Source organism: Amphiura filiformis, chromosome 10 (genome assembly GCF_039555335.1).
Source record: "Amphiura filiformis chromosome 10, Afil_fr2py, whole genome shotgun sequence".
Taxonomy (NCBI): Eukaryota; Metazoa; Echinodermata; class Ophiuroidea; order Amphilepidida; family Amphiuridae; genus Amphiura; species Amphiura filiformis.
In genome coordinates this window covers 60,970,720-61,042,808 of record NC_092637.1, presented here as the reverse complement: position 1 = coordinate 61,042,808, position 72,089 = coordinate 60,970,720, and positions in this window count along the sequence as shown.

Here is a 72,089-nt window from a genome sequence, read left to right as displayed (position 1 = left end):
GTGACTAGTTTTGAGTATGCTCAGTACAAAACAATTAAAAATGTTCAGGTTTGCTTGAATTAAAGTGGCACCATATCCTGGAAAAAGATTTGTAGGGTCCATGGTGGCACAGAATAAAATAATGTTAACACACAAGTAACATGTGTCAAGTTTGGTAGGCCTAATTGGTAGTCTCTAACTTTAAAAGTCCCATTGGAACGTGCAGGCCCATAACCAGGATTTTTAAAAAGTGGATTTTTGTTCCAAATTTGGACCTTTTTTGACAGACAATGACTGAAAACCTCTATTTTTTCGCTCGCTACGCTCGTTAATGTGTCATTTGGCGATGGGGGGCATGGGATCATGCTTCTTTATTTGCACTTTTTCCAGTAGAACATATTGAAAAAGTTAGGCCAGTAAATTTATTGCAGGGCCAGTAGATTTGCCGTTTCACTGGCCCGGAGGTCCAGTAGAAAACTGAAACCTAAGTCTGTCCCTGGTTACATGGTTAGAAAAGGTTGCGACAATGTTCAAATGTTGTTGCCGGGTTATATAAATGCTATAAAGCGTTTTCATATTAACATTCACAATCGTGTCGAAGACTTACTGCAAGACATTCTCACATAATGTTACTTAAATGTTGCAAACATTTTGACATTTATGATATTGTAGTATTTTTCATACACACATTTTAAAAACGCGTTTTCATGTCCTTTATAAATTGTGACATGTTATTTAAAACATTTTGACCAAAACCCAAAATATAACCCCTTTAAAATAGGGTGCTTCTTTTTTTAAAGTCAAGTAATTGGTTTGTGTTATCCCTCTGTTGTCTTAAAATGTTTTGACTTTAACACTAATCCCAGCAAAAGTGTAAAAAACCCTAAAATTGTTAATAAATTATTTGCAAGTGAAGGATAAGTCGATAAAATTGTCATTTGGTATTTTTGAAATAAAAAATTTGGCAAAAACAAAACAAAAACAGCAGTGTTGACTAAGTTCCATTCAAATACATGATAGCTAATTTATATACTGTCAGTATAAAAATTACAGATTCATGTAAATGTCTTATTTTGTTTCAAATACACAGCTTTTGGCTGAACTACTAGCATGCTATGTTAGCACATCTATGACAATGACAATGGTACCAAGATCAGAATTTTGATGATTTTTAAGATTGTCCTGATGAGCAAATCACTGAATGGGCATTTAATTTCATTAAGGGGGTACTACACCCCTGGCCAATTTTGTGCCTATTTTTGCATTTTTCTCAAAATGTATAGTGCATTGGTGACAAGTAAGATATGTATATTATAGGGGCAAGGACTACAACTACTGCACTGAAAATTCAGCAACTCAAGGCAAGTAGTTATTGATTTATTGATCAAATATTGGTTTTCCTTCATTTTTGACTGCAACTCCACAACTGTTGTCTGTGCTGAAATAAAATGCCAGTGCAGTAGTTATAGTCCTTGTCTCTATAATATACATATCTTACTTGTCACCAATGCTCTATAATTTTTGAGTAATATGCTAAAATAGGCACAAAATTGGCCAAGGGTGTATTACCTCCTTAAAACATCCTTGATTGCCCAAAAATGGGAGTAGTCATTTAAAGGGGTATTTTGTGATTTTGGCATCCTGTTTTTAGGGTATAGTTCAACAGATATCAACAAAAAAGCAAATTTCAGTTGATGCAGACTGAGAATTTGACACGTTATGCATAATTACATGTAATACAGTGCACCATAGACTATGTGTTGTAATTTGGGGCTGTCCGAAATACAAATTGGCGATGTCATCAAACAATCCAATCTGCAAGAAAACTTATGCACACAAATTATGATGGGAGTCCCAGATTTCTCTTTTGGAGTAAGTTGGGAGGATGTGCATTACAAATGTCTCTTTAAGCCATTTTGTCATCATTATGGGGCTAAAATTGAGCAAATTGTTCTTGAAATTGACTGAAATAATGAGGTCCTTTCGATCTTTTGGCAACAATCATGTGAATGACTGTGGACCACCAAACACCCCTTCCCGCTTTTGGATTTTCCTTCACCATGTTTTTCAGTCATCTCAGCTATCATAATCAGGGGTAGCATTAAGGCCCGAAAGTCGGGGGTTGTTTTCCTGTGTTTTTCACTCCCGAGCTTGCAGAAAATCCAAATACATGGGGTGAAAATTAAATCTCGGGGGTGAAAAATGTTTTGCAGTGTAGTCAGGGGTAGGAGTAAGGTCCAAAAGTAGAGGGTCAGAGTTCACCCCCGAGCTTGCACATATTCCCAATATAGAGGGTGAAAAATTATTATTTTTAAAATTTAGGGGGTCAATTACCCCCGATCGGGGGTTAACGCTACCCCTGATCTGCTTGTGCTTGTTTGCCATTAATCGGGTGATGGGTATAGGCATACATGTAGGTCAGTCAAAGGTCAACATGGTGATCAAGTGTCCAGATTTCAACAAAAATGCATGGTCTCAAATTAGTTGTCATGTAAAATAAAGTCAAATAAGGAATAGTTCGCTTTGTCTAGAATGCTTTGTTTTTACTGCCTAAATTTATGATTTGATCAACCCTGTATAGGGCCTATTGAACATGACCTATTTTGTAATGTTTGCTATGTATCAAAACATCCTAAATGGTAAGAACTACAAACCAATTTGGGATAATTTTTGTTGAAATCAGAGCACTTTTACATTTTGTATAGTTTGTGGCCAAAATAACTGACCATAATTATACTGGGTTTGACCTTTCTGTTTGTAACTCTAGAATGGTATGTTGCAGACAGGTCAAACTTTTTTCTGAATCCTTCACATGAGAGGAATACTAGTACAGTTTTTAACAAAATTTTGAAATTTGACCCCTGCGTTGACCTTTGAGCGACCTCTACACTATACCAATCACAAGATTAATGGCAAACAAACACATTATGATAGCTGTGGACCTTTGCCAACAGAAAAACATGGTGGATGAAAATCTCTAAAGAGGAGTTACAAATTGCTCCATGCTCTAACACATCCATAAATTTATAAAAACTAATTTGTAAAAAAGCCATGTTTTTGAAACCATATATTTTGGCATTATTTGTAACATTTACACATGTCCCAACTTACACCTTAATTGAATCAGCCAAATTTGTTGTGGGCAGTGTTTGTAGGTCAATGTGAACATATTACAACTTTAATTCCCCTATATAAATCCATGTTAAACAGCCAAAATAGCCAGTGTGGTTTCTTTCACTTTACCTTGTTATTTCAGCATAAAATGGACAGAAGATCTTTCTGACAGGTATTATTAGCATTATTTTTAATAACAGTGTTTTGGTTCAAGAATAACAAAATTAAAATTTGACATTAATCGTACATTATGGCTTTAAGAAGCGCAAATACTTCACAGATAGTGGTGAAGAATTTGCCCTTTTTCTAGTTTTTAGGGGAAATTAAGAATAAAAAGCACATCTCTAAACCAGTTTTCTGAAAATTGCAGCCCAAAGTTATACCCAAAAGCCTGAAAATGCACCCTAAATCTGCTGCACATCTACCCACCTTTCCACTAAACACACTCCCTACCAGTGTTGTTGGTCTCGATACCAGGTCTCGGTCTCGAGACCATCTCAAGACCTGGTTTTGCAGTGTCTCGGTCTCGGAACTTAAAAGTCTCGGTCTCAAACGTTTTCTAGTTCGAGACAAGAAGAACATGAGGAAAAAGATATGATTTTTCTGTTGTTGTTCATTACTTATTCCTTACCCTATGGGGGATGTGCCGCAAACATGGGTATCATTTTTTGCCTTTTGGTATATCGATGACCCCTTTTTCTAGGCCAAATTTGGTATAAGAATGGGTCCTTTTATATAAATTTTTGCAGAAAATTTTGCCTCCACTGTAGCCAACATTTTTGAAATTTTCCCAAAATTTAAAAGGAAAATTATAAAAATTAAGACAAATTGTGTTAAATTTGGGTCCAAATTTCTTGAAAACTTTGTACATTGATGAATCCCCTTTCAAATTCTCAGCGGCAAATCCTTACCCCAACCAAACTTGAGTATCCCGGGATTAAAGCAAGGTCTTGGTCTCGGAACTTAGAGGTCTCGGTCTCGGAAGGGGTGATCTTGATCTCGGAAGGTTTGGTCTCGGTCACGGACGGGCAGGTCTTGGTCTCGGACATAGAGGTCTTGACTACAACACTGCCCACTACCCCAACCCATCCCCCTGGCTTGCCACATGAGAGTGAAAGTCCATACCGACAAAGTACGCTAACTTCGTTAATTTTAACTGCTGCATCCTCCATTTGTGAGATTGTTTCATGTTTGAACTTTGTACAATATATTATCATATCATGTATTCTTGTTCAAAAAATACCCAATTCCTAAAGGTGCCTGTAAAGGCTCATTCAGTGATTCTTTCATCGGGGGATCATAAAAATCATCATAATTCAGGTTTTGGCACCTTTGTCAGTGTCATGTGCTAACATAGCCATGTACATAAAGACAAAAGAAGACATTTTACACAAATCTGTAATTTCTCTACTTCAGTAGAGAAATTAGCTACATGTATTTGAATGGGGCTTCCCAGCTTCAACTTTGTCAATACTGCTGTTTTCTTGTTTTTTGCCCAATTTTTCATTTCAAAAATTGAATTACTTATCCTTCCACATTTAGGCAAATTATGAATAATTATAATTTTTTTACACATACGCTGGAATCACTGAATGGGCCTTAATTAAATACAAATACACATAGAAAATGTTTATTACTCTAATAGTCTATTTGGCTTCCTTGAGAGAGAGTGATGTCAGAACTTTGTTGGAGTAAAATTTACATCATGCGAACAGCGAGCACTGACGTACCACCTTTAGTGATTGCACCTGTAAACACATATTTCTTTGAGTCACTGTACGCACGATTTAATACCACATGTATGCACACACTGATATCACTTTCTCGAAGCCAAAGGACTATTAGCTATTGGTCATAATCATAGACTGTAGTAGATATCTATGGGTGGCCGTGAGGGCCAAAAGGGTCTCAAAACCACACAAGGGTCTCAAAAGTACAATAAGATCTCAAAAACACACAAAGGTCTCAGAAATAAACACACAACAAGGTCTCAAAAGTATAATAAGGTCTCAAAAACACAAAAAGCTCTCAGAAACAAACACACAGTAATGTCTCACTAGCACAATACCAACAGAGAAAGGTCTCAGAAGCAAACACACAAGAATGTCTCAATAGTATAATAATTAAGGGTCGCTAAAACAGAAAAGGTCTCAAAAACAGAAAGGTCTCAAAAACAGAGAAAGGTCTCAAAAACAGAGAAAGGTCTCAAAAACAGAGAAAGGTCTCAAAAACACGTTATGGTCTCAAAAACACGTTATGGTCTCAAAAACATGTTATGGTCTCAAAAACACTTTATGGTCTCAAAAATATGTCAAGGTCTCAAACCAGGTATTACATCCGACCGTTATATGTGCAGTACCGCATGCAGTACTGCACACATCAGCTTGCAGTTTCGCATGCGAAACTACACATTCCGTCACACACTTCCGCATGAGGAGAGGAAGTTGAGGAACTACATATCCCAACTTGCATTTCCGCATGCGGTGATGCAGGTTGGGATGTGCAGTTCCGCATGGGGAACTGCAATATTTTTGGTGCATTTCCGCATGAGGAATTGCAATATTTTTGGTGTATTTCCGCATGGTGAACTGCAATATTTTTGGTGTATTTCCGCATGGGGAACTGCAATATGTTTGGCGTATTTCCGCATGGGGATCTGCAATTTGTTTGTGGCATTGCCGCATGCAAAAAAAAAGCAAATGCACCAAAATGTTGCAGTTCCCCATCTTGAAACGCACATCCCGATGTGCATCACCGCATGTGGAAATGCTAGTTGGGATGTGTAGTTCCGCATGCGGGTGTGCGTGACGGAATGTGCAGTTTCGCATGCGGAACTGCAAGCGGATGTGTGCAGTACTGCATGCGGTCGGTTGTAATACCTGGTTTGAGACCTTGACATGTTTTTGAGACCATAGCATGTTTTTGAGACCATAACAGGTTTTTGAGACCATAACATGTTTTTGAGACCTTTTTCTGTTTTTGAAACCTTTCTCTTTGTTAAGGACCTTTCTCTGTTTTTGAGACCTTTCTCTGTATTTGAGACCTTTCTCTGTTTTTGAGACCTTGCTCTGTTTTTGAGACATTTCTGTTTTTGAGACCTTTCTCTGTTTTTGAGACCTTTCTCCGTTTTTGAGACCATTCTCTGTTTTTGAGACCTTTCTCTGTTTTTGAGACCTTTCTCTGTATTTGAGACCTTTCTCTGTATTTGAGACCTTTCTCTGTATTTGAGACCTTTCCCTGTTTTTGAGATACTATTGAGACATTGTTGTGTGTTTGTTTCTGAGACCTTTCTGTTTTGAGACCGTATTGGGCTGTTGCGACATTACTGTGTGTTTGTTTCTGACAGCTTTCTGTGTTTTTGAGACCTTATTATATACTTTTGAGACCTTGTTGTGTGTTTATTTCTGAGACCTTTGTGTGTTTTGAGACCTTATTGTACTTTTGAGACCCTTGTGTGGTTTTGAGACCCTTTTGGCCCTCACGGCCGCCCATATAGATAGGCCTTACATTGGCCAGACATTTTTAAACTTTGCAATGAGTTTTAGTAAACATTCAAACGTACAGTATTGGGGTTTGTACATGAGGTCATATTTATGAAATTTGCTACACAAGTAACATTTGTACTCAATTGATGCTCAAAGCAATTGTCCAGTGTTTCCTGACAAACTTCCATTTGATAGTCTTAATTCACTGTTTTTGCCATATTTTGGCCATGTTGAGCTATAATTAGTGAGCATCTGCACACCTCAGCTTACAACAATCCATTTTCCAATCCAAAGAATTTAAAGATGGGAGCTTTTTTCTTGTATATTCGACACAACCACCTTACGTGTGTCAAATGTGATGACGAATCCATCAGCCACCTTTTTCTTCTTGTCCTGCTCCAAGATCTCCTCTTTCCCGACCTATAATACACAATGATGCTCTTGCTGTCTACCTGGAATGACCTGTCTCCTCTTAGGGTATGGCTTATCTCCAATTACATCACACTTCATTCCCTCCGCTAGCCTGAAAATTGAGCATGTTAAAATATGAGAACATAAATTGAACTGCTGTTTTATAAGAGCTTAAAAACAAACTAAAGCAGTAGCAACTGACAAGTAGGTGAACTTTGGATGGATCTAAGAAAGCAGTGTTGCCAAAAATTTTGCAGTGTCAAAGGCGTGGCGAATTGGTTTGCCAGGCTGCAAGGAATGACTCTCAAGGAGCCCAATTTTAAAGATTCCAACATAAGTGCCCAATATCAGATATATGGACAATTCACCCGGATTTAGAACGTAAATCACCCAATTGAGCGGAAAAGCAATTCACTTAAAAACATACGGTTCATGGGAAATTACCAACCAAACAATCAATGGTCACAAAAACCCATTGTCATTCCATTTTGGAGCTTCAGAGACTAAAATCTTCAAAATTCGGTTGAATTGGAAGGAAAATATAGTCACATTACTGCCGCGAACTGACTCTTGCAATGCAAAGTAGCCCAATTTTAGGCTACATTACTTACCAGATGTTTCCAAATTTTACCAAAGTTAATGCTTTATTTAGCTAAATGGTGACAGATAATAAATGCATTCTCAATGCTTGGAAAAAAATCATGCTTTTAACAAACACAAACATTTTTCCTAACAGTTCAATTACAATGTACCATCAACATTTGACAATACTATGATTGAGCTTGTTCAAAATTTAAATATCTGGGTTTGAGACTTTCTTTTGGTCTCTCATGGTTGACTCAAATTGTCACCCATCAAGACAAACATCTTCTTTACTATACATTAGTTAGCACATGTTTGGATCTCATTTCACTCTTTTGTTATAAAGTTTGTTTCCACGGATTCAAATATCAATTGATGTATCGATCTATATTCAGTGTGCTAATAATTCATCTCAAAGCCCCTACGCACATTAGTAAATTGGCCCGTTGTTTGTGTTATTCCTGCTGGATTGAGTAAATTTCTTTCTGCAGTTTTATTTTTTTTCCATCCACCACACAAAAATTTCACGTCTGACATAGTCAGACCTTAAAATAGCCTAAAGCGTAAATCTCAATAAAAATGCTTCATACATGTATTAGCCACAGTGCAACCTCCATAAGAGATGAAAAGGTGGTCTATTCTTGCCACAGATATTTAATTAATTTTTTAATTGGGAAGGGCTTTGAGACAAAGTATCAAATCAAGATGGCCTAATCACTGCGTGCTGATGATGCATCTGTTGTCATTGATAGATATTGACTCCGTGGAACAGACTGAAAAGGAGGTTAGTTTCGTAAAATTCTTTTATTGTATTGCATGCATACTTTGAGGCTATTCAAGCTACATTGTTTTTGTTCTCTTTTTTATGAATGTGTCCCTCTTAATAAAATATATTGATTTTTATCTTGAAAACATGAATACCTAGATATTGATTGCCCTAATTAGCATGGCCATTGACTAATGACAAGCCTCGATTTTAATACATTTGTAAATACCTTGTGGGGACTTTTTAGGTATAGATGAAAGCCCAGTTACTGATTATCCATCATATAAGTTTAATTTCAACTTTAGTTTATTCATTGATACATGCAATATGGTCTTGGCCATGGGTGGAAAAAGGTAGTTCAAAAAAGGAGGGATATCTTGGAATGCAAAGCTGAAATTTGGGGACTCCAAGCCTAAAGACCTGAAAATATAAAAGTTAAAGAGACAATCTCACCAGGAATTCCAGAGATCGTTCAAGCTAATGATCACAGTGAATGGTTACGGATACCACAAGCAGCAGAGCTCCTGCAGATGACAGATGCCAATGTTGCAGTCGGTACAGTACTTCGACCCCGTACTCATGAAACTTCTCCGGTAGAAAAAATGCTGCAAGACAAAAAAGATACAGAACCTGTCAGTGGCTATGTAGAAGCACATTTGACTACATGCATAAATGCTATACAAGACTGTGTAACTGAACATAACTTGATGAAAGCTGGCTGATGACACCAGGCAACCTGTTAACCAAGTGGGGAGTGAGTGGAATCATCATGATGAAATGCAACTGAAATTGCAAAATGCTACTCACAATTTTGGAATTGCTACTCAAATCTGAAAGTGAGTAGCATTTTTTTGCTACACAAAAAATATTTCGAAAATCGATCACTGATTATGACCCCTACCCTCAGATATGTGAGGAGGGCCGGGATATCATCTTTTGTGCGGTTACATTAATGACTATCCCAGTGTTGTAGTCCTCGAGGACAGGTTTTGAAGTCCTTGGTCCTCGGACATGTAGTCCTTGGTCCTCGGACATGTAGTCCTTGGCCTCGGACGTGTAGTCCTTGGCCTTGGCCTTGGACCCCAAAGTCCTTGGTCCTCGACAGCAAGGATCTGACAAGGACAGGCAAAATCACCAAAAATGCAGGCAAATGTATAAAGAGTGAAAGAGTACAATCTGCTGTTTAGTTATAAATTAAAACTTTTTAGAGAAACATGACAAGGATAGCTTTTTTTGTACCTGATTGAAATACAATAAAACAGTTTGTCAATATTTTGGTGCACTCTTAACTATCATCTTTGCTCTTTGCAAAACATGCACATGGAGGCCAAATATGTGGTTTTATATTAAAATTCCACTCAGCCAATATGATTCCTAAAATAGGAATATCGAATAGACGCAAGAGGTTCTTTAGATATTTGAAGAAACTCATTGGACGCTACTGTACAATGTAGGACATGTTTCGATTACCGGGTAGGCCTAACTGTGATCAAATGAATTTTATCTATTTTAGTTATTATCTCATCAGCAACATTTTGCTGCGTTTGATCTTAAGATAGATCAGTGCCCATTTTAGGCTGCGTTGTCGCACATATATACCACATAACTGTCTTTTGACATCAAAATGGTAGGTATCTTGGATCAAACACATAAGTGTATATATTGTAATCTTCACTACTTGTATAGATAGGGAACAGCCCAAAAGTTGAAGTCTTATTTACGAAAGTCCTTCCGTTAGGCTGAGATCACATAGAAGTATACGGTATCGCTATACGAAATACACTCATTCGATCACATAGTATACTCCTATGTGATATATCAGCCTAATCGAACGAGCAAATACCGTATATTGTATGTCTATGTGATCGCAGCCTTAGGGAGGGAGGGGTTGAAAAGTCAGATTACGTTTGTAACAAAAGTTGTTAAAACATCGGTCAAAGTTGTTATTTTTTTACACGGATTTACTATAAAATTTCAGTATTTTCTGAAGTAGGCCTACGCTATTGAAATTTTACAGTGGTTGCTTAAAAATGATTTTAAATCAATATACATTGTAGTGTACAGTACTACGCAACCTGCAACTTGTAAGTTAATTTTGTAAGCAGCTGATTATTTTTTATTTGAAAATACAGCAAATCCTAATTATTTTTTTTTTTGCTAAAAGGTACGAAGAAAATATCTTAAAATAAAATAAGAATATTTGTTTCTTCCATAAACGTGATCACTAGTATTCTAGCATTGTCGCAAACCCATCAACCATAGCAACGGCACTGTATCCTATGAATACAGGTTGGAGTTTTCAATATTTGACACTTGCGTTAGAGGGGAGGGTGGAGGGGTTAGCGTTCTAGCGAAAGGACTTTCGTTATTTCATCGAACTTTTGGGTTGTTCCCCAAGACTAAAAAACAAATCGATATAATGAACAAATTGGGTTTTGTTGGTTGAAACTAGGATAAAGAGTCCATTTTAGACATGTTTATTTTATAAAGTTCTATAACTTACTGTGCAGCGTTATTTAAAGTGCATATAAAATTGCCTTATGTTGACCCCCCCCCCTGATCGGGCGTGGTTTAGTATGGTTCATTATTATGAAAGTCCTTGGCCTTGGCCTCGGAGACAAAAGTCCTTGGCCTCGGAGGGTTGTCCTTGGCCTCGGACACCATGTCCTTGGCCTCGGACACCAAGTCCTTGGCCTTGGACATGAGGTCCTCGACTAACTATCCCCACCCCCGGGTATACATTGAGGGCATCGTATACCCACTAATGTGACGTATAGACCCAAACACACATCACATACAAAACCCATCTCAATATGTGACTTGACCTTGACCGTGGTGACGTTTGAAAAATGGCTTCAAAATTTTAGCGTTCATTTTTCCCCATCCCGTTAAGATGTGGGTGATAGCGGATATTTGTAATGAGTGAAATTTGTTTACAACTTAGGGAACAAGTTATGTAATGAAAGATCAAGCACAATTATCAATTATATTATCATCATATCCAATGTTTTCAAAAATGCTGATTATATTCAACTGATCCTTTAATTCTTTTGAGGAGTGTAGCATATTATACCCTATTATATTAATGCTCACCTTACTAGAGATAAAGAAACTAAAATTCCTAATCTTTTAAAAATTAAGAGTTATTAGTCCTTAATTAATGTGAGGGATGGACATTTGCCTCCCTCACACTAACTTATTTTGGATGTACAGGTACCGGTACCAATGTATGATTGAGTGAAAATATTTTTGTTTACATATTAGTGCAACCCCTGCCACATGAAATATCAATGAGATTTTTAATTAGATGTCTTTCAGAAGAGAGTTGGAGGTCATGGAAGGTGAACGCTAGAAATTGTGTCCGTTCCTCGCACATAAAAATCCAAAATAGTTGTTTCTCTGAGAAATATTTCAAGGAATTAAAATAGCATACCCTATCCCCGTGATATCACTAGGGACTTAGGCCTACCATGCTTGCCACTGTGTTTGGTGTGTTCTTGAAATGTAAAAAGGGGATGCTTTTATAAAAGTGTATTGAAATGCAAAAAATAGGGGTAATTTTTAAGGCTAATTTGTACCCGTTTTTGTGTAAAATATGGGTAACATATATGCTGAAAATATTCTTGAAACCACATAAAATAGGGGTATTTTTTACTTTGGGAGCGATCATGCATTACACCTTTGAATAGGAAGTGACAACAGCGGGACCCTATATTAGTGCTCACCTTACTAGAGATATAGAAACTTAAATTACCAATCTTTAAATCTAAGAGTTATTAGTCTTTAATTAATTAAGGTGGTACTACACCCCTGCCAAATTTTGTGCCTATTTTTGCATTTTTCTCAAATATTATAGCACATTGGAGACAAGTAAGATATGTTTATTACAGGGGCAAGGACTACAACTACTGCACTGGAAATTTTATTTCAGCACAGACAACAGTTGTGGAGTTACGTTACAGTCAAAAATGAGAGAAAACCAATATTTGATCAATAAATCAATAACCCAGAACTACTTGCTTTGAGTTGATGAATTTTCAGTGCAGTAGTTGTAGTCCTTGCCCCCATAATATACATGTATATCTTACTTGTCACCAATGTGCTATAATTTTTGACAAAAATGCAAAAATAGGCACAAAATTGGCTAGGGGTGTAGTACCCCCTTAAGGGACCGACATGTCCGTCCCTCACACCAACTTATTTTGGATGTACAGCTACAGGTACATGTTCCAATGTATGCTGAGTGAAAATATTTGGCCACTAAATATTAAACCCAATTCTTCTACCCAGTCAGAGAGTCTGTCTGTAACAAAATCAGGCCAGTCCCAGAAGGTCAAGCTCCTATATGGTCATTTTCACGGTAAAGAGTGTAACTTTGGATTTTTAACATTTTGATCCATAGTGGTGTAATAAAGCTACAGAATTCCATGTTTTTTGGCCACATAAGTCATCTAGTTAGCAGCTACCTTGGGTAGCATAATCATCTTTGGAAGTTACTACGTTCGGTTTTGGCCGGCTAAAAATGTCCATAAATGGTCGCATGTCATGAATTTGTCATCCTTTGTGTAACAACTAACATGGTGTAAAATGAGAAAAATATCACCAAGTTTGATTCAATTCAAATACATTTTAGACCATTATAAGTATATATTTCTGGAAAGCTTATATTACAAGGATGCCAAATCAACAAAGTAAATGTCATAATACAGGGTGGGTAAGAAATATACAGGGTGGAACAACAACAAAATTAACATTTTTCTTGTCATGACAAACTCCCAAATTTTCCTTTTCTGAAAGCTATCTACATGTATGTAGCTCAAAATAAATATGGATTCAGAAAGTCATTGCATGGGTCCTTCAAACAAATTAGGAAGAAAAAGTTTGGTATCCCTTGCGTTAAACATATAGGGGTCAAAATTGTAAAATAATTTTACAATTTTTATGACATTATCAATCAAAACTTTTTTCCTCAATTTCTGGCACTAAAACTAATAGCAAAATTGAATTCCTCATCAAATTTCCTTAAATAGGTGTATTTTTGAATAAGCAGGGTGACTTGGGCAAGAGATAGACCATTTAGAAATGTCGGAGCATTTACACACACTTTGCACAGTAACATATAGAGAAAACTGTCTTAATTAGCATTTAATTAGGTAATTTATAAGTTACATCTTTTGTTACAGTTGATCTACTATGAAGTAGATCTACAATCCAGGATGATATATGTGCAATTTGAGGTCCATGCTAGTTGTACTTTTTAAGACACAAAGGTTTGAAGTTTGCCATATTTTCACAATTTTGTGTATAACCCTATGGGGCTCCCCCGACCCGGCTCCCCCGACCCGGCTGCTCCATTGACACATCTTTACATTTACATATTGAGGTATAAATCTCAAAGTTGTTTTCCAATTGACTTAGGAGTTTTTGTGTTTGAAAAAGAACATTTAATTATCTACAAAATGACACCAAACTTTCTACAATAGGTATTATACTTTTAGAATAAACCTAACTTGAAGTGTGACAAAAGCGTTTTCATGTTACGGCTGCTCCATTTTTGGGTGACCTATTTGTGACATGCGACCAAATATGGCCTTTTTGATGTACTAAAAAACAGTAACATTTTTGTGAAGCCCTGTGTTTTCTTCAGTTAGTTCATAGATAATTTTTCTTATGCAGAAAGTGTAGTCATATATGCTCAGTAAAAACTGCCACATTAGTTTTAATTGTGAACGGCCCTGTATTTTTGAGAACCGGACTTCAATATTTGTTGTTTCGGAGGCTTCATTTTCTGTTATGTAATTGTTACTTGATATGTGCAGAATGTCATAAATTTAAAAAAAGTGTTGATATTATGGTTAATGTTCATGTGTACATTAGGGTGCATCAAACGCCCCTTATGTCATGCAGATTTTTTCTACCTAGTCTTAAAATGTTCCATTGGGCTAGAAAACACCCTGTGTAAAATTTGAAAAAAATTGAAGGTGGTCTAGGGTGGCCTCAGTGGCGTTGAAGTTGCGAGGTATTGAAAATGCCTTCTTACATATGGCAGCTATTTAGAAACACCTTTGTTACCACAAGATAAAATAGCTGCTATTTGTTTTAATGCCTACAGTGATACTTAGTGATCATAATGGATATCAAAAAGTTCCAAAATAAAAACAATAATCATGCATTAGCTTTAGAATCCTCACCTACCAACTTACAAAGGAATAGCTGCCATATATTTCTACATTCTACAGGATTTTATGGGTAGACAACCTATGTACAGTTGTATCGCGCCCATCTTGTCCTCTTGAACCTAGAGGGTTGAGTGCAGATATCAGAACCGGGGATGACCCCCCTTCTCTTTTCGAATAGCTCCAACACTTTTACGTGCACAGGGATGAATCCTCCTGAACACGGGACCAACGGCTTTACGTGACTTCCGAATCACGGACGAAGCACATACACTACCTATATCTGCACGTGCTAGGCAGTGTATGGGGGCGAGAAGAAATTCTTCAATTAAATTCTGAAATTAAATTACTGAACTTAATTGAAGGATTCCCGACCATATAGGAACTTTTTGGGAGGGAAGAGAATTTTCACCTAAGGCAAGCCCAAGGCTCGAACCCTCGTCGATCGTATCTCCCGGCCGGCAGCGCAACGCCTAAAACCACTCGTTCATCTCACCCCATATGAGCTATTTTCCAATAATGACTGTATGTTGTTTATCCTCCTAGTTCCGTAATATATGTTAGTTTCTTGACAATGCTGCAGGTTTAAATGATATTAGTTTCTACAAAAACACACAAATAAGGTATTCCTAATGCTCAGAACCATTCATTTCTAACATAATAACACCAATGCCTATCATTCATAGAAGTTGGGAATGATGCAGATTTCAACATCTGAGAAATTTTGAGCTGTAATTAAGTTCAAATGACCTGGGGCACTGCATAAGTCTTAATGGATGGCAAAAGTCTTGTATAATCTGTCTCCAAGAAGAATCCATTAAGCAACTTTCTGCAGGATCGATCACCAAGAAGCAGCAGTTATCAAAGTTGCAAGACTTTGTGACTTTTGTAACACTAATCTCTAGCCCTTGGTGGAGTTCTTGATGTTGATGCTCCTTGGAATGATCTGCAGCTCTTTCACAGTCTACTGTATTTCTATGCTATGAACCCGGATGTCTCCAGCGGCGCTGTCAAAGCCTTAAAAGCAATACCTCTGGTACTTAACACCTGAAATTGTACCACTCTCCTCTTTAGCAGCAAGATACCTGAGGATCAGAAACAATGGTTAGCTGATAGACTCCTTAAGCTTCAACCAAGTGAAGAAGTACAAGCACCAAGAGACAAATTAGGCACAGGGTTTGGGAAACCAAAGTTCCCAGAAGATATCAATGAGTCCACCACTACATTAAGTTATTATTTAGTGTCACAAGACTTCTGGTTTACAATTCAGCATCTCCACATCAACTCCACTTGGGCCACTTGTTAACAGTTTCTGTGAGGAATTCCAGGTTGTTAACTGCCGCTTCTTGGCAATTGTTCCTGCAGAAAGTTGCTTAATGGATTCTTCTAGGAGACAGATCTTAGTTTATAATACAAGAAATTTGCCATCCATCCAGACTTATGCAGTGCCCCAGGTTGTTTGAACTTATTTATATAGTGCAAAATTTCCCAAATGTTAAAATTTGCAGCATTCTCAACTTCTATGATTGATAGGCATTGGTGTTATATTATGTTATTATCTATTCCAAATTTGATGACACCTATATCACTTTCAAAAAGGTATTAGAGGAATTTGATGAGACAGGTGCCCTGTTCAATTCTAACCAAACTAATGCTGTATTGATATCAGATTTATTTGCTCCATTGCATCACAGATATACTTAAATTTAAGTATCTGTGATTGCATTCACATTCACAAACTTCCTCTCAGTCACAGTGAATGGGATTTATCCAGCATGACATCACCAGGTGTCACCATTCGCTGTCGTAGTGCACGTTAGAATATGATCGTTGCTAGGCCAACTGGATCACGCTTTCTTTGTTGCGAACCACTGATCGAAATGATCACAACACAAAGCCTATGGCATATCAAAATTCGGAACATGTGTGTGAACCCAGGCTTGGAGCAGTAACCAATGGTTACTAACGTGCACTACGACATCGAATTATGTGACCATAGCTAGAACGTATAATATAAATGAATGGTTCTTAGCAATAGGAATACTTTATTTATGTGTATTTGTAGAAACAAATATCATTTAAACCTGTAGCATTGTCAAGAAACCAACATATATTACAGAACTAGGAGGATAAACAACATGTACAGTCATTATTGGAAAATAGCACATATTGGCAGCTATTCCTTTGTAAGTTGATAAGTGAGGATTATAAAGCTTATACATGATTATTGTTTTCATTTTGGAACTTTTTGATATCCATTATGATCACTCAGTATCACTGTAGCAATAAAACAAATAGCAGCTATTTTATCCTGTGGTAACAAAGGTGTTTCTAAATAGCTGCCGTATGTAAGAAGGCAATTTCAATACCTCGCAACTTCAACGCCACCGAGGCCACCCTAGACCACCTTCATTTTTTTTTTTTTTTTTATACAGGGTGTTTTCTAGCCCAATGGAACATTTTAAGACTAGGTAGAAAAAATCTGCATGACATGAGGGGCGTTTGATGCACCTAGCATGTTCCACCAGTGGAGCTCCTGTGCCCCTCCGCAGAACTTCCGGTAGTGGATGTTCTGCGCTTGGGGGCGCAGATCATCCACTGTCAGATTACTGCGCTCGGAAGCAAAATAATAGATTTTATTACTATAATAACGGTGGATCATTCCTGCGCCCGGGCGCAGCTCCTTATACATGTATGTAGCGGTGGATCATTGCTGCGCTTGGGGCGCAGAAAATCCACTGCCTGAGTAACCTGCATTTTGCATTTTTTTAAAGTACCAAATGGTTACATTACAAAAACCAAGAAAAAAAATTGGGATCTTGATGGCGCACAAAATCAGCAAATCCATTGATTTGATGAAAAGCGCCCTCGTGCAAACTTCAAAGCATCATAACGGGCTGCGCCATCAAGATCCCAAGTCCGAACAAGTTTGAAATTAAAGACCTCCATGGCAAGTTTCATTTTTCAGCAAAAATTTTTTGGGATTTCGTTGGCGCACCGAGTTAACAGAGGTCAAAGGTCAAAATTTGCTATTTTCGCACATATTTGCATGCCTGTATTATCGGCTAGCGTCACCTGACTCTCCTAATAGCATTTCATCAAAGAAGAGGTAATTCTCTGCAAGAACTGAAAAAATTAGCTTGGGATCTCTTGATCTTCATATTTTTCTGATTTTTTGAAAATGGACTTAGCCTCATTTTGGAGGTCATTTGACCTCTTTCCCACTCTAACAATGACGCGCAGCACAATGTGGGCTTTTTACTGCATCACAAAAAGATGCGCCAACAAGATCCCAATTTTATTTGTCATCGTCTAGCTTCTTTGGCGACCAGTAGATAAAACACAAGCAACAGCTAATTGGGATCACGTGGGCAATAATAATAAAAGAGGTCAAAGGTCAAGCTTTGTGCCAAAGTGATGCATATTTGCCTATGTGCAGCACGAAAGTGGAACTTTGACCCGCAATAAAAATGTGCGCCAACAAGATCCCATCTTACTTTTTGGATGATTGGATAAAGGGGCTTATGTATAACTGATAACAAGTAAAAAAAAAATGGGATCATGTGGGCGCACTAATTCAATAGAGGTCAAAGTTCATACTTTGTCCGAATTGGCATTATTTTGCCTATGTGCAGCACAAAAGTGGAACTTTGACCCGCAATAAAAATGTGCGCCAACAAGATCCCATCTTACTTTTTTGATGATTGGATAAAGGGGCTTATGTATAACTAATAACAAGTAAAAAAAAAGGGATCATGTGGGCACTAATTCAATAGAGGTCAAAGTTCATACTTTGTGCCGAATTTTTTTTTCAATGGGGATCACCAGACATGTCTCATAGAAACTTGTGTGAGTGCATTTCAGATGATGCTGATTCCATCATGGTAGTTGACAGTGAGAGTAAAAAAAAAATTTGTCAAAATACTTAGTCATATTTTGCAAAATTTGAGTGAAAGGTTGCTGAATTCGGCAACTTTAGGCTAAAAATCGGTTAATTTTGTATGAAGTATGAACTTTGACCTCTATTGAATTAGTGCGCCCACATGATCCCACTTTTTTTTTACTTGTTATCAGTTATACATAAGCCCCTTTATTCAATCATCTAAAAAGTAAGATGGGATCTTGTTATACTTTTATTATGGTCAAAGTTCTACTTTTGTGCTGCACATAGGCAAAGTAATGCCAATTTGCACAAAGTATGAACTTTGACCTCTATTGAATTAGTGCGCCCACATGATCCCACTTTTTTTTTTTTTTTATCAGTTAAACATAAGCCCCTTTATCCAATCATCCAAAAAGTAAGATGGGATTTTGTTGGCGCACATTTTTATTGCGGGTCAAAGTTTCACTTTCGTGCTGCACATAGGCAAATATGCATCACTTTGGCACAAAGATTGACCTATGACCTCTTTTATATTAGTGCGCCCACGTGATCCCAATTAGCTGTTGCTTGTTTTTTGTCTACTGGTCGCCAAAGAAGCTAGGGATAAAATTGAATAAAATTGGGATCTTGTTGGCGCATCTTTTTGTGATGCAGTAAAAAGCCCACATTGTGCAGCGAGTGGGAAAAAGAGGTCAAATTGACCTCCAAAATGAGGCTAAGTCCGCTTTCAAAAAATCAGAAAATATGAAGATCAAGAGATCCCAAGCTATTTTTTTCAGTTCTTGCAGAGAATTAACTCTTCTTTGATGAAATGCTATTTGGAGAGTCAGGTGACGTTGGCGCGCAATAATACAGGCGTGCAAATATGTGCGAAAATAGGAAATTTTGACCTTTGACCTCTGTTAACTCGGTGCGCCAATGAAATCCCAAAAACATTTTGCTGAAAAATGAAACTTGCCATGGAGGTCTTTAATTTCAAACTTGTTCGGACTTGGGATCTTGATGGCGCAGCCCGTTATGATGCTTTGAAGTTTGCACGAGGGCTTTTCATCAAATCATTGATTTGCTGATTTTGTGCGCCATCAAGATCCCAATTTTTTTTTTTTTTTTTTTAATGTAACAATTTGGTACTTTAAAAAAAATGCAAAATGCAGGTTGGGAAGATGATGGCGCACGATGTTATGCACCTCCAAAGTTTACCATTTGCAAGTAATGCTCAGAGAGGCTGAAATTTCAAGAATTTTTTCAAGCTGAACGAGGGCGCTGTGCACGCTCATATTTTACATGTCAGTTGTTGGTGCTAATATGTACCAAAATTATTTTTTAGAGACAATTCTATTTTTTTTTGTATCGCAAATTCCGTACATAATAAGGAGACTGCCTCTTAAAAAAAATCTTTTGAGCCATTCACCCTAGCATAGTAAGAGTATACATTTTTGGAAAGCTGCTGACTCTAGGAATCTAGAATTACATATATATAAATAGTATAATATATCACAAAATAGGTCCTAATCTTTTCAAAATATCTTTTTTTTTAATTTCCAAATTCCAAAAGGCCTAAGTTTTTGTACACATTTCAATCATCATGCCTAGTTATCGACATGCTTTAAAAGCATTGTATTACAAAGTACACTGGAATTACATTGTATGAAACATTTTGTAAGAGACAAGGTATGTCTGAAGTTAAAGATCAGTTGTACATTTAAAATTGAAGAAATTATGTTGTGTTACCGGTACTATTTAATGACACCCTGTATATTTTATAGCAGAAATTATGTTGTGTTACTATTTATTGACACCCTGTATAATTTTGTATGGCATAATTTAACATTTTTACTGTAATCTGCACCATTCAAGTCATTCTGGAGTATATTTGGGTAGTCATTTGTTTACATGGCCAAATAATGTAATACGTTAACAGTTATCTAAATTTTTTATATACATTTTCTACAGGTTTTTGGCGCACCCTGTATATTTTAACTTTAGGCAAAACTTAAACAAACTGTATATTTTGTGAAAGCGTCATCAATATACTATTCACATCACTGTTATTGCTAAAATCATTTTAGTGAAAAATAAATAGGTAAATTACATAGACAAGTTTTCAAGCACTTATCTTTTGTTTCACCCTGTATATATTTTGGGCAACCCTGTATATCAATTTGAAACTCAAAGTTATTATCCCTGTATTATAAGCTATTCGAAAATATATACTTTTACTATTGTCAGATTTATGGACAAAATGATACAGCACTTTGCCACACCACCTCTGATTTTCAACAATTTGTGACATGTAACACAAAGGTACCCCAGCTTATGACCCCTGGGGACAGGCGATTTGCGCGGAAAAAAATAGCAAATTGCGCGGAACTCTTTTTTCAGTGCAAATCATGTATCCCTGCCCACAGGAAAAAAAAAAAGCCAATTGTGCGGAGAAAAAGTTCTGCGCAAATCGCCTGTCCCTGCTTATGACACAGGACCATGTACTTTTAAAGACAATTTTGCAATTTTATGATTTTTGCGATATCCGGTGGTCCCTAATGCCCCATACTACGTAAGATTCGTAAAATCGTCACTTGTAACTTGCATAGCTACATACGAGTGCGTTTAGACGGACACTACATACAAGTATACATTTGAATGTAGTTACAAGCGACTTTACAAGCGATCGTCTGAACAAGCCTAATGTTTGTAGTTCTTTACAATGATCGGCTCTGTAAGGTCATGTTCACATATGAATTATTCACCCGGGACCCGAGTTAATCCGGGTTGTACCCGGGTCCCGGGTTCAAAAAATCTCTGTTCACACTATAGCCACTCTCATGAAGAAAATTGACCCGGGTTGATTATTTTACCTTTCTAATTCCACCCAGTGGCGTAGCCAGGATTTTGGAACCAAGGGGGCACAACTTGTAAATGTACCAACGGAAGTTGTGATTTGTTGACCCCAAATTTTTTGCATGGTTTGAAAAAGTGAAGAGCAAAAAAAAAAGGCCCCTGCTGCCCCCCCATTGGCTACGCCACTGATTCCACCTTATGTACAATTTATCTAGTTGCTTCGACCTGTTTTGGGTTAAAAACTCACAAAAATAATTGTTACTTCTTGATTCGATAATACTAGTAATTTGTTTGCATGAAAATAACTTTCTTATCTCAGGAATAGATTGTCAGTACAGATACCAAAATTAAACTTTCATTTTTTTTTTGTGATTTTGGAAAACTCTAGCTTAGTGCATGATTTGGTCAACCAGCTGAGAGTTGCCAGTTGATAGGCCTATGATTTACCTGTTTATTATAATGGATCAGTCTTATTAGCCACAAAATAATTAGTAATTTGTTTGCATGAAAATAACTTTCTTATCTCAGGAATAGATTGTCTGTACAGATACCAAAATTAAACTTTAATTTTTTTTTTGTGAATTGGAAAAACTCTAGCTTAGTGCATGATTTGGTCAACCAGCTGAGAGTTGCCAGTTGATAGGCCTATGATTTACCTGTTTATCATAATGGATCAGTCTTATTCTGATTGGTATGTACAGAAGATTTAAATTACTGTTGTCTTGTGTTCATAATTCTTATTTGTGTGAACAGTACCGCTGTTTTCAATTATAATCCAACATGTTCATCCTTCGGTGTGACATAGATGTTTATCGATTTTATTGCCAAAGAACTGAATCATTCTTTTCCCAGTGCAGACAGACACAATAGAAATGGGGTGATAATGGTTGCGTTTACTTCTAGTAATGCGGTCAAACAGTGAATTTCTGTTCACACTACTCTTTCCTAGGTTGAAAAAAATTGACCCGGGTCGATTTTTTTGAGGTTTTTTCCTGTTCACACTTATAACCAACCCGGGTCTAACCCTGTTTGTACCCGAGACCTAGGGCAAAACAGGCATAGTGTGAACACGACCTAAGTTTCTTTAAATTTAAAAATTACTTTCTGAGGTACCGGTGTCATCTTTTGGTTGAGATCATTTCCTGTGATTACCTGCTTGGTGCATTACTGAATACAGTTTGCACGATTTCAATCACTTCACCTTGAAAATGAGACCCATCATACTCAACAACATGAACAAATTTTGTATCAGTCATACAAATCTCAGTATCAACTTGAAATGTCACTGTGGCTGTTAGCTAGTCTCAGGATTTCCAGTATCTATATTTCTTGGGCTACGGGGGGGGGGGGGGGAACAAAAAATTTTGGTTGCATCATTTTGACAAGGTATTAGTAATGGGATATAGAGCATTTCTTTTAGAGAGACTGTACAAGTTTAAGTCTTGAGCTTCAAAAAGGGACTTTATTTTGGTAAAAATTTGGTATACATGTATTTACACTATTTTGGCGCATGATCAGGGTGGAACTGGCTCCTTGAACCTGTTCTCTATCTTTGCCTTCCATATTTTTACTTTCATTTTTCTGTAAGAAGGGCACTTTTATCTTTAATTTTGGGCCCCCACACATGTGTGTTTGCCTGGTTGTTTCTTTGTTTGCTTCTTTGTTCGGCTGCTCGGGAGGAAGCGAATTGATTAATCCACTGTGCAGCTTCAACACATTAATCGATCAACTACATACTTGGTATACTATGCCAGATAGATAGTTAGGTATGGTGATAGGATATGGTGGCTTGATGTGCTGTATAGTTTTGTGTTATTTGCATATTTATGAATATTAATGAGCTTATTTGCATATTTTGCCTACATTTTCATTGATCCACTCTGCAGCTTAAGTGCATAAAATAACCAATCAACTTTAAACTTGGTTTGGTGATTGTATATTGTGATCTGATGTTTGTCATGAATGTTATTTGCATATTTATGCATATTAATGAGCCTATTTGCATATTGCATATCATTTGTATTTACAAACGACGTATTTACAAAACATTGTTATTTACACACTTTTGAGTGAGTGCCACCTTAATTACGAACCCCGTAATTCTAGTTTGCCGGGGGAAGTCTGCCCCACCTGCTCCCCCCAACTGGCTACACTACTGCTAGAAAGTTGTTACCATGGTTACATTTATGCATATTCATGCAGTTGGGAGATTACTGCCAAGTGGTATTTTGCATTACCTTTGCTGGTACAGGGGGGAAGTGGGCTATAGTAACTCGTGCTACATCGGTAACTCGTGCTACTGGTAACTCGTGCTACAGTTTTTAAGGGGTCATTATTATGTGGTGGGTAGTGTTTTGTATTTCAATTTCTTATTTTTATTCAAGGTACTACTACTAGTAGAGGAAAATAATAAGTGGCATTGATTAAATTGTCAACATTTTGTAAATATATTAAAAAATGCATCTCTCGGTAACTTGTGCTACACCATATTTAGTGTTATGAAAACACAATGAAAGGAAAAATCTAGCAGGGGGTTATTTAAAATGTGATGGATATTTCTTGAAGACCATAGGGGGCCTATATTTCATAGATATAAAATGTATCAAATTAAAAAGAAAAGTGCCCCTGTTTAATAAAATAGACCCACTTAGAAAATATCTAAGTTGAACAGGATTTTTCAACTAAAAATACACTCTCCGAAGAAAGTTTTTTTTTTTTTTAAACAAAATGTTAGAAAAATGCAGAAAAAAGTTTAGAACTTGAACATTACATCTGCTTGGAATATTATGAAAGTTAAAAGAAATACAAAAAGGCAATTTTAGTTTTTTGAGTCATGTCCACTTTTGCTTGGAATTGCCCATTTATACATTTGAAAATTAGAATAATCAGGCTGTATAATGAGCCCAAACTTGATGCAATTGGACCAAGAATAGCCCTGTGAGAACAAGTTAAATTAGAAAGAGGCGAGAAAAATGTAACATCACCAGGTATTTTGGGGTCCCACCATAAGACACATGATCAGCTCCGAATTTGCACACGATAGTTACGCATTCGATGCTAGAGTTGTATGTTGCTATCGTTTTTCGGTCAGACAGCGGTGCACTTTTTTTGCACGGAGGTTATTTATTCTGTTAATGTTGAAATTTGGATGAAAGTTATTTCGATGAGTCAACTGTATCTTTTGAGTAAGATTTGCCTATTATGGACAGTTTAAAATTGTGCTGAAGTGTAATTTTCACAACATTATTGTTTTGATGCGATCGTCTGTCGTGATCGGCTGTGACAGTGTTTACTTAGAAAGTAACTTCCATTGCTTAGTACACGGTGTCATGCTTCAGCAAATCCGAAGTCTAGATTTTGAATGCAATGGTCTCTACTAGCCTAGAATGTGAAGCTATCGGTGAGCAAATTCTTGGCTAGACTTCTCGAGCAACACAATGACGTCGACCATCACTGGCACTGCCACTGGCACTGCTATATATTAATTATGACCAACAAATGTGGAGCAATGAGAATGATTGATACTTGGATATAATTTTACTAAGTAGAACTTACCCTGGAAGGTGCCGCGCCATATCATCGCATCGCCATCGGCAGTGCAGCTAGTGCATGAGTGTCAGCTGGTCATCACTCAGTGTAGACAACATAGTTTTTACATACATGGTACCGCGGATACCGGCATTGACCGGGTAAGCTTAAAAACATTTTACACATGGACATGACAGTTCAGTCAGTTGTGACACCGAAAATCACACCACCACGCATTCAACAAATTATGCATTATACGGCAGTAAAGTAGTGAATAAATCATGAAAATAGGCTTTCTCTATTTAGGCCAAAGACAGTTCCAAATGAAACCCGTGAAACAAAACAATGTTCGTATCGAAAACTCTGTTCATGATTCGCGGTTTCCCATCGGTCACTCAGACTTCATTTGCAGTCGTTTTTGTAATTTTATTCGTCATCACCGGCAACACGGTACCGGCCAGAAAAGTAAACGCTACAAACCGTATGATTCTGTATACCAAGCTATAAACTATTTAGCTTTGCATCGGTACTACCGCGTACTTGCGCACCAAAAGTGCACAGTAGGTAGTGTCGACTGTATCTTACACGGGTGCCAAATTATATAAACCTGCACGCTAAACAATGCATTATCTAAAACCCGCACGCTAAACAATAGATTCTAGATAATACGTGCACGCTCAAATACTAGAAATACTACTTTCACATAACTATATAGTAGAGTTAGGTGGCGCTTTCGACACAGAGGTCACATAACTATATAATTGTCTGTTCGGTATATATACCATCAAAAAAGTACGAATATACATTCTGTGGTGTTAAAATGGTATAGTTACAAACGGTGTTCTATTTTGCAAATATCATTGTCATAAATTATGATAAATGACCTCAAATAAATCAAACATCAAATGAGAATAATCGAGCTTCTATTAATTAAAAAGGGCCAAAAAGGGCCAAAAACAGGTGGATCATAATTATACAAGATGACACCATTGCAAAAAATTCAGCATTTTATAAATGAAATACATGTAGGCCTATATCTAAAATAACATGGCCGGGCCCGGGAAAAACACACTAGCGCATAATATCATGATCATGCTTTATAATACTGAACAAATTGTAAAATCCCAATGTCGTGTGTTTTAATATAAGTAGATTTTTTAAAGTTCAAATTATAGAGCTATAAAGTCCAGTTGATATGTTTTTTTTCTCATCTCAATTCACCGTAGTACTAGTCGGACATCTAAATTGATCGTTTCCAGGTGAACTGGTTCAGTGCTCTCTGTGTTCGAAACCACGATGTTAAATGATCACAACATAAAGTCAATTGGTTACAAACCATGCGTGAATAAGTTACTAAAGTATGACGTATGGCGCAATCGATACCATTGATAGTTAACTTATACAGGGATTGATTTTCTTTACCAGTTAAATTTTACCTAGCTGGTCAATGACCTGACGGTGTTTTTAAAATGCAAGATATTTTCCCTAATATTAAAACTAATATAATGAATGCAGCAATTAATATTGCTTATTGTTTTAATACACTCAAAGTGTATGACGGATAATGTACACGTGCAAATGCATTCGTCAAGATAATTGCACTTGCCATGGAGTTATTGCATTTAGCTCTCGAGCCTATCGGCTCTCGAGCTAAATGCAATAACTCCACGGCGCGTGCGATTATCTTGACTAATGCACTGCACTCAGTTCATTATCCTTATCATAACTACGCGACGTAATCAACGACTAATCATCGACCGTCGTCTGAACGTGCCTATAGACTGTTCCACAAACTACCGACGGTGAGTAAACTTAAATAAGTACTACAATAAACACTTGTATCTGACAATAGAGACGATGAAATACGATGCTTACTGGAATGGGTCAATACGCAACAAAATGTAGGCCTATTACTAGTTTTCATCACAAAAATGCATCGTCAAACTGTGCTTTAAACGTGCAAGACGCTGTAGTCTTGATTGATCTTGAACATGTGAAGCGATTTGACTCTAATAACATGAAGAATTGGAAGTCAGAACATCGGAATTCGGTCATCCGGGAGAAAGTTGGTTTGTTCGTGTATGTCCCCAGTAATAAACTGTCAATCCCAATTTCCCAAGTTAAGTTAAATGTTGTAAGTATCTAAGACGTTTTAGGTTTTTAAGGGTATACGAGGTATTGTTGGTCGAAGCAGCCTAAAAATCGATTTTAATTTTCACTCGCTATGAATTGAGCAATGCAATTTTTGCTAAAGCTCGCTACCATTCGCAAGATGCTGTTAACTACTTGTTTTCTGCTGCTTCAACCAACAATACATCGTATAACCTTAATTGACCTTTCTTTTCCTATAGCATTGATAAAATAGCTTCACATAACAAATAGAAATTTCCTATTCACCGTGTAGCAAACTGCTTAGTACTGATTTTCGGGGTATAAAGTTCACAAGTTGACAATTTATGATCCACTCGTACAGACACCAAAATGATTTTGGAAACATGATCTGTTCAATACAGGCACAACAAGATTCCCCGCCGCGTATTTTTCTAACGATTCTTTAAGCTTACTTGTTGCAGATGGTATTATGCGAGAGTGCAGAAACAGCAACATTATAATCAGTGTACTTTGGTTATATTTATAAATGCGCTTTTATAATTACGCTTTTAAATTGAATTGCAAAAATATTACACTTTTTGCAATTCCGAATTTGTAATATGTTATCAAAAACAACAGTATTTGACGACGGAAAAAAATATTCAACGACGAACAAGTTTACAAGATAATCACAAAGTTGAACAAAATAGACAATTTTGCTGCACAGCAGTCTCATGTTGTTCCTCCTTTGCTTTCAAATGTATAGGAAGACCACTCGCTGTTATGGCAGCGCGGAGGTGGTCACGTGCGTATTTTTAAAAGCGCATTTATAAATATAAACGAAGTACACTGATAATAGAAATGTTCTTTATAGAAAGTATCCATTCCTCCGGTTGTCCAACATTTATATGCTTTCAAATAGGGTTAGGATTAGGGTTAGATTTTACCGTGTCGAGCAAAGTGAAGTGTCGAACTAACCGCGGCCTACAAGAAATTATTATATTACCTGGTTGTTGATTGATTGTTCTGACTTTATCACGTAGCCACTGGTCAAATGGCTGTAACTGCGATAATTCTTTGCCAAGTCGTTCAACATCAGCTGGCGTCAAATCTTCTATCGCCTTCAACGCTTGGTCTTCTCGCGGTTCCTTCGGAGGCATAAACCCGTCATGATCACCGTGATAAAGCTGCTGTTTGGTCAGGTGGTTTGCTTTAACGGCGTCGATAAGTTGCTGCGCAAAATTAACATTTGAGTTTACAGCTGTAATTTCTGGAATAGTTATGGAGCAATATACTGTAAGCAATAAGAGAGTGAACGCCATCCTCGTAGACGATGGATCCTCTACAATAAGTGTATACCTTGCTGTATTTGACGATGTGGATTCACGCTTGAGTCTTGACGTGGTGCTTGGCGAGGTACTTGAATAATTTCAACTATAGTCGCCGCTGCAGATATGCGAAATCTCCGCGTGACTCCATTTATTTATTAACTTTTGACTAACACATATCATGACAAAAGAGAATTCACATGACTGAATTGGTTTTTTGTCCTTTAATAATGTCAAACAAGCCTTGTGTGCCAAATTACTTAAAGATCGTTATCTCGTGATCTTTATTAGGTGAACTGGTAATAAATAAATATTCTGCAAACCATAAACTATATTTATTTAAAGTTGACCGAAGGATGATCACGTGCATTTGATTCATGGTACAAAGTACACAGTTACCAAATTTACAGATTACGCCTTATTGGGCTATTAACTTTCAGTATATGAAGAGCTTTGTTGCAAAACCCCTTACATCCACTTTTAACTTTTTGAGAAAAACAGCTTTTTTTAATAGTGCAAGTATTACTGGTTCGATTTGATTCAATTTGGGTTTGGATAAAGTGTTGATGAATAGAAACTAAAAGAATATGTTTGGTAAAATTTTGAAGCCTTCCTGTTTATTTTGTTATATATTTTATATCGCGCCTTTTGTGGATGTAAGGGCTTTTGCAACAAAACAAATTTACCCCTTTTTCTAGAAATCACCTTTGCAATCATATTTGAGCCCATTTGTTTGCACTACTTTATGTAACTTGACTAATGCTTTCAAAATCAAAAAGAAAAATTGAAATATCTCATTTACTTGTTTAATTATTCGGGATTTAAATTCGGGAAAATGGCATTTTATTAGTATTTCCGAAGCTACACCTTTTGTTAATTAAAATGATTTTTTTCAAAAATAGTGACCCAAAAACAGTTCCCTTTGGTTTTAATAGGTAAAGAACATTCCATGCTACTAGTATACATCAAAAAATTAAAACAAAACAATTCTATATTCATTTTATGTTCAGATTTCCGGAAATTCCCTAAGATTTCCCAACGGGAATATACCATATCTCCGGAAGGGAAAGTGGTATGAAGGTCAAACAACCACCAAAATGTGTATTTGTACCCACACGATAATGTCATATCAATAACTCAATTTCACCCAAAAGTGGATGTAAGGGGTTTTGAAACAAAGCTCTTCATATAAAACCTTTGAATTGGAACTCGTCTTTGATACCGTATAGTGTGCTCTTTAAGGAGACGCGATCTTTTGTTGGTCGAAGCAACTAAAAAAACATCGATTTTCATTGTCTAAATCAATATATTATTGAAAAAATAACACTTTAATGTTGTGCAAAAGTTCATTCTACATTATACTTTGAAAACGTGCTTGATTTATTGTTGTGAATAAGTTATGTACGTTTTACAAAAATGTTGTTGCTTCGGCCCTCTTTGCAACATGACTCAAGAACCACAGGACCTTCAACAGTATATCTGTGATTCTTCTACACACTTGCTATGAAATGATCAATACGATTTTTGCCAAAGCTCGCTACCATTCGCAAGACGTTGTGAACTACCAAATCGCAACAGTTTAAAATAGTTGCTAACCTTAAGCTTCGTTCAATACACGCTCAATTAAACAGAATAAAATAATAAAGACTTCACAAAAAGTAACGCAGCCGTTATAAATACGTCTATAGCTTCAGAACTAAGAATCGTATTTACAAAACATACAAGGGTCGTTCAAATAGTCTTGTAACTTTTGTTCTGTAGCTTCTTTAATGTTAGCATAATTATACATTGGAATGTCACATATACTTAGTTGCAAATATATATTAATACCTTTTCCAGATTTGCGTGTATCGCTCTTACGAGGTTAGCTCGATATGCAAGTGTTATGAAAATGCTAACAGATTATAAGTGAAACAACATCATATGTGTAACCAAATATCAAGATAATCAGGTATAAATTGCATTTTATCTTTAAAATCTTATCCGAGCATCCTGTTAATACTATTATAGCTAATGATCTTTCAGAGCATGATAATCTGCTTGGGGGTCATCTGTACGTATGTAAGGACTTAAAGTTCCTTTAGAGAGTGAAAGTAAAAAAATAAAGACACCCAAACACCTTTTGTGACTTGCTATTTTCAATTTAGGGTCCATAATGTTTAATTGCCAAGGTGCCATTTACATAGCAGGTTTAATTCGCTTCCAATTAGCCCTTTTTCCAATACATACATTCTGCATAAATATCTTTTGGTAATTTAAAAAAAACATTCATTGATTACAGATCTTATCTGCTCGTATCTTTTCTTTGCTAAAAGCAACGGTTTTTGTTGGAGTGGTGCAGATTTTTTTTGATTATTTTGATTATTTTAATTTTTATTGTACAATGGACAATGTCCATGGAAATTAATGAGATGAATAGGATCTATGTAAGGGATCACGAAATAATCACATCGTTTTAAAATAACTCTTGCACTTTTATTCTCACCAGATTACGCCCTTTGGGAAATGTTGTCCCATTTACAAAATTTACATTTGGTGGTGAAATTTGTTGGGCGTCTATTTGCCAAAACAAAACCACGTGCTGATGAATTACAAACATTGCTTTACTACTATGAGTCATTGACATACGACTGTAGACATGAGTGGACATAATTAACGCACTTTATAACATGAAGGTGATCAATCAGAGTCAATGGACTTTTAATCGTCATATCTCCCAGGGAGGTACTTAATACTTCAACCTTACACGTCGTCATCATTCCTATATCTTCGTGTCAGAAATTGACATGATAGTGGGGCGAATCCACAGCCTCGCATGCCGAGTTTGATATAATATTGGATGGCTGAGCATGATACCATAACATATCGGATGAGTCATAAAAATATCGGACGAGCCAACGGCGAGTTCGATAGTTGTATGACGAATCCGATATGTTATGGTATCATGCGAAATAAGCCATCCAATATTATCATTATTAGGTTTTCTTAACTCCTAATAACCCTGATAACATAATAATGTTCGATATAGGTCGATCGAATCAGGCTTAAGAACACCACCGGGTACCATAAAAGTACACGCTTCTTTTCATACAAAATGTTTTAAAACATTTTCATGACCTTTATATAACCGGACACATGTTATTAAAACCTAAACCAAAACCCAAATATAACTTATTTAAAACGTTCTAAAACGTTTTTGTGTTTGGTGGGACTCTAGATCAAATGTGCGTATTATCGTTTTATTTTATCGTACGTTTTTTGACGACATTGTCGACGCATTTTCCCAGTTGCCAGTCAAGAAGCGGCCCTCCCATGGGATGAAGGAGACAACGTCTGCATTTCCCGCTATTCGTCAGCTGTGATAACATCATGTGAGAATTATAGAAGTATCAACAAACACTAATCTTGATAGCTTATTATACAATGCTTACTACCGCTTATTAATTCAAAAGTACGTGGGGACCTCTTACACGGTAAGAGATACATATTTCGAGACTCGGGGGGTGGGGGGGGGGGTGTTTGTGATCATAAAATGTTGGTTGGTATGCTCCTCCGAAATTTTGAGTTAATGGTTATTTTGGAGCTGACGGTGTCCCGGGAAAAGGGGTTCTTTTGGAGCTGCGGACAGGTAAAAGGAGATCTTTGGAGCCGGGCGAACAGGTAAAATGGCGCCTTTAAAGCTGCGAACAGTCAAAATCAAGTATGAATTAAATTTAGACCTATTTAGCACACATTTTTCAATTCAGCTATTAACATGAAATCTCTCGAGTATTTCCTACTATGTCATTGATGGTATTTGCCAATAAATACCGATATTTCCCATCTGGTTAGTTATGCCACGCACAAAAATTACTAGCATTCCAAGTAATTGTCAAAGCAAAATTATGAAACATGATCTTCATCCATGGCGTTATCAATTTGGATTTATTTAATTCGATATTACTGATTGGCTACATTGGTGTATCCAAGCGCAACATAATATACACAAATAAGTTAATCAGGGTTGTCATTAAACAGATATACAGAAATTATTTGGTACAAATCAAAAATGTGGGATGATGTTACGTACCTCAATGCACCCAAACGAGACAATAGTACACATTAAGCAATGTGTTAAATTATAATTATCATATTCTAGTATGCGTAGTATCTCATTCGTCAATCGTTGGTAAGTTGTGAAGAGGAGAAGTAACTCATTGGTAGAGCACCAGCGCAGTCATCTTCGGAGCTTTATTTCACCCTTACACAGATGAGCACTCCATTATAATGCCTCTTTGAAGGTGTCTTGGGAAGTATTTCTTGAACTGCATATCTCCTTGTCTTGGGTAGGCATCAATCAATTCTCTGATAGTCCAGGCAAACTAATTGATTTTTTAGGTAAAGGTCAAACAAATTGCAACATAATTTTTTTCACCACAGTGCATTTCTATAATGTCCCTAGAATGACATACTAAAAGTCCCTAAATATCCAAGTGGTGGAAATATGCCTAATTTGCATCAATCCAAAATGGCCGCCAATTCACAGATTTTTCACCTTATTTTGGATTTAACGCTCATCTTATATAACTTTTCAGGTATTTTAGATGCCTAAAATGCTTATTCCAGAATGGCTAATCAATACATGTTTCACAAGTTTGCCTAACATCTCAATATGGGTGCCTTAATTTGCATAAATCCAAAATGGCTGCCAATTTTGGGACATTTTATATTGATTTGGTCATCATTCCCAGTTTACACAACGTTTGTGGTAATTTAAATACCTTAAGGGCTGGGGTATGAACGTTTGGACAGTATTTATTGTGGGACATTAGAGCACATCAGACATATCGAATTGCATTCTGAATACGAAGAATGTCATTCTGATATCAAATAATTTTGATTTTTGAAATTCGAAATTTAATACACATTTTATGGCAAATCATTAAAATTGATATTTTTGATATTTAACAGTACTTGAAGTAAACTTTATAAATCTGATGATTTATACTTAAAGTGTATGTAGGTGGGATGAAAAGCCGACGATCAATTGAAAATTTTGACCTTTCGTATTGAAGATATGGATTTTTTTCCCAAAACACCAACAAAAAATGTCTTTTTGGGAAAAAAATCCATATCTTCAATATGAAAGGTCAAAATTTTCAATTGACCGTCGGCTTTTCCTCCCTGCTACATACACTTTAAGAATATGTCATTAGATTTATATAATTTACTTCGAGGACTGTGATATATCAAAAATTTGAAAAATATCAATTTTTTTAATTTGTCATAAAATTTGTATTATATTGTGATTTTCAAAAAATGAAAATTATTTGATATCAGAAAGACATGCTTCGTATTTAGAATGCGATTCGATAGGTCTGAGGTGCTCTCATGTCCCACAAAAAATACTGTCGAAACGCAATAAACGCTCATTTTAGATCCCTTAAGGGCAGAGTAATGGGAGAGAATATGGACCTTTTCGAGCTTCATTATTTCTGAATTGTATGTCCAAAGTATATAAAACTATACATTTTTGGAAAGGAAATGAGTCAAGGAATCCCATGGTGACGTCAGATTTGTTCAAAAATCTCAAGTTTTTGAAAAAATCACAAAAATTCACTTTTTACCCCAATTTTTTTGTGACAACTTAGAAAAAAAGCCGTTCGGAGTAAAAAAAAGTCGGTTAGCTTTTCATGAAGAAGAGACATGAACTTAGGGAAGGTTTTTTATTTTTTTTGAAATTCGTCTCTTTTTTCGAAATATTGAAAAAAACATGTGAAAAAAGCCATTTTGTCACTCTATTACGCTTAAAATTGCACATAATGGTGTATATTTTTGTTTAAAACAAATATTTTGAAAAAATGAAAAAACCTTCCCTAGACTTTGATGTACTCTAAAGGATAGTGCAAAAAGTTTACCCTTTGCTTGCATATTTTTCGAGTTATCTTGTCACAAAAATCGCGCAATATTGTCAAAAGTGAACTCTGAGAAATCGACGTTTTAGTAAAAAATGTCAAAATTATGCACAAAACGTCCTTAAATTTTAAAACGGTAAGACTTTCACACTTGTAAAAGCTGTATCTGGTGCATGGTCTAAATATGCATCTTTTTGCACCAATGAATCTATAATGTCTGCTTTCAGTGCGCCAAAATTCAAAATAATTAAACAATCTAAGTGGCATTTTGACTGCAAATTTTTGTTTTGTTTACACCACATTTGCTGGCGTTAACAACATACCGAATGCGCCTTGACTGCGTTGGACATACGCGCAGAGTTGCGCCGCGTCACGCGACGCGATTCGCGCGCGTAATCACAATATTTCGCATTCGCGCATTTCTGACTCATTATTTCCCGCCAATTTACTAAGCTGTCTTGAGCCATGTGACTTTTTAGAGTTGAAAAGAGTGAAATAAATCAAGCAAAAATACGAATAAATATTAGCAAGTTGTATTTTATCAGTTTCAAGTGAAAGAATACATCTTAGTGTTGATAAATATCAAAAAATCTCAAATTCGGTCGTGGACGAATGTGTCTTCCATTACTCTGGCCTTAAGTGCACATTTTAATAGGATTAGTAATTTCTATGTATGTTTCACAAGTGTGCAACATGCCTTAATATGTGTACCCTAATTTGCATAAATCCATAATGGCTGCCATTTGTAGTACTTTTTGAACTATTTAGTCATAATTCTCATATTACGTATTTTTTGGAGTGATTCTTAAGCCTAAAATGTATGTTTCAGGATGGGTAATCTTAATGTACTCCAAAATGTTTCATATGCCATAATCTGTGTGCCTTTATTACAAATGGCGGTCAGTTACGGGCTTGTCATACTGACAATACCCTGATTTATTAATACAAAATATCACACAAATCTATGGCTATCATCCAGATTGGCTTAAAGTTTTCGCGTTGTATTCCTCAATATGACAATCTTAGAATAAGCACTTATGTGGCAAAGCCATCTTCAGTAGCATCAATTTCAATGTCTGGTGGCGGTGAGCTGGTACAGCAAGTACCACGGCACACAGTACAGGCTGTTGAACAAGGTAGATCAAACTTTCTGCATGTTCAGATTTGTTTTCGCAGTCTTTCTTACATCCACATCTGATGATCTCAAGCAATGATTGTGGTGTTGGCGCTTACTCAGTATGTAATGGAAGATATTGGCGATCAACAATCTGCCAGCCCCAATCTTCTGGAAGCAAAGTGTTTGCCTAACCCTTCCACTCTATTATTTGATAGTAGATACAGACTGTGGTACTTTGCGGCAGGCGGATGTTGGTGGTAATGTCAATGCTTCTACAACTTAGCAAGGTACTAGTTGAGACTTTTCCACAGAATTTCCTGTATCTCAGGGTATCTAGCTCCTCTGTTGATTCACCATTGTGCAGGCTGACCAGTACAGTGCCTTCTCTCTACCGCTGATAATGTCATCTTTAAGACGTTCTTCTGTTTGATTGAATGCCTCGACATGTTCATAACAGCTGGTATTCCTTTTAATCCTCGAGGGCTATACCCTTCCAAATTCCAAATACACGGAATGTGGTGTCACAGCCAAGAACAACAAGGATTAAAAGAATGTGGTCATACAAGCTATTTCATAAATTCACCTTCAATGTTTTGACGTTCCACTTTCTATTCTTCTTAGAGTTTTGCTTTGGCTCTGGTGCAAAGTTGATGTTATGTGCATTCAGTTCAGCATGTAGTGCACATTTTCACCAGGCTCTGGCTAGACCCTCCCTCGGGTCCATGGAGAACGACTGGTAATGTAGATTACATAGCATTAAAATCAACCCAATACATGGACCCTCCCAGTCTGTAAGCAATTTGACTTCCAGTTCCCACAAAATGCTGGGAGTTCACTTTTACGGATTTGGAGTCACGCAATCTTTCTATATATACCACGTCCATGTTTTCACTACATTAACGTTTGTGTAAGCGACTAAAACAAGGATATTGTATCCGACCAATCAACGCAGCTTGGCAGCGCGGGGATATTTGAAAAGGCTTCCCTAGCTAAATAATGTGCAAACATTTGCAAACCGCACGCGATAATATACGCAATATGGACAATAGGCCTAAGTCCGAGTCGAGTGGATGCCTTTTATTATTGCGTGTACCATGGGTCTATCAGACGCGTGCCACTTGAGCTCAATACCTCTCAGTTGTTGACAAGCAATGACAAGTGTCCCATCCGATCTTGCGTCACATCCCGCGGCATAGCTTTGTGCTACCATATTTGAATTGAAACTGGGGCGGGCTTTCGTAATTGACATCAGAATCACCGGGCTTCGTTGAACGAATATTTGGAAGTGAAATCTCTAACACTTCGGAACAGTCTCGGCGTGGGGAGCGGTCACTGAATTTTAGCGTTCAATATAGGAGGTGTGATCAGTGTAGTGGCATCAATTTGAGCTAATTTGTGTAGAGAGAGGAATTGGTTTTGGGCTGTGTATTTAGAATGGGGGGGTGAAGGACTATGGCATATTTTGGTAGCCTATCATGTAATTATGTATCGTTCCATTATCCAGGCCGGACCGAACCGAGACTGTGGGACAGTCTAGGCTCTGGCTGATTACACTTTGACATCTTCAATATAGGTGCATCTGCTGGGGCTGCTTAAGTTGCTTCCAGGAGAAAGCTTGATGGATCAAACAGTGCAGTTGGATAACTGCACAACTCCTAGCTGAAGACTGATGATAGATCGGAAATATGTTCCCTGCTCATTCTCGATTGGCCCACATTTCATTTGCAATGTTGTGCAGGTTAGGGTCTGGATTGAATGGACACCACTCTTTGAGGTAGCCCAGTAACTCTAATGTGTCGTTTACATCCCTACTCTGTCTTGCTCTTCCACTTCCTCTGCTCAGCCATCCACTTGTCTGTAAACTCCTCATAAGGACCTGCTCAATGATGAGATCTGTGAACAACTCTGCCCAGTAGTGACCACTTCATCACCCCACATGGTTCCCATCTTGGAATCTTCTGTGGACATCTTGCAAAATCTTGCATCATTTGCAAATATAATATAAGCAGACTTGGCATAAAGTATGTGTCCAGACGCAGCAAAATAGGGCAGCATATCATGGGTAGCCTGAAAGTACAGTTTCCAGTTCGCCGCTCGATGAGTAAACTGTCTACCATGTCCTTGTACTTTAACCAGAGAGGAGCAGTATGTAAGAATCCGCTCAATGACATCTAATGACACATCTCATCTACCAATGCGGTGCCAATGCGGTAACTATCATACAGTTATTTTGCTTCTCTTTGATCTCAGATCATTGATCTGTTCCTATTATACCTGGTTGCTCATTGGTTTGCAGTTCTTTAGGAGGCTGTTCTTTATTGGTTGTGAGTTTTTCAGGAGACTGTTCTTCATAGGTTTGTTGTTCTTCAGGAGGCTGTTCTTCATTGGCTGACAGTTCTTCAGGAGGCTGTTCGTCATAGGTTGGGAGTTCAGTAAGTGCATGCAGTGCAGTGCAGCATTCATCAAGAAGATGACCACTCACCACTCTGGAGATTGCTTTACCACTCATCATGTGATCCACAGTGTTCCAGGCTAGACTATTTCAAGATTTCAAGAAGTTCCAGGAGTCCTAATCCTGCGTGTCTACTATCAAATACTAGAGTGGATGGGTTTGGCAAACAATTTACTTCCAGAAGATTGGGAGCTCCCATTACATACTGAGTAACCACCAACACTACAATCTGAGGTCATCAGATGTGAATGTAAGAAAGACTGCGCAAACAAAAACTGAACATGCCGAAAGTATGGCCTCCCTTGTTCAGCAGCCTGCACTGAGTTCCCTGGCCCTTTTTGTACCAGCTCGACACCACCAGACATTGAAATTGATGCTACTGAACATGACTTTGCCACATAAGTACTTATTACAAGATTGTAATATTGAGGATTACAACCAAACTGTACCCCAATCTGGATGGAAGCCGATGGTTCTGTGTGATAGTTTGTACTATACTTTTTATAATCAGCATGTGGCCATTGGCTGCCAGCCCGGCCTCCTCTCCAGGTGTACGAAAAATCCATTAAGCATGTAACCGACTTCAGATGCCTGGGCTCCATGGTGGGGTTCGGTACTGACGGCCTGGGGAGACGGAGGGCTTTTGCTTGGACATCCTTCTGGAAATTGGAGCAACTGTGGAGGGGTCCTGCCATCCCGGTTTCCACCGGGGTTGAACTGTTTCACACAACTTGCGTCACAGTTGTACTGTGCGGCTGTGGGTCGTGGGTTGTCTCTGGGGATGTGGAAGTTGGGGTCAACCAGGTCAACTCATTTGGCACATCCTGCTGCAGTGTGGTGCTAGACATCGGGAGAGTGGGCGGAGTGCCAGATTCTGCCATCTGCAGTCTGGCAGGGATGGCGCCGCTTGTTAAGAGGTCCGGGACTCGTCGGCTGAGGTTTGTGGAGCATGTGCTCCGCTTGCCTGATGGTAAGCCAGTGGGGGAGTATGCATTGTGTGTCCCAACTCATGGCAAGAGGAAACCCGGACGGCAACGAACCTTGTTCTGGAAATACATCCAGTGTCTTTTGAGGGATATGGACAGCATGCTGAGGCAAGGTTATCTATCAGCAATGGCTCAAGACCGAGGAAACTTTGTAGTCACCTGCTCCGCAGCTGAAGGATGATGATGAATCAGTATGAGAAGTCCGTAACTGGCCGCTATTTGTAATTAGGCACACAGATTATGGCATATGAAACATTTGGGATACATATTTTGAGATTACCCATCCTGAAATATGCATTTTAGGCATAACAATTACTCCAAAAGTTATGTAATATGAGAATTATGAAAAAATAAGTCCAAAAATGATGGATTCATGCAAATTAGGGCATACATATTAAGGCACGTTGCACACTTGTGAAACATACATAGAAATTACTGATCATAAAATGTGCATTTTAGGTATTTAAATTACCACAAACGGTAAACGTTGTGTAGTGTAGACTGGGAATGATGACCAAATCAATATAAAATGTCCCAAAATTGGTGGGCATTTTGGATTTATGCAAATTAGGGCACACATATTAAGGCACGTTGCACACTTGTGAAACATACGTAGAAATTGCCAATCCTAAAATGTGCATTTTAGGTATTTAAATTACCACAAACGTTGCATAGTGTAGACTGGGAATGATGACCAAATCAATATAAAATGTCCTGAAATTGGCGGCCATTTTGGATTTATGCAAATTAGGGCACACATATTAAGGCACGTTGCACACTTGCGAAACATACATAGAAATTACCGATCCTAAAATGTGCATTTGAGGTATTTAAATTACCACAAACGTTGTGTAGACTGGGAATGATGATCAAATCAATATAAAATGTCCCAAAATTGGCAGCCATTTTAGATTTATGCAAATTAAGGCACCCATATTGAGACATTTGGCAAACTTGTGAAACATGTATTGATTATCCATTCTGGAATAAGCATTTTAGACATCTTAAGTTCCTGAAAAGTTGTATAAGATGAGTGTTAAGTTCAAAATAAAGTGAAAAATCTGTGAATTGGCGGCCATTTTGGATTTATGCAAATTAGGCACACTTCCACCACTTGGATATTTAGGGACTTTTAGTATGTCATTCTAGAGACATTATAGAAATGCATTGTGGTAAAAAAAATTCTGTTGCAATTTGTTTGAGGTCAACCATTATTTTGCCTGGACTATGAGGTCTCTGGACTTAGGACCAGACTATGGTGAGGTAAACCGGTTTTAGGGGGCCCCAACCGTCCCGCTTCCCTTAGAGATAGATTTAATTAAATCATCATCAGAGATTGGGCACTCCATCCTACTTTCAGGCTAGGAACAGCTGGTATGAGTGGCGTAAACCAGCGTGCTAAGTCAATTCCCCTATACTACCCAGCAGACCCAGCTGAGTAGAGCTTGCACTGCTGGAACTGGGATGTGCAATGTCATTACGGACAATGACTGGTCACAGGAACCTAGTCTTACTATCAGTTGGAGGGGTAGTTTATTGGTAGATCACCAGCGCGGTCATCTTCGGAGTCTAATTTCACGCTTCTTAAGATGAGTACTCCTGGTGTAGTTCTCTCTGAAAGATGACAAAATTGGAAAAATCACCTTGTTGCAGTTTAACAAACAAACGAACAAAATCAGCTTGTTACACTAGCAAGTGCCACACCGTTGCAACGGCCCATAGAATGGAACACCATAGAATATAGAAACTAGTATTTTTTATAGGTTACATTACATTAAGGTTACTTAAGGTTTTAACATTAAAGTCATTTTTCAAATGTGGTTAGAGAATGCTCGTCAGCCTTAAGGTTACTCATTGCTTTCATACCCTGCAGGGGCCTTTATAAAGTCTGCACAAAAAGTAACTCAGCTGTTATAAATACGCCTATAGATTCAGAACTAATAACTGTTTTCACAATATTTTAACATAACAAGAAGGATGATTTATTTACGCGCATTTTGATACCCCATTTGTCCAATTTTGTTCAATATTGACAATACAGCAGTGTTTTGAAAGAAAAATACCCCAATTTAAAAGTTGCAGTTATTTGTATTGATTTGAAGTAAGCGCGAAGGTAATGGCGGGCTTTACGTGTTTACAGTGCTGGCATTATAACCATTGATCGCTGTAAACTGCAACTTTTAAATTCAGGTATTTTTCTGTAAAAGCACTACTGTGTTGATAAAATTGAACAACATTTGACGAATGGGGTATCGAAATACGTGTAAATAAATCATCCTTCTCTCTATGTTGAAATATTGTGAAAACAATTATTATTTCTGTATTTATAACAACTGAGTTACTTTTTGTGCAGACTTTATATGGGTCCCACTTGGAGTGTTTAGACGTCGTATAGGAGTCAACGGCCTCGGAGCCCAGTATCAACAAAACACGACGACTAAACACTAAATAAAGAGCATAAATAATTCACCCAAATGTACTATTAGGTCTCATAACATTTATAATCAAACTGGATTTAATAACTAAAATGAGCATTAAAGAAGGATAGTCCGATTTGATGACAAACTCAAAAGATAACTAATCTCTCCATATCCTTATTTAAGGAGATTTCGCTTCTGTCGCTCCTTTTAGGGGCGCACCATTAGAATTCCAGGGGTGGGCATGGGAGTTTTTTGAAGAAAAAAAAACTTCGCCCACTAATGAGACGAAAAAAAAACATTTTTGCCCACTAGTGAGACGAAAAAAAATTTTTGCCTCACTGATGAGTTAAAAAAAATTCTCCCACTCAACTTTGTATAAAGATATACATTAAAATTGAAAAATAATTACTTCGCGACGAAAAAAAAATTCTGCCTTCGGAGGCGAAAAAAAAAATCCGCCGCCTTCGGATAAGATGTTTCCTTTGGCGGCGAAAAAAATTATGCCTGACCCAAACTCCCATGCCCACCCCCCCAGAGAATCTAATGGTGCGTCCCTTATTGAAGAAATCTTTACAACTTTTCAAAATCTTGAAGGATATGTACATGATATATAGCTATGTACATCTCTTTGGAACAAATTGCATTCATATTTCAACTGTACTATTATGTGACTTAGGAGTAACTTATAGCCATTATGATTGTAACATTTCCATAAGAAATAGAAATGCATTGTTTTAAACAAAAAGAGTACGGTGTCCTCTTTTATTTTCGGCCCAAACAGAAGAGGCAAATCAATCGCTATTTGCATATGTCGTCAATACAAACCACTCCGTCACACTGAGCTCGGATCGATTCTTTTGACGTGCGTGTCCATTCCGCACGCCATGTACGTACTGTGTTATGAACATCAAGTATGCGTTCGACTAATATTTCATCCTAAAAATTAAAAGTCTAAAAGTTAATGTTTCTTTCAAATTCTTGGATTTGTCACAACTATGGCATCTAAAGCCTTGATTGTTACAGGTTGTATTGGTTCATTTAAGGGATCTAAAATGAGCGTTTATTGCGTTTCGACAGTATTTTTTGTGGGACATGAGAGCACCTCAGACCTATCGAATTGCATTCTGAATACGAAGCATGTCTTTCTGATATCAAATAATTTTCATTTTTTTAAATCACAATATAATACAAATTTTATGACAAATAATAAAAATTTGATATTTTTCAAATTTTGATATATAACAGTCCTCGAAGTAAATTATATAAATCTAATGATATATTCTTAAAGTGTATGTAGGGAGGAAAAGCCGACGGTCAATTGAAAATTTTGACCTTTCATATTGAAGATATGGATTTTTTCCCCAAAAGACCTAATTTTTTTTTGGTGTTTTGGGAAAAAATCCATATCTTTTATACGAAAGGTCAAAATTTTCAATTGATCGTCGGCTTTTCATCCCACCTTTAGTTTACTTCAAGTACTGTTAAATATCAAAAATATCAATTTTTAATGATTTGCCATAAAATGTGTATTAAATTGCGAATTTCAAAAAATCAAAATTATTTGATATCGGAATGACATTCTTCATATTCAGAATGCAATTCGATATGTCTGATGTGCTCTAATGTCCCAAAATAAATATTGTCCAAACGTTCATACCCCAGCCCTTAATGACATTACAATCGTGTAAAAAGTAGAAAAACGAGGGCGTTCTCCTTATTAAATGTTACAATGTAGGTATAGAATGCTTCTGTTTATTGTTTGTTCGTGTATTTTAATGTTTCCAAAATGTTTCTTTATATTTGTAAATGTGCTTTAACAAATTATAAGTGCTTGTAATAATCATACATCTTATTGTTCTAGCTGACACGAGATTCGGTTTATTTCTTCTTGTCCTTATTATTTCCTCTTCTTCGACTGCCAAGGAGTGCGTCTTCAAGACTACCGGTAGGTCCTTCAATAAGGAGAACAAATATGAAAGAGCATGCGTAGGAGAAAAACACGTTGGCGACGTATAAGTAACTCTGAAATGAGGAAAAATATTTTGTTTTTATTAAAACAAATTCTGTGTCAAAATCTCGCATGGAGCTTGATTCCCTATTCCTAGTTCCCACCCTTTACCAAGTAAAGCAGTCAATAGTTTGTTTTGTTTTATTCTTATTTGTTGGGTGTAGTCGACAATCTCACAATTTCGGGTGTCGTTTAGGGGGTTTGCCGTTCGGTCTAATAACATTTCTACTACCCGTTTCGTCTGCATCCATTTGGTCCGAAGCCCGTTAGCCCTATATCCACTACGTTCAATATTCATTTGGTCCTATAATCATTTGATCCGATAACCATTTAAACCAAAAACATATTTGTCTAATAAATAATTAATAAATAATAAGTCTAAAACAACGTACTTCAATAACCAAAATAATTTGATCTAACACCCATCTTGTCGTTTGGCACAAATCAAATAATATCACCATTCCTGAATACATCAACGGCTATATTTATAAATGCGTTTTTATAAATACGCACGTGACACATGGGCGCGACCTACCAAGACCAGAAAGCGTGATCAAATCCTCATGTATTGAAAACTATACAGAAAAGGATAGGAACTCTGTAGATAAATATCATCAAATTTAAGTATTAATTGAATGGCAATTATTACACATCGGGGATTCCAAATCTGTAATATGTAATATATAAACAACATTTTGAAAGCATTTGACGACGGAAAAAATCAACGACGGAAACGTTTACAATATAATCAAAGAGTTGAACAACATAGACAGTTTTGCTGCACAGTAGTCTCATGTTGTTCCGCCTTTGCATTGTATGCAAATGTATAGGAATACCACCCGCTATGTACTGTCTAGAAGCTGTTATGGCAGCGCGGATGTAGTCACGTGCGTATTTATAAAAGCGCATTTATAAATATAACCGAAGTACACTCCAAAGGTTGAATTGTAAAACAATATTTACATTGGGGTTCTGTCATGACAAACAGATCTGCAGATCCGAGAAGGATTAGGCAAAAAACCGACCCAGAACATTAGAAACATTAGTAAAAAAAAGTTTTCCATTTAAATTCAATCCAAAACACGGTTGTTTGATGTATATAGAATTGGCTTCATTATTAACTAAATGCAAACTATAGATGGCGCTATTTATACTAAATCATATTTCTTTATTTGCAAGAGTTTGGTGATTAATACTGCCATTAAAACAGTTGGAATAGGTGAAACTATCAACAAGGAAATTTTATAAACATATTTAATCAAACAATAAAAGGAATTATTTGTATTAAAAGCTTGAAAGGGTAATTTCCAGGAACTAAATAGTGCCACCAATTTTGTCATTAATAGATACATTTTTATCCGAAAAAGCTATAAAAAATACTATAAAAGTGAATAATTTTGTAAAAGAGGGGAAATTAAAATTGAGAATGACTCAAAATCATCTGAATACATTAATTAGCTTGATATCACTAGTTAGCTGTTTACCTAATTTTTTGTTGTACATGATGCTTTGTTTGAAAAACTAATAAATGGTCCCGTCAAACAACCGTGAAAAACGCACAATTTTCAAACTGACTGTAGGGAATATGGAGTAAGAGCCAATGAAAAAAATAATAATAATACCGACCCTCCAACTTTTTGTCTTGGAAGGGCAACCAAACTTTTTTTTTGCCTTAGAACAGCCAGGGATTATCACCATACTCCATGCGAAACTGCGAGGTACAAGTACCGTAATTGATCTCTTTTCAATGGTTCTGACGGCTTAACGTACCTACCGACACCCGTTCATATCGTAGTGTAAAAACAAGTCCCGAGTAGGAGCCGATAATAAATGTATGTGTTTTTTATGATTATTATTAAATAGCTAGGCCACTTTGTACTTACGAAGTCAACATAAGAGAAATGCATTAACGTCTTTCTAGTGGTTACCGTCCAAAGGATCATAGCAGGATGGAAAAGATATGCTCCAAATGTGAGTCGACCCAGTGGGATCCAAATGGACCAGGATAGGAATTTGTTCACCAGACCTGCCAAGGAGGAAGCAAAATATTCGTTAGATTTGATATGAATATCAAGAGACTTGGTGATTGACTTATGGTAGTGGTGTGGTGGCGGTTGTGATAGCGACGACGGGGAAGATATCAATGAACAATGATATTGTTAGGTTCCATTAAATAATCAAACTTATCTGAAATAGACATACTTTATTTTATATAGATTATATAGGTTTAAATATCCCGCTTTGCATGCATATTTCACCCCGGCTATATGCCCTTCCAAAAACACAACACGTCCCCAGGGACTGCTGTAGACAGAGCAAAGGGGCTGCTTACTTTGGATTTTGACCCACCATATGGTTAATGATGTGGTGGTGGTGGTGGTGGTGGTGGTGGTGGTGATAGTGTTAGTGTTAGTGGTGGTGGTGGTGGTGGTGGTGGTGGTGTTAGTGGGTGCTGGTTGTGGTAGTGATATATAGAGCTTGTCAACGACGACGGGGAGGATATCAATGAACAATGATATTATTATTAGGTTCCATTAAAAAATCAAACTTATCTAAAATAAACATACTTTATTCTATATAGATTATAAAGTTTTAAATATCCCGCTTTGCCGTCCCTTCTTGATTAATATTTCACCCCGGTTATATGCCTTCCAAAGACACGAAACGTCCCCAGGGAAAAAAAAAAAAGACTGCTTATTTTGGATTATGACCCACCATGTGGTATATATAGGATGTGTTATAGAATAATTTGATATTGAAGATGTTTTTCAAAAAGGGGGTTGTGAACTAGACCATCAGCCGATACGCCTACATTTAAACCGATAAAGGCCAATAAACCTTTAAAGAGACGATTGATAACAATGATATCCATGGAAGAAAGTTATATTTAAGATCAAGGGGCGAACAAGAACGCCAAAAAGAAACCGAAAATGAGACCAAATCTATATAAATCCGATTCTGAGAGCACCCACAGAGCTCACACCTTTGGACTTGCGAAAAACAACAACATTACGCTACTCCGGGGGGGCACATCGAAAAAATTTGGTGGGTATGCTCCCCCGGAATTTTGAGGTGGTGGGTCTTTGGGAGCTGATGGCGTACCGATAAAAGTGGGTCTTTTGGAGCTGCGATAAAGTAAACTGGGGACTTTTGGAGCTGCGAACAGACCAAATGAAGGGTCTTTCTTGGGTTTCTGGTTGAAAATCGCCTTAAAAAACCTTTCAGAGCTGATATTAATCAAAATCAAGGGTCTTTCGGAGCTCTATTTTGGGCAAACATAAGGGATCCAAAAAAAGGCGGTCTTTCCGGGGGTGCATACCCGTATGGTCATTTGTGTTTAGTGCCCCCCTGGACGCTACTCCGCTGCGGGGAGTCAACAATTTACTTACCGCCATATCCCATGATGCAAGAAAATGCGACCCATGCAACGGACAGGGCAAACAATGTACGACCGAAAGTATTGAACAATACGGACGCCCACTGTGGCGTGTCTGGTGAGGTATAATACCCTACGTATACGATTATCCATGCTGTGCATGCGGCAATAAACCAACCCAAAATATTCTTCCACTGAAATAAATAAATCAATAATTAATTAATCACAACTAATTTAGACAATGGGATGTCAGAACACTATACCACAATCTGATTATATAATGAAACAATACAAAGAAATAAGAGTGACAAGACAGGAGGAGACTTACAAATGAATCAAACATATCTTACCCAACCAATCTGAATACTGCGTCCTTTCAATTTATAAAGCATGTAACCAAACAGAATACCAATCAGGTATGGAGGAATACGGTGCCACGGTTTACCATAGATGTAGTCATCTCCTGGACGAGTATCTTTGGATGCACGGTCATTATAATATCTGTGGAAATGGATCATAGGGCAAAGGTGACAATCTTCGTACTACGAGGCTTTCTTAACATTTCCTTTGTGCGATGTGACAGTATCAGCACCCACATACAATTTCCGAATGCACGCTCAATGGACAAGGGTCGAACACAGTTCTAGCCTCAAATTGGATGGCAGAGAATTTGCAAACATTTAGAAATTTGATAGTTGCCTAAATCTATTATCACAACCATTCAAATAGAAAAAAGTACCGTACAAAGTAACTATGATTGCTTATACAGGGAAACATCAATCGATCAATAACCTAAATGCATGTTGAAAAAGACGAAGACCACACTGCTTTCACTAATTAACCTTACAGAAAATAGGAAATGTTCCGTTCAACTCTCGTAAGTAAAACATACATACCCCGAGATAAAGATAATGAGATAGGACACTCTGTACAAACGGCCTATACGTACCATGCATGCATGCAAAAACAGCTTGAGCAAAAATGTGATTCTTAAATAAAAATTATCCATGACGTGATGGACATGCAGAACCATGTATAAGCCATATATGAGAGTACACATACCATATATGGATAATTTATTAATTTATATAGGAATCACATCTGTCATAGTGGTTCTGCATGTCCATCACGTCATGGGTAATCCGAGACTAGGCAAAACTCTGTTCTGTGATTTGTTATTGTCATGGACGTACTAAATACGTCCATGGTTGTGTACGTCCTCAAACTAGCTCCAGAGTGTCGAGGTCCTGACATACCCTGTGTTCGCAAATCCAAGCCCCCAGTACATACACAGATAGATAGTAGAACCAAACGACGTCAGAAACAACACAATAATGGTTAAAATTCCGGCCTTCCAAAATCTAAGAGAAAGGCAAGTGAAAATAAAACAAAATAAAAACAAGCAGATATAAAGTGTTGCCAGTCTGAAACCACAAAATGTCACTAAAATGCGAGTTACCCAGCACACATAAAATCGTTTACAGAGTATTTTCCCTAGAGTATTTTTAAATGTCGGGTTATATAAAAGGGGGTATTAAGGTTTTAAAAACATTTAGAAACAATTTTAGAAACTTGCTGCACAATATTTCAACATAATGGTGTTGACAAAGATTTTCGCAAAAAAATATTGTGCAATAACATCTTGACAACATTTTTCAAATACCGTTGTAACATTTTCTGGGCTTAACTTTTTTTAATTATTCAAAAAGGATGCATATTCTTTTTTATCTTTGGACAGCCATAGTGTTACTGTCTATGATTTATTAACAAATAATACAATACAAAAGATGGAAGGATACATATTCTTAGTGTATTTTACAATAAAACCTGATATTTACACTAACATTTAATGGATTCCTTAAGGGATGGGGTATGAACGTTTGGACAGTATTTATTGTGGGACATTAGAGCACATCAGACATATCGAATTGCATTCTGAATACGAAGAATGTCCTTCTGATATCAAATAATTTTGGTTTTGTGAAATTCGCAATGTAATACCCATTTTATGGCAAATCATTAAAATTGATATTTTGATATTTAACAGTACTTGAAGTAAACTTTATAAATCTGATGATTTATACTTAAAGTGTATGTAGGTGGGATGAAAAGCCGACGATCAATTGAACATTTTGACCTTTCGTATTGAAGATATGGATTTTTCCCAAAACACCAAAAAAATAGGTCTTTTTGGGGAAAAAAATCCATATCTTCAATATGAAAGGTCAAAATTTTCAATTGATCGTCGGATTTTCCTCCCACCTACATACACTTTAAGAATATATCATTAGATTTATCAAAATTTACTTCGAGGACTGTTATATATCAAAAATGTGAAAAATATCAAATTTTAATCAATTGTGATAACATTTGTATTATATCGTGAATTTCAAAAATGCAAATTATTTGATATCAGAAAGACATTCTGCGTATTCATAATGCAATTCGATATGTCTGATGTGCTCTCATGTCCCACAAAAAAAACTGTCGAAACGCGTAAAACGCTCATTCCAGATCCCTTAATACGAATTGATGTATATTACTGTTCGCGTCATGGTTAAACAATTTTTATGATAATCACTATGACATTTTGACATCGAAAATTAAACTGAAAACTAACATAGTTTTCAGAATTACGCTGGGTATATTTAAGTGGGTTTTTATTTCAGTGTGGCTGTTGTCTGCTCACAATGAGAAATGGTCTAGGGGATTAATTGTCATAATAATAGGACATTTTTTCTTGAAGTATAGTGAATCCAGTACCTTTTGGCGACAAAAGAAGTGAATGATTTTACATACAGTCGTCAACATTGGGGGCTGATTGTATGGACCACCCTAGCTAAATATTAGGGGGAAATCCCCCACAGGGATCTTCGCCTATGATTAATGAATGGCCACGTATTTTTCAGTCATTTTTTCAGTGTGATTTAGCAATGACCTGAAAACTAAACAATTCTTTCCCAGTGTTAGAGTAATGCTAAAAACATTCAGTGTAATTTTAAATGAGTGTTATAGTTTCATAGTGAGTTTAGAATTGGGCTATTCCATTTAAAATCCACACTACTCCTGTGGAATATATTGGACACAAGGGGAGTATAAATTTCAAATAAAATGAACATATAAGGTACTCCATTTGATTTTCATACACCCTCTGGAAAGATTCAACTGGAATTCAAACTTGAAAGATTCTACTGAGGGAGGGTGAGTTTCAAATGGAGCTGCTATGTGTCCATTCCATTTGAAATCCATACTCCCCTTGTGGAAGATATGTCCAACATCTTCCACAGGGGTAGTGTGGATTTTAAATGGAATAGCCCATTTGAATCAACACTTACCTATATAACAGATAGAGAATGAATGGCGATATGATGAAAAACTGCATATCATTAGCCAAATACCATGTCCATCCCATACACTGTGGTAGAATAATAAAACAAATCATAGTAAAACAAGGGAATTTGATTTTTCCCCATAATCCTTTGATCTTTTTGTTACAATTCTGAATTAAATATAAATAAGAACACATTTAAAGTAAATTTGTATTTTGCATTTCCTATAGTATATCCTTGGGTACTTTTTGGATCGACCGTCGATGCTGCTTCGATGCTTCTTATTAATGAACTAACAACTAATTAGCCAAGTAATGCTAACTTTATATTGATCATTGTCAATACAGGCAAAGATACATATTTTATCAAAATTAACAATCATCATTTAATTGATTTCATAAATAATAAGGATCGACCAAGCATCGAAAGATCGAATTAATTTGTTTCTATTGCCTCAGTGGTATTTACCAATAAATACCCAAATGTCTCACCCAGTTAATTAATTTACACACAAAAAAAATTACCAGCATATCAGACACTTATCAATGCAAAATTATAAAACATGATCTTCATCCGTGGCATTGTCTTTTTTAAAGACAGTTCTTGTTTCTTATGATCTCACCAAGGGGCCTCTAGATTTATTTCGATCATCACGGTTTAATGAACATGCAAGCGCCTTTGAAGTTTTAGTACATATCGTCATTGGGCAGGAAAAACCTCCTATGTTGTTGTGGCCCCTGAACATTTTTAAAGCAAAACTGCCAAAAGGTTACATAGGAGGTTTTGCTTTAATATGTTCAGGGGCCAATGACACATATGAGGTTTTTCCCGCCCAACAACGATACATACTATGACAATAAATGACATATGGACTCATTGCGTCATTTCATCATTTCATCATACGTTTCAAAGGTAGTCATATTGAGTTGGGTCATTTTGTTTCAATGGTAAGTGAATTACCTATTTTTTGTTGTACGCATATATGTGACGTGTCATGTCAAAAGCAGACACTTTTGGGCAGGATCGTAAATGGAGAAATAGCCAAATATCTGCCTGGTGGTGATTTTTTCACAATTTGGGTTTGTTGCGAATTTGTGATGTTATTAAAGCAATATTATAACATTATCATACAAAATAGATGATCAATTCTTTGACATAAAATGTTAGTTTTACTGTCAGATATATCCCTTTTATTTTTGAGCCGAACAACTACGGCAAAGCAAAGAAAATTGGAATTTACTACCAGCGCGTATGTCGCCAATACGTACCACTCCTTCGGTCATGTTATGGTACGACCCTTTGTTGTGTAGATCACCGTCCCATACGCCGTGTACGTACTGTGTGTTATGAACATCGTGTATGCGTTCGACTAATAATTCCATCGTAATAATAAGACGCCGGTTCCGGCGCTTTATTCAAAATCTCGGATTTTGACAAAACTACAGCACCTAGAGTCTTGATTTTTGCAGGGTATATTGGTTTAATAAAGTACAATATAATCGTGTAAAAAATGAATTTTAAAAAATCAGTGAGGGCGTCCTCAACAGCAAATGTTATAATATGGCTTTAATGTTAAAAATATTGTCTGATAGTTTCAGACCGGAATATAACTGGCATCTTGTATTTTTTTTAGAATTTCCAATTTGACAATACCATAACTTACGAACTCAATATCTTCGCTTAGGAATGTCTAATTTCATTGGGGAAAACGGCATTGTGGTGCAAAATATCTGTATATTTAAGATATGTAAAAACCTCAAAATTGATAACCTGCTCAAAAGTGTCTGCTTTTGACATGACACGTCACATATATGTACTGTATATAAGTCGAACGATTTTTAGTTCCATAACATTCTACGACTGTAAACATGACTTTTAGGGGTTTTAGTGGAATTTCAGGAATTTGGAATTAATGAAAATAATTGAGGTGGTCCAGGACTTATTTTAATTCTTTCATCCAAATTAACATGTCAAGTATGGTTTTGGTAGGAAAAGGCAGTGTTTTTCCTGGGATGTACCTGCCTAAGTACACAGCAAAAAAACAACAACAAAACAAACAAAAAACTGTCAAAGAAGAAGAACAAGAAGAAGAACAAGAACTACAAAACAACACAAAAGGTCGACAAAAGAAGAAAAGAACTAGATCCACCCAGACACTTTTAACACACTATGGCCCCTTATCCATCCTTGTCACGCTTTTACCAACACTAACATCCCAAAACACCCCTCAACCAAATTCAAATTACCATCACACCCATTAACCCACCTTGACACCCCTTAAAGAAGTTGAAAAGGTGAAAAGGAAGAAGGTGAAAAGGTGACGAGAGGAATAAAAACGGGGAATAAGTGGAGAAGAAAAGACATAAGGACGTAGAAGTCATAATAAACATATGACGAAGAAAAGGAAGAATAAGAAGAAAATAAACGACAGTGACAAGAAGAACGAGAGGACAAACAAACAAAGAGGAGTAGTTCGGCTGCATTAAAAACATTAAAACATTGCAAACTTACCACGTTGTCAGTTACGCTTCCAGGAAACGGATACAGGTTGTTTATATATAGTAAATGATGCCACCATTGTTCCTGACACACATCATGGGCGTCCTTCCAGCAAAATCATGAGACGGTCCATGTCCCCATTTTAAAACCAAATTCATCCATACCGCAAGTAATATCATATACACTGGTGTAATCCGCCAGAATCGATGGAAATAGAATAGAACCCAGTTGATTTTCCCGTTGCCTTTGGCGAGTTGTTTTAGTGTCAGGTATGAGAGCAATAAACCACTTTTTTTAGGAAAAAAAGATTAACAGATAGAACAATTCAGGTAAATATTAAGTATCTTGAACATTATCGTGATATCTGCTGACAGTACATTGCACCTGTCATACACAAAGGGATAACATTTTAAACGACAAAAAGTATACAAACTATTTATCACAACAAGCAAAGTAAACGTACATTGTATGCTAGTAATTTTCGCATATTCATGAGGGCCGATCACACTCTCTAACAAATCATGACAACGGCGTTTGTGGGTATGATGGAGTTTTATTATGCCAAAGTTATACAGACTGTACTGAAAATATTAGCGCGAAGAGGTGCAAACTTGGAGTAGTGCGCGTGCTTCATTGATCGATTGACCCTCATTCACATATGATGCTGGACTTTGCCTGATGGTGAAAGGGATGTATAGATATTTGTCTGTGGTAACACACAAGTTTACTTCCTCCAGAGTTGAGGAGACTACAGACGGTATGTCATGGCGGTAAAATATTGACTAGCTGGGAAGCTGGACTACAAACGTGTAGATTCACCGCCGTATCGTTCGTTGTCTCGGTCCCAGCCCATCTGGCGACAACCCCGAAATGACAATCGCTGATTGGTTAATGAATTTCCAAATAAAACTGTTTCCAATTGGCTAAAGGACGTGACTTGTGTAAGTGACCCTAAACATCATAGACCCTCCAATATAGGTAGATACCGCAAACGCAAAATGTACGCTAGCATAGCAGCCACTGAGGCGCCGATCGTCTGATATCGCTTTCACGTATGCAACTTGCAGCGCGTACTCACGCACATTGTATGGATTTATGTAACTGTATAGCATGCGCTGAAGCCCAGCGTTGATTGACAGCAAAATTTAAGGCCAGTATTTCGGGAGTTGATGTTCAGCCAATCAGAAAAGGCGTATTATGAGGTTGTCGCCAGACGGTTTGTTTAGTGACGAAGGATCACAAATCTGCTCGGACCGAGACTACATCATTTGACTTGAAGATACGTCTTGTGTGAAGCCGCCATACCATTTATACAATAAATGTCAGTCTATGGTTAGGCCTACGTGAATATTTTGTTGGTTTAACGAATCTCAAGGCCAATGGTAATAACTATTATTACTATATTAGCAAGGAGAAAGCGTCGGGATATGTGGTCGCAAATGCGACTGATTTAGTAATAACGTACTGTCATGTGTAGTCATTTCCAACGCTTATAATAATCAGTGGCGGTTACCATGGTTACCACGGATCTCAATTATGGGTCGGACTGACGGTGTTTCGGACTGACGGGGAGACCCCCACCCGACTGGGTGCATGACGCATCCCCCAACTGACTGACTGACAAACAGTTCTGTACATAGATTATATAAAGTCGATAATATAAAATCGACTTACATCACATGGGCGCAGCCATTTGCAGTTGGCGCCAAGATGTCTGGCATGTGGCTTGAAGCTCTGAGGGTGGTCTTCCTGTAGTTCCTCTAGATAATGTTTTTAATTTCTCGGACAAAGTTTTTACAAATATTGTTTTGTGCATTGTATTTGAAACTTAGAATCGCCCAATGCTCAGAATTTTTGCAGTAAGCGGTTGATCAAAAAGTCATGATTCATTTTCAAAATTCTATTCATTTGTGTGTGAAGCTGAAAATCATCCAGACATCTGACAATGGTGGTCTGCTAATTGATGCTTTCATGCGCTGTACTCGGTAATATATTGTCGACTTTTTAACATCATTGTACATGACTGGCAAAAGTGAATACTGAATTACTGAATAGTAAAATAGTACATGTAAAATTTACCTGAGAAAGAAGAAAGTGTCTACGCCGAGAGGTGACTCAGAGACACCACGAAATGTTTGTTTGGCAGTTTGGTCAAAGAAGTCCCAGTTGTTATCTATCAATACATTAGAATTGTAAAAGCTTTAATTTCATTTAGTCTTAAATTTTCTTCTACATAGTTTTTAGAAGCCTTCAACATTTTCTATCCACAATGTTGTCAACGATCAAAATATCATTTTGGGTCACTTCGTTAAAATGTACAGAATATTTTTTTTAATGAATTTATTCACTGTTCAATATTCAATGCAGTTTTTGAATGAAGTGGAAACACCTAAAAGATGGATACTTCTGAAATGTTCACAATGGTTTACAAAAAAGAATCACAGAGTACATATTTTATTTAAAAACACTATGGTTTTGTCATTTTTTTACATATCGCTGTTCAACATGTTAAATGTGTCAAAAGTTTATCTCAAATTATTGTTTTATAAGCTGACAAGCTTTCGCAATATTCGATATAAACAATACTTGATATGAAGTACTGAGATGGTATGCTGCCAACCATGATTACCATGATTACTGACATATGCAGATATAACGAGCTCGGGGAGCCTTGGCTTGACCCTTAAATGTTATGATTTTAGATGAGTTCAACTTTAAATCTACTGATGACATATTTCACACACCTCTGTAAAAAATGTACTAGGGTCATAAAATGTATGATTTCGTTTTGATATCGCATCAATTGAAATAAACTTGTATCATGCACAAGCAATTTGTCCAATTTTATTTTATGTTTCAATTAACTACCTATATCAGGTTTTTCCATGTTTAGCAGGTTTTTAGACAGTCAAAATTTGAAATTAGATTAATTATTATTTCGCATAACGGTAATTAAACTATGTGTGTGGGGTTGAGGGTGCGTGTAAAATCTGTAAATATAATTTGAGGAGCATAATGTTACTCACCCAATCTAACATAAGGTAAAAACATTGCGCTGTGACCGAGAATGATCCAAAACATACTGATAACACGAAGTCCATTGAGGCAAAGAGTGGTTGGTGACGTCACAGTACAATCCATATATTTGTTGGCATTGTAGATTGCTGATGATGACAATATCAGCTTGTCAAAGAAGGCTGTGAAATAATAATAATAATAATAATAATAATAATAATAATAATAATAATAATAATAATAATAATAATAATAATAATAATAATAATAATAATAATAATAATAATAATAATAATAATAATAATAATAATAATAATAATAATGACAATAATAATAATAATAATAATAATAATAATAATAATAATAATAATATAATAATAATAATAATAATAATAATAAAACTTAAGTACCCAAGCCTAATTGGACACGAAATAATAATAACTCGCAATTAAAATACCTGTAAATACCATGGAAATATGACAAGACCGCCAAGTTATAGTTGAAAACATTAGGCATAAACAATACAATCATGCGCGCAGTAAATTGATAGTCACCTCGTAATTATTCAAAAACAACTTTCACTACGATCCACAACATGCTCATCTACCAGGGCACAGTTCTTTAACCCAAATACATATGTATATCCAATGAATGACCTTTGAAGATTTGGGTACAAAAACTCATACTCTGCAACTTGAGGTCAAATTTTGCACTATGATTATGTCATTGAGGTTATTGGACTATGCCATTGGGATGAGGCTCTTGTGGTCCATAGTGTTCGGTGATATTGTCTCCATGATCGGGTCACAAATCTTTATTTTTTCTACACTTACCATACCGACCAATCTCTTTTTCAACGTCACTTTCGAAGTTATTCGGAATTATTTCTGCATTCCCTTCTTTTATAGTCACGCGTTTTAGCGACTCATAATCATGTGGCGGGTCCTCTGGTGTCAGTTTACAGTCCTCCGAAGATGTTCCATCTGCATTATCTTTGGGTCCTTCTGAAATAATAATAACATTAATACTGGGAACAGCCGGCCTTTTTCCAGAAAACTATTTTAATCATAATAAATTGTCAATAAATATCCAGATAGGCTATTAAGGCATGGGGTAACAGTGGCGTAATCTTGCCAAGCCAGTACGAAACTAGTCCAGATTACCGATTTACACTATGTCACCTAAAGGAAACGCATGGACTCACCTGGCGATCCTACATCACCAGTTGAAATAAACTTTAAACTTCCCTAAAAAACACTTCGTCATTCCTTCAAAAATATGTAACTTATTCAATAAAAAAAATGAAATTCTAGTTTTTTGTGTGTTTTTGATTTTTTTTTTAATTATATGGCAACAAATGGTACATTTTTGCGATATTTGTTTCCATGACGAAAAACACCATCACGCATGCGTATGACCATGTATATGGTCGATTTCAGTCATAAAAATTCAACAAATACGATTGGCTTAGCTGATGACGTTATGGTTGTTAGATGCGCTGTTCAGTTGTTTGTGATAGTAGAATACGTAATCAGTAACCATTGGTAACGGGAATGAACCAATGCGGCAATTTGTTTCGTTTGTGCCAGGAGTTTCCGATTTGGAGATACCTACAAATTCGAACAAAGGTAATTAAAGGGCTGGGGATCGCATTTTTAACTCTCTCTTAGGGGCTGAGATAGCCACGTTTGCAAAGTATTTTGGCGGGACATGAGAGCACATCAGACATATCGAATTACATTCTGAATACGAAGAATGTCCTTCTGATATCAAAATATTTTAGATCTTTTGATATTCACGATAGTTTTATGGCAAATTATTACAGTGCTCGAGGTAAAATTCGCAAATATAATGATATGAACTTAAGTGTATGTAGCTGGGAGGACCTTTCGTATTAACACCTTTGTGGGAAAAATGTGTATTATTCAAAACCTGTATCTGTTAAATAATATATAATTTAAAAAATTTCAATTTTTAATAATTTGCCATAAAATTCGTATAAAATTCCTATTTAAACAAATCAACATTATTTGATATCAGGATAACATTCCTCGTATTCGGAATACAATTTACAATTTGATATGTCTGATGTGCTCTCATGTTCCACAAAAAAATACTGTGCAAACGTTGCTATCACAGCGGATGTGAGTTTCTTCAGAAAGTGGACCATTTCGGGGCTGTTTTGGTGTACATGTCACGTTTTGAATATTGAGTTTCACCGTAGTAGGAGACATACGTATGTGGTAAACACAATAATGTTCAAGTAGATACTTGATCCGGGATGTGTTGCAGTGATAAAGAAACTAGTTCGGGTCTGATGATCCTGTCAAACTCCCCATGGCCGTGGTTGATTAGTAGCGCTTTAATGGGATATCAGTTCACCTGGAGTCTTCATCGGCAAAAAGGAATCGCAACAAATGGCGAAAGATGTCGGTACTTTTACAAGGCAAAAGGCAACTTACTACCCTTTCTACAATGTTCTAGGCATTGTTAACTTGGGACGGTTTGTATGTTGAAACTGAAAAAACTCACTCTGTTTACCCGCTTTGTTCAGAAATTTCAACCATCTCGACAAATCAAATCGTAAACAGATGTTTTTTGAGTTTGATTGACAGGTGCCACAAGACGAGATCTAGTTTCTTTACCTCTTTTATTTTGACTTTTATTATGCTTGCCTTCTTCTGCAGACGACAGTATTTTGGTTCCGAATTCTGTAGATGCTTCATCGATCTTTACGTTAACGTCCTGGGAATACACATAGTCGTTTGGCTGGACCCCGTTTGCCATTGGTGTTTTTCGTTGTCGTTTTCTCTTTGACAGCTCGGAAACTTTTGCTTTAACATAATAATAAGCAGTGAGGTGGTAAACTGTAGCAGCGAATACGATCGCAGCGAAAATGCTTATGACGCTTCTGTAAGTGTGTAATTAATAAGATAAAAATACACAATAAAAATTAATATATCCCAATAAATGCGATGTTTCTTATCATCGAAATGACACCTTCAGACTAATTGAAAATGTTGTGAGAATAAAAAGTCATCATTCCGTCATTGTTTGTGACTAATAGGGAAACAAAAGAAAGAAAAGCTGATGGCGAAGGATACTGCTGTTTCAGTTGCTGACACTAAAGGAACGTCAATAACACATCATTTTTTTTCAAATATAATTACGTCGGTGATTAACTTATAATTTACAGGTGAAATAGTTCATTGGTAGTACACTTGTTTTTAACTGTTTAAAATGGGAACTGCAGTCTCCTGGTGCTTCGTTGGTATTACACAATCGCAAACCTGAATACAGGGTGTCCCTGAAAGAACTGCAACGTCGAAAGGTTAAATGTTTGCGTATTTTAACGCCCCAATTAAACACTACTAAATAACTAGCGTGGTTGAGAATAAAATCAGCTATCATAATACTTTTTGAATTCTGACAAGTGACCACACCGATCTTGAAATATAATTTTACGAAACTCACCCATTTTCATATCTTTCCACGGATTCGATGCATCATTAGCGCATGAGGCTTTTTTTTTTCATTGATAGATATTTGACTCCATGGAACGGATTGAAAATGAGGTAGTTTCGTAAAATAAAATTAAAAAACGGAGCGGTCAATTGTCAAAATTCAAAACAATATGTGATAGCTGATATATTCCTCAACCACATCGGTTATTTAGCTATCAAAATCAGTTCTCGACAATACCGTTCTTGGAGGGACATCCTATACCAATACCAGATACTCTCCATACATATTAAGAGCTTATACATAATGCCTGTGAATGGCGAGGCTCAAGCTTTTTTTACAAATGCCAAAGACTAGTGTTACGCTACGGACAGTGTCGTCGCGGAATAGTTCATTGGTAGCGCACCGGCGCTGTTTCTTCGAAGCCTATTTCTTTATCCGTATCAAGATAATAAGTTGTATAAAGCTGCATTTATATCATTTAGGCACAAACTGTCATTTAGTTTGAGTCATGTTTATGATCCACTTTTGGAGACTGCGAGTAAGACTAGCATCACTACCGGAAGTGACATAACTTCCCGCCAGTCATCAGCTGTTGGATCACAACATCAACAAGCTTCGATTAAGTCAGCGGTTCACTGACGAAACTGTCAGCAAGAAAATAATAAGTTTATTCACTGGTTTTGACAAATTAAAAACCTGTTTATTTCGTTATTACCAAACCTGATGAAGCTGTGTCAAGAACTGTGCCACACTATCTATTTACAGACACTTTAGCGAAGACTACAGAGTCGCTGAACGACGCCCGATTAACCTGATGATGTTTGTTGCGCTTGGGAAAGCGCTCTACTTCTTCGGTCAAAGGTCAATCGATCTTAACGCAACGACTGATGAGTGTATACTCAAATTTAGAAGTAAAACATAAATAAAATAAGATGTTACTTACACTGTGGCGATCGCCCCAGAAAACCAAGGAACAACACGTAACTCACACATATACCATGGCAGATATATGATCCCTAACCAGCCCAGATCTAAAGGAAAAAATCATTCGAGTTTTACATGTAGGCCCTATACAGACACAATGTTTTTGCCCAATTTTGAAAAAAAAAATCTTAATCTTAAGAGTTTTTTACTTAGTTCAGACTGACAGCCCCCCAGTATTTTTTTTTTATTATTATTTGTTTCGTTTTGCGTCCGAGGCAATAACCATTGGGGTATAACATTGTAGGATTTATGGTCATCGGGGATATCTGAATCTGAATCTTGAGTCCTGAAGGCAACAACAATTCAAGGATACATTTCCAACTTGCGCAGCGGATGGATGAAAGAGCATTAATAGTTTTGGTTTGAGGTCCTGATCTCAGTTTTTAGGATAGGCCGAACCAGGCTGAAAGACTTCAGGTCGGGGTTCAGCAACAGATGGAGAAAGCAGGTTCCAGCTAATGATAGTCGATGTAAAGAAAGACTTCTGGCATCTTGGCTAAAAAAACCTACTATGTCCACTCGAACACCTTGTAGGGTGATGCATGTGGTCGTCTAATTTTATGTTAATTCATCCATTATCCATTTCTTAGAGGGTTGTCAGTTCTTTGTCTGCCGTGTTGACTGAAAAGAGTCCCAATCTAGCTCCCAAAGTAAATTAGAAACAATTCCTTTTTCACGAGTACACACTTTCTTGCAGAATCTTGCTTCTTGACGTTGTATTATCTTAAGGGCGTAGATGTTCTTCTGCAATGTTCCATATTTAGGATTGGCCGAGCCAGACAGTATAAGCAGTGACCTTAACATTGTCAGGACAGCTCCAAAGTTTTCTCCGAATGACTACAAGGATTTGGATGACTTTCTTTACAGAATGCTGCGTTTGTATATCCCAACTAAGTGTATTTGTCAGATGAATACTCAGGTACGGATAAGAAGAAACTGTTAAAAGCTCATTTTCACAGAAGGTGTACACTTTAGGTGACTGAGAACTTGGACCTATGGTAGGCCTAATGGTTGAACGTTTAAATGAATTCAAGTTCATCAACCATATTGAGGTATCAGTCTGGTTCGTGATTGGTGAATAGATAAGTCGTCAGCGAATAATCTGGTTTTTGAAGCCAGTTTGTTTGATAAATAATTTATGTAGTGTAAAAAGAAGGAGATATCCTGGGGGACACCTGACATCATAGAATATGAAGCTGATGTAGTCCCATTAACCAACACTTTCTGAGTAAAATCTGAGAGAATATTTTCATTGATTAGGAGCCGTTGATGCCATAATAATTTAATTTGGCGATGAGACGACGGTGGGGCATCGATAGATTTTGTGTATAAAATTTGGGTTTGTGTGTGAATAAAAACACATTAACACTGGTTTATAAATAACGAAAATTAGACAAATTAAAAAATATAGTGTTACCAAACAATAATTTCTCATTGTAAATCGAGTGCAAAAATGAACACCAGTGTAAGAAGTGTCTTTGGATATGTGAGTATTATATCCTACGTACTCACTATTCAAATACACATTCAAACCGATCTGCTGTTGTCAAATTCATTGACTGAGGATCCGAGGTCGTCGGAGTAGCCTAAATACTCTGCAATATTCCATCGTGCAACTTCACCGAGGAGCGGATTCGATATTGCAATTTAGACGTACGATCATTCTGTACGTATGATATGGTATATAAGCATAGTTATGTTATTCTACAACCGTCGGGTGCGAGAGAGTACCCAACTGTAAGTATGTTGTTCTTCAAATATTATCGTCTAACCGTTTATCCTGAACAGGCTGTCAGCCTTTGTTTAGCGTCGTCAGCCTCGTACATCACGTGTCTAAAATCGCATGAAATTACTTAATGTAGATACCACCTCCATGCAGCTGAAACAGTCAGCTTATCACGAGTGACGTGTACATGTATATGAATGTTAATTGGACCGACGCCTTAACGCCTCTCCGAAGGACGGTGTATTCAATGTTCATTTACTCAATTCTTAGTTTGATCATATTGAGTCATGGGGAAATGGGGAAGTCTGAATTTAATATGAAATATGAAGATGCTGCGAATTAATTTCAGACTTTTTCTGGGTTAAATGTACATGTTTGGCTCTCTGTAAACATCAAGTCACCACCTAAATATTGAATCGGGATTTCATGCACTAAAGGCAAGTACCCTAATCGCACCCTAGAGTATATCAATACTCACATTCATAAGCCATGGTGGTTAAGTCATATTCACTGCAGCTAGTTGACCAACAGGTGCCAACCTTCAATCCACTTAACTGTCAGGCAAACAAACAATATCATCGGGTTCATCACATACTGGTCTATCTTGAATTTTTTACTTTTCTGAGAACATTTTTATGGAGCTCTTCCAATTCAACAAATTACAGACCTCAATTTTTCAAAATTAATTAGTTAATTAGTTATAAAATGTTAAATCTGAACTATTTATGATTTTTACAAAATACGTATTTCACATAACTGATCTATCTCGAAAAACACGCATTTCTAGAATATCGCAATTGAAAATCGTCGTATTAAGTTAGACTATGGATTTTCATGAAAGAGGTTTTAAGTTAAAGCATATACTTAGCAGGTTTATTTGAGTGGAATCTTGAATTATATTTACGTATGCAATATTGCCTAAAACTACACTTAAGTTGTAGTTCTTTATGTGTCTTTATGGTCTATAATAATAATAATAATAATGTTTACGGGTGTTTTTCACATGCTGTGACAATAAGTAATAAGTCTAATTTCAATTCCTGCATTCTAATTTTTGGAAAGGACATGTTTCATTCTTATAACCAATCATTAGAGTAACACACAAAAATGTGAAAATTAGAGCAACATTTTGGAATGTACTCAATATTTTGAATGCTTAGACTTGTTCCAAGTCTTTGACTTTATTGACTCGATTGTCAGAAAACATGCCGAAAACGCATGTTGTTGGCTCTTTTTGGTCAGAAATTATTAAAATAATGAACGATTTCTTTTATTTCCAGTTAGTATTAAATGTTTCATTTGGCAGGACTTGATAATAATGTTTTAATCCCTAAAAATGAGTGCTATATTTTTCTGGAATGGGGAGCTGTCATTTTACTGTTCTTACCAAGTCTAGCTGACAGTACTGTGTCTCGAATGGATAAGGAGCACTATTTGGGTCTCCAACTTGGTTGTCAAGACAAAGTTCCCACATGCCGAAATCTTGAATCTTCCCCGTAAATGCATATTTCTCGACCAGGTATGTGAAACTGCCCCATGATATTACAACTAGAGAAGTAAAAATTAAAATATATAATGTAAAACAATCTTTAAACGGTCTTGTGCATTGTCAAACAAATAATTAAACAATTATTTATTGGTTAATGGAACTAGTACAAAATCATCCAAGCTAAGACAGCACCCGCCATGTCTTACAGAAAAATTGCTGATACAGCGGAGTGCTGGGATCACCAACCCAGCGGGAAAAATGTTGTAATAGGTATTAATGCTTTACCCTGCCGGCTACTGTTAAACCCATATTCTAAGATTAACTGAGGAGGACGCCCTAAATGATTTTTACACAATTGTAATGTTCCGAGATTTGGAATAAAATGAAACGTCGTTTCATTATTACGTTAGAAATATTAGTTGAATTCGTGTTCCATGTTCATAACACTGTGCGTACATGGCATGCGGGAAGGTCATAACACATCAAAAGGCTGACCTCGGTCATAATCGATAGCGTGGCATAATGCATTGGTATTAAATATCGATTTCATTTGTTTTGCCTAATTTGTTCGGGCCAATGTTAAAAGAGGGCATATCTGACAGTAATGACAATGCTGCAATATTTAATAAATGAGCAAAAGAACGCACTTGGATAAAGTGGTACTTTTTGCTCTCATACAGCGATAAGGTGTGATAGTCATACTTTAGCCGTTGATGTACATATATTTACTGCCCACGAAATTCCAAGCCAGGAAAATGAAGGGAATGGAGGAGGGTGGCGTGGCATAAATATTTTTATGACTAGTGCAATATATTGTTGTGTCACCAGATATTATTTATATCCGGTTATTGTAAGGTGGTAACATTAAAAGTTTGCTTAGCTATTGAGCCTAACCAATGCGTATTGTAAGCGTAAAATTGCTGAGCGATCTAAAGCTCTATTTTGATTGGTTCACACGATTTTCTCATATAATTAACCAATAAGATGCACTGTAGAAAAGCATTAGTGGCCATGACGCCAAGACGTTTTGTGTTTTTTTTTTTTTTTATTAAACTCGATTTATATGCTAAAGTAAGTGCAAATTGCAAACACAAAAACTTACTACGTGATGCGTACTCCGCCTCCTTTTCTAAATCATCTAACATTTTAATCGTGTCATTGTAGCATAGTTCGGATATGTTTCCCAACGGTGTATCCACGTAGCCCCCTGGCAGGCGTAGCAGATTAAAATCTATTAGAAAAACAATGATAACATAACGTGAGGTAGATTATTACATTGATAACAAATATATATATTATCATGTCCTCTTCAGCACTATTCTGATATGCATTCCAGCAGTGTATCTTGCCTCCTGGCATTCGTATAAAGCAACAAATAACGTGCAAAAGTTGAATTGTATGGAAAATAATAAAGCTTGAAAATGCCCAAAGTAGCCGGAAAAATGCGAAAAAACCGTGCCACAATCTAAAAATATTCATATCATCAAGCACAAATAAGCGCGGCTGTCAAAAACGGGTGTCGTGTCATATGATAGCTAAATTTAGATTAGTCCTAGTCGAATATTGAACATGTTGAAATACTTTCTTTCAGAGCGTCTTTGTACTCTCACGCAATGTATTATACAGATGTCTATTTTGGTTATTTACCTTGAAAAACAAATGCTCCCAACGTTCAAACAATTTTAAAGTCAGCATAAATGTTGGTATTACATTACTTGGATGACGTTAAATTAATTCCAGAAATAGAATACACGAGTAAGCCACTGAGTGAGAATAAAATTGTTTTAAAACCGAAACCTATAGAACCACTCGTATGGCTTAGCGGTAATTCTTTGGACGACCGATCTAGAGTTTCCTGGTTCGAACCCCCGGTGAGGTACTAGTACGGGGATTTTTATTATTATTTTGACATTGTTTATATATTTTTAATTATCGGTTTTATATTTTTGTTTAAGTCATAATATAAGACTTCGGTCAATGTCAGTTTAGTTATTCTTTGCTAAAAAATGTATTTATAATATGCTAGTTAACAACGTGTGCTTATTCCGAAAGCGTACATGTCGCGGGGCAAAACACAATATTTAAAGCCACATGGGATCGGTAACATAATAGAAATATTCTTTATAGAAATTATGCTTTTTTGACACTCCACTTGTTCGACACGATAATCTTGAGTCAATAAACAACAAAGACTGGATTACCTTCATATGGGTTACGGTTTACAGTTTTATTATTATATTACCTGACTGTTGATTGATTGTTCTGACTTGATCACGCATCCACTGGTCAAATGGCTGTAACTGCGATATTTTTTTGCCAATTCGTTCAACATCAGCTGGCGTCAAAGCTTCTATTACCTTCAACGCTTCATTTTCCCGTTGTTCTTTCAGTGGCATAAATCCGTCACGATCAACGCGGTTAATATGCTGTTTTTCAAGAAGATTTGATTTGACGGTGTTGATAAGTTTCTCCGCGGAATTTACCGCAGCAATTTGTGGTATCGTTAAAACGGAGCAACACAGTACCAGCAAGAAGAGGGTGGACGCCATCTTCGTAGACGAGTCCCCACCGGTACTTAAATGGCTTTGCAGAAAGATTGTAATTGGATGCCAGCCTGCTGCTAAATAACACTTATGAGGTAGGAAAGAGCATATAATACTCTATGACCAAGCTGTTCACTCGTTGACTTGACCACTGGTGTCGAGTTATCGGGTATTTATGTAAATAATTAGCTATAAATAATACACAAATTGTTAGACTTCGATCGAAGGGTAATAATCATGTGACGTTTGTGATCCCACGTACGCCTTTACCTATTCCACCCTTATTGTGCAGGTTTATTGGGCTAGGCAAACCTTCGACTTTGGCCGTTCGTACGGAAGTAACTAAGGGCCACGTGAGTTCGCTTTGTAACGCAAGAAGTCATGATCTTGTGATCACAAATCCCGACTTCTTGTGTTCCTGACTTAGCTAGTTTGAAATAAAGAGATAGTAAAGATATCAAAATAAAGAAATAGTTAAGACAACTCAGGATCTCAAGAACTCATGAAATCTGTACAATTTTCACGGCGTTAGTATTTTAATCGTAAGCCCATCCACTTTAGTTATCTCGAGATCCTATTTTCGTGAACTCAAGCCACGCTTGAGTTTCTGACTTCCTGACTTCAAGTCAGGAACACAGGATCACGAGATCCTGACTTCATGACTTTAAAGTCAGGAACTCGTGAACTCAAGCCGCGCTTGTGTTCTTGAGTTCCTGACTTCATGACTTTAAAGTCAGAAACTCGTGAACACAAGCCGCGCTTGAGATCCTGACTTCACGACTTTAAAGTCAGGAACTCGTGAACACAAGCCGCGCTTCAGTTCACGACTTCCTGACTTTGAACTCAGGAACACAAGAACTCCAGCGCCGCTTGTGTTCACGACTTTCTGACTTTGCCTGGACTAGCCTGGACTAGCACGTGTGTTGCTAGCGCCATCATTTGATATTAAATATAATATTTAGGCTCTCTCAGCTGGGAGGTGACACCGAACCAGAATTACAAGTATCGAGTCAGCCTGTATCGAGTATCGCCCAACCATAAAAGAAGATGTACTTAGAATCCATATACATTTAAAAAAAACCAGCGGATGTATCAAACAGGTTTACGCCAATGACCTGACAGCCCAGGTGTGACGGCGGTATGTTTTGATTTGTGTGTTTGTTTTTAAAACGGTCGCTCCGTGTGGAGACACGCTTGGGCCCTGATGGGACCAGGCTCAAACAAAATGCTCTTGAAAGCCAGGCTAAAAAGCCTATTTAAGCATGCTGGCCTGTATGAAAAGAGAAGAAACAGTGGTTAAGAAGCACCCCCGGAAGTGACGGTAGCCTATGTGCCTGTCAAAAGGCACGATGACCCCATTAAATATGGCAAGAAAGTCTTGATGAAAACTATGTGTCTTTCTGAATGGTTTCAAGGATCCAAGATATGACTACTATACGGTTTGACTACCAGAAATAAATCATGAAATCCTTTGTATCCAAATAAATTATAGTTAGCTTGTACTGTCGTTCGAAATATTGACATTTGATCCTGATGTGACAAAAAATAGCTAAGATTGTTTAAACAAAGATTACTCTAAATTTGTTCCCTATAACCAAATGATGAATTTTGTCGCTGCTCATCCCTTTTTAAGGGATTTGTTATTTAAAAAGTCATAACAGGCTCATAACCGATGACCCCTCCCCCCTTTTTTTAGTTGCGGCTACCCAATGACCCCCTTTTTTGGTCGCGGCTACCCAATGACCCCTTTTTGGTCGCGGCTACCCAATGACCCCCTTTTAGATTTTCTGGAATAGCATCATCAAAATGCAACAAAATGACCCCCTTTTTTCAAAATATTATACCCAATGACCGGCCCCCATTTTGATTTTGTTTGTAGGCCTACCGAGCATACCGTTCCCGATACAATGGTCTATGCCGATACTGCGCCCATACTTCGCGACGCCGGTAGGCACATAGACATAGGCCTACCCGTCACTTCTACTTTATAGTTGAGTGCTGGGGGGGGGGGAAGTTACCGCTCCTCCGAGGGTTGGTGCGATTCTTTCTTTTTTTAATGCCGCAAGCCTACGCTATTTTAGGAATTGTCGGCTACATTATCTTAAAATTATGAATTTTATCCTAAAATTATGAATTTTACCCTGAAATTAGGAATGAATTTTATCCTGAAATTTAATAGGAATTTTATCTCAGATTATACTTGTGCCCCGCTGGCCAAAATTTATTGTGCATGTGCAGACTGGAGGCCGAGGGTTCTGTTCAGCTCTTTTTCGCAGAGAAATTTTGTAGCATCAACCAGGCCTGAGCCTGAGGGTCAAGGTTTCCTCCCCAGCCAACCTCGAAGCTGCAGGCTAAATGTAGAACTAGAATGAGGAGCTGGCATTATAATATGTGTGATATAAAACTTGAGTAGGTTTTTTCCTTACAAGAATAGTATTATGAACTGTTCTCCAAAAGTTTGGCAGGCTTCCACTGACCACTGTACGCGTCAGCCCTCAGTCAGTGTTAATGTTGTGTTTTATGGGTTTGGGCGATAATCGATACTGCAAAATGATCATTTCTGGATCACTTTCGTTCATTCTTCAAAATACCGGGCAAGTATGTCGGTAAATGTGTATTTTTGTGCTAATTTTATTACAAAATATTTGATATCAATCCACTATAGTTGCAAGATCCACTTATAAGTGGTAATGGTATCCGAGTATATGACAAGTTTTAATAGTTCGGTGTCACCTACCCGCTGAGAAAGCCTAAATGCATGCATTATAATGATCAAATGATGGCGCTAGCAACACACGTGCTAAAGTCAGAAAGTCGCGAACAGAAGCCGTCTTTGAGTTCTTGTGTTCGTGACTTCCTGAGTTCAAAGTCAGGAAGTCGTGAACTCAAGCGGCGCTTGAGTTCTTGTGTTCCTGAGTTCAAAGTCAGGAAGTCGTGAACTCAAGTGCGGCTTGTGTTCACGAGTTCCTGACTTTAAAGTCGTGAAGTCAGGATCTCAAGCGCGGCTTGTGTTCACGAGTTCCTGACTTTAAAGTCATGAAGTCAGGAACTCAAGAACTCAAGCGCGGCTTGAGTTCACGAGTTCCTGACTTTAAAGTCATGAAGTCAGGATCTCGTGATCCTGTGTTCATGACTTGAAGTCAGGAAGTCAGGAACTCAAGCGTGGCTTGAGTTCACGAGTTCCTGACTTTAAGTCAAGAAAATAGAATCTCGAGATAACTAACGTGGATGGGCTTACAATTAAAATACCAACGCCGTAAAAATTGAACAGATTTCATGAGTTCTTGAGATCCTGAGTTGTCTTAACTATTTCCTTATTTTGACATCTTTACTTTCTCTTTATTTCAAACTGGCTAATTCAGGAACGCAAGAAGTCGGGATTTGTGATCACAAGATCCTGACTTCTTGCGTTACAAAGCAACCCGCATGGCCCTTAGTTACTTCCGTACGTTCGACTATTCAAACACTGTAGCGTATGATCAGTGACGTAGAATTTTAGGTTTTGATTCTTTTTTTGTGAGTACACCCCCCCCCCCCCAACTTGACTCCTCCCCACCCCTCTGCTGGGAATTTCTATAATTTACAAGCTTTCCCCTGGTACTTGTAAATTATATGGCAAGAGATGGCATATTTACGAATTCATGCTTAACAATGTTAGCTGATTCAGGCTTAACCAAAGTTGATATCTAACAATTTTTTTTGATCGATTAAAAATATTAATTTGTGTCATTAATTGTATCTGTTAATCATTTATACAATGCATTTTTCTTTACTACAAGGGTTCTTTGATTTCATCAAGTGATGTTTTATAATGATAGGGTATATCCCCTGGCCCTCTAGAATTACGCAGAAATGACCCAATGTACATACTAGGAGTCTAATCATCGTACAGGGTACGAGTTAAAAACATCAACCAACCAATCAATCAATCTCCCAAAGAATGTTTTTCACGCCTTTCTATTTGGGTTAAAAATATGTGAAAATATAACTTCTACAAATGCAGTTCATACATTTCTTAAGCAACAAAAGTGCCATGGGGTCAGTTAAGTTTTATAATGTACACATATTTGACCAGGACAAAAATCTTTTTCAGATAATGAATCGGGAGAAATGCGACCCGCTATAGTTGATGCGTTTACATAGCTTTACATGGTTTTGGATTCATTTATTAATCCCGATAATTCGCAAAGCGTGCTTCCTCAACTGATTATATTGGAAAATGAAAAAGAAATCATATCAAATTTGTATTCTTTTTAAAAAGTCTGTATTGGTGCTGAGTTTCAGATAAAAAAAATCCTGCTTATTTGTTGTTAAAATGCGCCACATTCCTGTGTAAGGATGGTTTTGCTCAAAAGGGTAAATTCTAGGCTATGTTTTGAAAAGCACTAGTCGAGCATCAACTAGCGTTTTGGGGCCACTTAACGCCATTCGTGAGATTCATTCTTAAGAAAAAACCCTTTTTCGTATTTTTCTGGTCGAGTATGTTTAGACTATGAAACTTAAGCGACCGCTTAGTCCAATATTTTTTTTGAGAAATGTTTGAACAATTGTTAACCCAAACAGAAAGGTGCGAAAACATTCTTTGAGTTTCTTTTCAATTCGTACCCAGCAACTTCATCTCTTTTTGTCCATTATTATGATTATAAACTACAATGCAGCATTGGTGTTTAATGCGTATTGCCCCATGGGAACGGTCCAAAAATGGGTCTATTTGTAAAATCCCAATTATCTCTGTGACGCGTGAACGGATTTTGATGTTTTATGCACCATTTTAAAGCAGAAACGTCATGGTTTTTTGAATCTTTAAAAAAGTTTAGATTTTACTGCCGACATTTTAAGTTACGTCCCCCAACCCACATGGCCTATTTTTATTGAGACAACTTGTAGAGTCAAGCGATGTTACAAACCCGGGGTTACAAATGTCTTGGCCTTGGACTTGGATTTATTGCTTTCCTCCCTCTGATCCTGGAAACCTGGTAGCTAGCAGCCGTTTCACCATGGAAGTCCATATGCCTCTGTTGGATTGATGTTAAGAGTGTCAATGAAAGTTTCATGCTAACACTTTCTCAAATCGACTGACCAATTCCCGCGCCTAGACTCCTGCTTCATGTTGTCATGTTGGAGCTGACGTAGATAACGCTGTAAGGAATTGCTCGTAAATATGTGGAAGAAAGTATATAGTTCCCTTCGTCTCTGTTGAGTTTTTGCCACTCCCCACTCTTTTTTAATGTATACGCCTTTACTTTCCTTTTTGTTCGTTTACTTTCTCTGTTCACTGACTCCTGCCATCCAATTACGTGATAGTCCGTTATCTTAGCACGAAACTGTCATTGACATTTGGAACATAAACCCATTTTTTTATTTTTACAACAGAATTACTGTATTATCTGTATCATTAAGAATCCTGATGGACTTTAATAGTTGTATATATTATGCTGCAAAATACACCGATGTACTAATATCGAATTAATAAATTCCGATATTGAGAAGCTAATGATCACGGCAAAGAGGCTGCAATGACTGCTTGTCTACGTTTAAAACATGTAACTACAATTACTTATTATATAAATATTAAAGCTATGTAGATTAAGTGTGAAGAGGTTCATTTGGAAATTACAATTTAAATACACATGAGACAAAGTCAGGCCAAACGTTATTTTCTGGGCAATGCCGTAAAATATGAAAATGTACGCAAAATAACCTGCACGAGTACATTTGATCCATTGTAAATTTAGTACAAACAACTGTAGCCGTGATGTTTTCCACTGACGGCATTCGCTTCAGAAATATCATGAACTTCGTAAACACTAATCTTGCACAGATGTTCTAAATTCATATCGCAATATAACTGCTGTACGACTGCAACATTTATATAGTGCTTTTTCAAGAAGAAGGACAAATTCCCGGGGGGGGGGTCTTCGAAAAATTTTGTACGGGGATGTGCCACGCATACTTTCGGATGCTGACTTTCTCTTTTCAACAAAAAGCACCCAAAAATCACCCAAATTTGCCCTATTTGTGCGCTTTTAAGGACACCTTTGCCAAAATTCGCCCAATTGGGCGCATCAGTCTCCACTGAAAACCCACCCATCGATATACCAAAATTGCTGAAAAGGTCCCCCAAAACCGTGGCACATCCCCGTATACCTTCAACCAGTGAGAACCCCCTCCGGGTACAAATTAGACTGTGCTGCAACTATAGAGGCATAAGCCTATACTGAGCCTTTTGCAGCACTCTCTTCACATTGAAAACTTTCATTGATGCTCTTAACATAAATCCAAGTTTTGAATTTTACCAAATTATTTCCTTATTATTAGCAAATTCTGTGAGATTTCTCTCATTATTAATAATTATGTAATGGACCATGAACAACCAAGACTACTCGTAATTCAAGAACAATTACATCACTATTTTTTTAAGATATAACTATTAAAGTAATACAAAAAATGAAAATTATAGCTTAGACTCGCTCCAAGTCTTTGATTTTGTGACTTGATTGTCAGAAATTTATGATGAAATTAGTAAAATAGTGAAGGTTTTCTTTTATCTCCAGTTAATGAAACAGAGTTCAATCAGCAGAACTTGATAATATTTTAACCCCCCC